Source organism: Hypanus sabinus, chromosome 15 (assembly GCF_030144855.1).
Source record: "Hypanus sabinus isolate sHypSab1 chromosome 15, sHypSab1.hap1, whole genome shotgun sequence".
NCBI lineage: Eukaryota > Metazoa > Chordata > Chondrichthyes > Myliobatiformes > Dasyatidae > Hypanus > Hypanus sabinus.
The window spans coordinates 46,326,633-46,398,721 of record NC_082720.1 but is presented as its reverse complement, the minus strand read 5'-3'; the positions used below and the strand labels follow the sequence as shown (position 1 = coordinate 46,398,721).

The window sequence follows — 72,089 nt, the reverse complement described above, 5'->3', positions numbered from 1 at the left end:
CCATTATGGACATTTTCACTATATGTTGCATCCACAAAGCAAACAGCATTTTGAAGGACCCCACGCACCCCTCATACAAACTCTTCTCCCTCCTGCCATCTGGAAAAAGGCACTGAAGCATTCGGGCTCTCACAACCAGACTATGTAACAGTTTCTTTCCCCAAGCTATCAGACTCCTCAATACCCAAAGCCTGGACTGATGCCAACTTACAGCCCTATTGTCTTGTTTATCATTTACCGCAATGCCTACACTGTTTTGTGCACTTTATGCAGTCCTGGGTAGGTCTGTAGTCTAGTGTAGCTTTTTTTTTTCTGTGTTTTTTTTAAAACATAGTTCAGTCTAGTTTATTTACTGTGTCATGTAACACCATGGTCCTGAAAAAACATTGTCTCATTTTTACTATGTACTATACCAGCAGTTATGGTTGAAATGACAATAAAAATGACTTGACTTGACCCTTGTTCTCCACGTGACTGGAGATGGTGAAAGGTGATGGTGAAGCTTCATGAATTATTGTAGCCCCACAATATAGTTGGCAAATGAGTTCCCACTTTGGAACCATCACTGATATATTATAATTTCAATATGCTGCTACATTAAAAGGAAACTCATGAAACCTATGAAATTCATACTCACTTTTCTGTACTTCCTACCATAATATTTACTTGCCTGGCCTAGTTATTTCAGGTCAATGTTGAATGCCATCTTGTTGAAGATAAAGATCTTAGTGATGGTAATCTCACTAAGTGTCAAATATAGGTTGTTAGATTCTCTCTGGTTGGAAATGGCTACTCCATGTTAATAATATTTGCCACTTACCAGACTATGGCTGAATGTTATCAAGGTCCTACTGAAAAGTGTTTTTTTTAAAAAAAATCACATGTGAAGTTGAATATAACTACATACATACTTCTGACCTTACTAATATGGAAAATGACATGGAAAGTTGCACTTTGGATATTGCCCTATGGAAATGCTGAATTAATATTGCTACAGCTCAAATGATTGACCCCCAATAACCTCACCATTATCTTTTGTGTAAACTTGAGCTAGAATAGAGAACGCACTGGCTTCCTATTTCCTTCCATTGTACACAGAAACCTTAATTGGATGCAATGCCAAAGCATAATTTGACTATAAAAATAGACAATTCTGCCTCACTGCTGAAACTCAGCTCGTGTGTCCATGTTTGGACCAAGGCAATAAATTTGTCTGGAGATGATAAGTACTAAGCTAAAGTACAAACCAACATAATCACTAGTAGGCAGATTTAATGATGAATATTAAGTTTAAAAACACTTTCTTAGGCAGCTTCCACCACTTTGCTGAAGATTAGAACTGATAGGACAGTACTTTATTTGCATGCTTTTTATGGGTAGAATATACCAGGACAAATCAACATACTATTGGGTGTTTGGCAGTATCTTAATTGTATAAGAGCACATTTAGCTTCAAGATTCACCTGCAGTACACCCCGGATGGTGTCTGTTACATACCTACAGGCCTCTTATGTGTGGGAGGCACTCTCATTTTGAGTGTGCCTGTCTTTTGTCTCAGTGGGCCCTGTTCATAGCTTCTACATTACAAGATCCCCAACGTTACCATTACTAACATGACTCAATAAAAACACTTAATCATACTACTCTGCTGAAGTTCTTACTCCACACAATATGCAACAGTGTTAAATTCTATAGCCTTTGCTACATTCAGTGTACCCATGGGGAATTATTTGAATTAGCTGAAGACTAGCTTCTACAATACTGAATACTTCAGGAGAGACCAATACAAATGAACTACTGGCAACCTTTAGCTGAGAAGTATTATAAACACTTAAAACATCGACCATACTTTGGCTTTTGACCATCAACTATGGCTTTTGCTATCATTGGGATTCATAGATTCAAAATTAGGTTGTTGTGAAAATTGTTTTGTGACAGCAGTACAACGCAAGACAAAAATAATCCCTGCAAGTTACAATAAAAATAAACAGTGAAAAGGAGGAATTGCGAGGCAATGTCCATTAGTTCATGGACTGTTCAGAAATCGGATGGCAGAGGAAAAGATGATGTTCCTAATACATTAGGTATAGTTCTTCAGACTTTTGCACCTCCGCCTTGATGGTAGTAATGAGAAGAGGGCCGTAAGCTTAACTCAGGGAAAGCACTAAGTGGTATACAGCAGAAGGTTTCCTTATCCAACTATGATCTACCATCGTGAGACTTGTAAAGATCTAGAATCCAATTTAAGGACATTCAAGACCATTCCCTCTTTACAGATTATCACTGTGCCATCTATCAGGATGATCTGTTCTATATAATCATATATCAATCACAGCATGGAAACAGGCCATCTCAGCCCTCCTAATCCGTGCCGAACTCTTAATCTCACCTAGTCCCACCTACCCTCACTCAGCCCATAACCCTCCACTCCTTTTCTGTCCATATACATATCCAATTTTACCTTAAATGACACAAATGAACTGGCCTCTACTACTTCTTACAGGAAGCTCATTCCACATAGCTATCACTCTCTGAGTAAAGAAATACCCCCTCGTGTTTCCCTTAAACTTCTGCCCCCTAACTCTCAAATTATGTCCTCTCGTTTGAATCTCCCCTACTCTCAATGGAAACAGCCTATTCACGTCAACTCTATCTATCCCTCTCAAAATTTTAAATACCTCGATCAAATCCCCCCTCAACCTTCTACGCTCCAATGAATAGAGACCTAACTTGTTCAACCTTTCTCTGTAACTTAAGTGCTGAAACCCAGGTAACATCCTAGTAAATCGTCTCTGCACTCTCTCTAATTTATTGATATCTTTCCTATAATTCGGTGACCAGAACTGTACACAATATTCCAAATTTGGCCTTACCAATGCCTTGCACAATTTTAACATTACATCCCAAACTTCTGTACTCAATGCTTTGATTTATAAAGGCCAGCGTTCCAAAAGCCTTCTTCACCACCCTATCTACATGAGACTCCACCTTCAGGGAACTATGCACTGTTATTCCTAGATCTCTCTGTTCCTCTGCATTCCTCAATGCCCTACCATTTACCCTGTATGTTCTATTTGGATTATTCCTGCCAAAATGTAGAACCTCACACTTCTCAGCATTAAACTCCATCTGCCAACGTTCAGCCCATTCTTCTAACCAGCATAAATCTTCCTGCAAGCTTTGAAAACCCACCTCATTATCCACAACACTTTCTACCTTAGTATCATCGGCGTACTTACTAATCCAATTTACCACCCCATCATCCAGATCATTTATGTATATTACAAACAACATTGGGCCCAAAACAGATCCCTGAGGCACCCTGCTAGTCACCGGCCTCCATCCCGATAAACAATTATCCACCACTACTCTCTGGCATCTCCCATCTAGCCACTGTTGAATCCATTTTATTACTCCAGCATTAATACCTAACGACTGAACCTTCTTAACTCACCTTCCATGTGGAACTTTGTCAAAGGCTTTGCTGAAGTCCATATAGACTACATCCACTGCCTTACCCTCGTCAACATTCCTCGTAACTTCTTCAAAAAATTCAATAAGGTTTGTCAAACATGACCTTCCACGCACAAATCCATGCTGGCTACTCCTAATCAGAACCTGTCTATCCAGATAATTATTAATACTATCTCTAAGAATACTTTCCATTAATTTACCCACCACTGATGTCAAACTGACAGGTCTATAATTGCTAGGCTTCCTTCTAGAACCCTTTTTAAACAATGGAATCACATGAGCAAAACGCCAATCCTCTGGCACAATCCCCGTTTCTAATGACATCTTAAAGATCTCCGTCAGAGCTCCTGCTAGTTCTACACAAACTTCCCTCAAGGTCCTGGGGAATATCCTGTCAGGACCCAGAGATTTAACCACTTTTAAATTTCTTAAAAGCGCCAGTACTTCCACCTCTTTAATTGTCATAGGTTCCATAACTTCCTTACTTGTTTCCCACACCTTACACAATTCAATATCCTTCTCCTTAGTGAATACCGAATAGAAGAAATCGTTCAAAATCTCTCCCATCTCCCTCGGCTCCACACATAGCTGACCACTCTGATTCTCTAAGGGGCCAATTTTATCCCTCACTATCCTCTTGCTTTTAATATAACTGTAGAAACCTTTCGGATTTACTTTCACCTTATTTGCCAAACCAACCTCGTATCTTCTTTTAGCTTTTCTAATCTCTTTCTTAAGATTCCTTTTACTTTCTTTATATTCCTCGAGCAATTCCTTTACTCCATGCTGCCTATATCTATTGTAGACATCCCTCTTTTTCTGAACCAAATTTCTAATATCCCTTGAAAACCATGGTGCTTTCAAACCTTTAACCTTTCCTTTCAACCTAACAGGAACATAAAGATTCTGTACCCTCATAATTTCACCCTTAAATGACCTCCATTTCTCTATTATATCCTTCCCATAAATCCACTCTCTCTAAATCCCTTCGCATCTCCTCAAAGTTAGCCTTTCTCCAATCAAAAATCTCAACTCTAGGTCCTGTCTTGTCCTTCTCCATAATTATATTGAAGCTAATGCTATTGTGATCACTGGACCCGAAATGCTCCCCAACACATACATCTGTCAGCTGACCTATCGCATTCCCTAACAGGAGATCCACCACTGCCCCATCTCTCGTCGGTACTTCTATGTATTTTTGCAAAAAACTATCCTGCACACATTTCACAAACTCTAAACCATCCAGCCCTTTTACAGAATGAGCTTCCCAGTCTTCGTGTGGAAAATTAAAAACTCCCACAATCAGCACCTTGTGTTTACTACAAATATCTGCTATCTCCTTACACATTTGCTCTTCCAACTCACGCTCCCCATTAGGTGGCCTATAATACACTCCTATCAGTGTTACTACACCTTTCCCATTCCTCAATTCCATCCAAATAGCCTCCCTAGAGGAGCTCTCTAATCTATCCTTCCAAAGCACTGCCATAAGATTTTCTCGGACAAGCAATGCAACACCTCCTCCTCTGGCCCCTCCTACTCTATCACACCTGAAGCAACTAAATCCAGGAATATTTAGTTGCCAATCACACCCTTCCTGCAACCATGTTTCACTAATAGCTACAACATCATAATTCCAGGTATCAATCCACGCTTTAAGCTCATCCACCTTTCTTACAATGCTCCTAGCATTAAAATAGATACATTTAAGATACTCTCCACCTCCTCCTCTCTTTTCATCCCTAACAATGCATTCAAATTTATTATCCTTTTCTTTCTTCTCCCCTACATCTTCAGGCTGAGCGCATCCCTTCTCCATCACCTGCCTTTCCTCCCTCACACACTGTCTATTACTTGCTCTACTGGTGAACTAACCTCCTCTCCCATAGTTTCCTCAAATTGATTCCCGCCCCCCCCCCCCCCATCTTACTAGTTTAAAGTCTGCCCTAGCAAACCTAGCCCTTCTGATTGATTTAGTGAGAGGTTCCTGAAACTTATTCTCCATTCAGTCAGCTCATAGCTGATTCTGTACCTCCTCTACTTTCCCATCTAAATTCCATACTGCCCAAAACTCAATGACAAACTAGTGACTGAAGGTTCACATGAAGATAAAAAATTCTGAAACTTTACATACACTGAGGAAAAAAGCTTGTTTCAGACCAAACTGGATAACCTTATGTAAAGATTATACCCCTGGTACAGGATGTTCCCTCTTGATGGAGCAGCCTTTCAGCACCTGCGTGGCATTTCATCAATCCCTCCTGGTATCTTGTACAATTCAATTAAACCATTATTCAATCTTCCAAACTCCAGTGACTATTTGCTAACTTCACCCATTCTCTTCTCAGAGCAACCCCTCACGTCACAAATCAACGTTGGACTGACTCCAAGCATCTTTTCTTGTGTATGGACATCAGAACTGCACATTCCAGGTAGACCCTTGCAAAAACCCTACACAATTACAGCAAAACTTTCCAACTTGTGTACTCCAAGTCTGTTGCAATAAATGTCTTTGCCAGCTGTATTCAGTCATTTTTACAATTCACTGATTATCAGCACATGAAGATCTCTGTGTGCACCATTTTCCCCTAATTTTGCAGTGTTAAAATACTATCACTTTTCTATTCTCCTAACCATATTATACTCGATCTACCATTTTCTTGCGCTCCTTGTTAATATCTAAACCCTAAGCAGACACACTGCATTTTTCTTAAATTAATAATAGCCTGGGAATGGATTAGGAGCCCATACTAATTACAATATCATTCCACCAGTAACAGCCTGCTAACCTGAAAAAGACCTGTTTACTCCTACTGTTTTCTGTACTTTAATCAATTCTCTATTCATATTTCCTCCAACAAAGACTTTTCAAAATCTGGATCTACTACTTCCTTTTAACTATACTGCTCATCACTTTTCTCAGAAAATTCAGATTTGCCAAACATGATTTTCCTTTCTTATAAGCGTGTCGACTCTCCCAAATCATACTATAGCTTAAGCAGCCTGTACCAGTACCTTAAAAATGGATTCCAATATTTTGTCAAATGATGTTTTACTTTTGTATTATTTAATTTCTAGATCACTGCTTTATGACAAAAATGAAAGTAAGATCATCGATAAAGCAGCTGCTTGACAGAACTTCTCTGAAGAGCCCCTGCAGTAATGTCCTGGGCCTGAGGTACACTGCCTCCAGCAACTAGTACGATTGTACTTGCAATAAGTATGATGCCAGCCTAGTTTTTATTTATTTATTCACTTATTCATCTACAGATACATTGTGGAACAGACCTTTCCAGCCAACAAGCCACACCACCCAACAATCCACCTATTTAACACCAGCCTAATCACAGGACAATTTACGATTACTAATTAACCTACCAACCGGTATGTATGTCTTTGGACTGCGGGAGGAAACAGGCATACCTGGAAAAAATTCACATGCTCAGGGGAAGAACGTACAAACTTCTTACACACAGTGCCAGACCTGAACTCCAAACTTCGATGCCTTGAGCCGTAATAGCATCACACTAACTGCCAAAGTTGTCAGCAACACAAGGAGTATGTTACATTGAAGCAGTACGCTTTGAAACTACAGCACTGGAGGGGACTTCAGATGAAAAAGATCAAGTTGTACACTAATTTCTTTGGTGATATTGCAATATGACAACTGTATTCTAGACTATATCCAAAATATTACCTACTAAATAATAATCTTTATTAAAACATTTTGATGCCATATACCTATGATGGGCAGTTTAAATATTGGAAAAACCTTTCAATTTACACAAAATAATATAGAAACATAGAAGCCTACAGCACAATACAGGCCCTTCAGCCCACACAGCTATGCCAAACATGTCCTTACCTTAGAACTACCTAGGCTTACCCATAGCCCTCTATTTTTCTAAGCTTCATGTATCCATCCTGGAGTCTCTTAAAAAGACCCTATTGTTTCTGCCTACACCACCACCGCCAGCAGCCCATTCCACGCACTCACCACTCTGAGTAAAAAAACTTACCCCTCACATCCTCTCTGTACCTACTTCCAAGCACGTTAAAACTATGCCCTCTCATGCTAGCCATTTCAGCCCTGGGAAAAAGCCTCTGACTAGCCAATCAATGCCTCTCATTATCTTGTACACTTCTATCAGGTCGCCTCTCATCCTCCGTCGCTCCAAAGAGAAAAGGCTGAGTTCACTCAACCTATTCTCATAAAGCATGCTCCCCAATCCAGACAACATCCTTGTAAATCTCTTCTGTACCTTTTCTACGGTTTCCACATCCTTCCTGCAGTGAGGTGACCAGAATTGAGCATGGTGCTCCAAGTAAGGTCTGACCAGGGTCCTATATAGCTGCAACATTACCTCTCAGCTCTCAAAATCAAACCCACAGTTGATAAGGCCGATGCACCGTATGCCTTCTTAACCACAGAGTCGACCTGCGTAGCAGCTTTGAGTGTCCAATGGACTTGGACCCAAAGATCCCTCTGATCTTCCACACTGCCAAGAGTCTTGCCATTAATACTATATTCTGCCATCATACTTGACCTACCAAAATGAACCACCTCACTCTTATCTGGGTTGAACTCCATTTGCCACTTCTCAGCCTAGTTTTGCATCCTATCAATGTCCCACTGTAACCTCTGACAGTCCTCCACACTATCCACAACATCCCCAACCTTTGTGTCATCAGCAAATTTACTAACCCATCCCCCCACTTCCTCACCCAGGTCATTTATAAAAATCATGAAGAGTAGGGGTCCCAGAACAGCTCCCTGAGGCACACCACTGGTCACTGGCCTCCATGCAGAATATGACCTGTCTAGAACCACTCTTTGCCTTCTGTGGGCAAGCCAGTTCTGGATCCACAAAGCAAAGTCCCCTTGGATTCCATGCCTCCTTACTTTCTCAATAAACCTTGCATGGGGTACCTTGTTAAATGCCTTGATGAAATCCATATACACTTCATCTACCTACACCAATGTGCTTAGTCACATCCTCAAAAAATTCAATCAGGCTCGTAAGACATGACCTGCCTTTGACAAAGCCATGCTGACTATTTCTAATCATATTATGCCTCTCCAAATGTTCATAAATCTTGCCTCTCAGGACCTTCTCCATCAACTTACCAAGCACTGAAGTAAGACTCACTGGTCTATAATTTCTGGGCTATCCCTACTCCTATTCCTGAATAAGGGAACAAAATCCACAACCCTCCAATCCTTCCCCGTCCTCATTGATGATTCAAAGATCATCGTCAGAGGCTCAGCAATCTCCTTCCTCACTTCCCACAGTAGCCTGGGGTACATCCTGTCCAGTCCCGGTGACTTATCCAACTTGATGCTTTCCAAAAGCTCCAGCACATCCTCTTCCTTAATATCTACATGCTCAAGCTTTTCGGACCGCTGCAAATCATCCCTACAATCGCCAAGATCCTTTTCCGTAGTGAATACTGAAGCAAAGTATTCATCAAGTACCTCTGCCATCTCCTCTGGTTCCATACACACTTTTCCACTGTCACATTTGATTGGTCCTATTCTCTCATGTCTTATCCTCATGAAATATTTGAAATAAAAATATTAATGATACATCTAATGTCAGTGGTAGGGAGATTTCTGGAAAAAATCTTGAAGAACAAGCTAATCTAAACTAAAAGGGATGGATTGATCAAGGACTTGTTGATGGGAGATACTGTCTGACTAATTTAGTTCAGATGGATTTTGAAGTAATAAATATATGGATGATAATAGTGGTTTACATGGACTTCATTAAGGCCTTTAATAAGTTCCAATGTGAATGGTTAGGGAAAAGGCCAGAGACCATGGCCACGAAGTCCAAGGCAAGTTGGATCCAAAATTAACATGAAAATAGGAGACAGAAAATGATGGTGGAGGGTTGCTTTTCTGACAGGAAGTCTTGTGACTTACAGGGATTGGTGCTGGGACCTTTGTTGTTCGTTATATACATTAATGCCCATGTAGGAAGAATAATTAGTAAATTTGCAGATGATTTGAAAATTGTTGATAGTGTGGGTGATAGCCTTTGCCTACAGAATGAAAATGATCAGCTGATAAGTTGGACAGAGCAAAGGCAGACAGAACTTGATCACAATAAACGTAAAGTGATGCATTTTGGAGAGGTCTAATAAGGGATAGGACCTATTCCAAGCATGGTTGGGTCTAAAGAACGCTGAGGAGCAAAGAAACTTAGAGGCAACCGAGTTCAAAGATCCCTAACAATACCTGTATTAACTGGCACATGGAATACAAAAATAGTCTTGGTAAGATGTTGCAAAATATCAGCCAAGCTGTGGCTGGAATATCGTATTTCAGTTCAGTTTGACAGACAATAGGAAGGATGTGATTGCCTTGGAGAGAGTGCATTAAGAGAATCACCTGGATGGCACCTGGGATGGAATTTTTCAGTTATGAGATAAGACTTGATGGGCTGGGTTTGTTGTCTTCAGAGCAAAGGAGTTGGGGGGAGGATGGTGAAGAACCTAATACAAACATACATTATTTAAGGCATTAAAAGAGTAGATGGGAAGAAACTTTGCCCCATGCTGAGATGTTCAAGGCCAGAAGGCAGTTAAGCAGTAAAAGCTTTAGAAACAATCCAGGGCAAAATGATTTGGGGGGGGGGGGGGGGGAAGTGAGGCACTCTGTATTATATTATCTGTAATATGTTAAAACATCATGCAACAGCATATTATTAATGGTGATGCTTATGTTTTATTTGAATCTATGCTGTAACATCAACCATTATCTTACATCATTCCCAACAGGTTTCTTTGTAGTGCAGGACATAACTGGGAACAATCTCAGCTATATTTCCTAGTTAACTATCAACTTAAAACATGGTCAAATTCTGCTCTTTCCATCCCTCTCTCTTCCCCATCACACAAATCGACTCCAAAAGTTAGGAGAGAAAAATAGCATTCAGGAAAGCAAGGCTGAAGAAATAGAATTCATGCATATCAGTTTCCTTGACAACAAGTCATTCCTTAGTTGAAACAGAGTGGATCATAGCAGCTTTATCACTAGGCTTATTTAACAAGCTATTCTAATATTACGGTATATGGATTTTACAACAAATACTACACAAGCCAATAGTTAGCTCAAATTATGACGTACTTGAATGCCATGTTCTAGGTTTGTTCAAGGAAAACCTACACTTTGGGAAGGGTAAATTTTAAATTGTAGTTCGAGTTAATTTTCTCACATTCAATGTGGTAGAAAATATTACTTGCTCACCAAAGAGCTTCACTTAAATCTTGAGAATATGCCAGTGTATGTTAAGGTAGATCCCTACAAAACCGATGATCAGATTTCTGTTGTTATTTACTTGCTTCTGGGAAACAGACTCATGGCTTAGAATGGAATATGTGGTTCCAAGCATAAGCAACACAATGAATAGCATGCTGACTGCAAATAAGAACAGAATGAATGTTCATTAGTTATCACTCAGATGGAAAAGGGTGGGAGCTGGTGTCTCACAATGATTGGTGTAGGACATTTGTCTCATTCAACAGTTAAATGAACAATTTAAAAAGGAAACTGGAAGTACAATCTCATAATTTGCAAATGACATGGACTGTAGTAAAATATGTGAGACATAAATTACTTCGAGTGGACACAGCTTTCAAATAACCAATAAGAAATTGTCTGGAGTTTATTTTGGCAAGGAGATAAGACATACTCCTTGGGGAAAAAACTGAAGGAGAAATGGGAACTTAGGGTGGTGGGTGCACATAGACAAGACATTAGAAATGCAAAAAGTAACAAGAGGGTCTTGGTATATAAGTCCAAAGGTCCCCAAAAGATAGTAGCACAGGTACAGTAGATAGGTTGGTGAAGGAGGCACGTCAAATGCTTGCTGTTAGCTGGGGCATAGGATACAAGTACTGATGTTCATTTCCAGAAGGTAAGCAGACAAGTTCCAGACTCCTGATTAAACTACTGAAAGGTTACTATAAAAAGCAATGAAATAATAAAAACACTGAAGGTACAAAACATATTGGATCAGAGAGCTTTAATCTATCAGGAAAGATAGAACAGTCCGAGTCTCAGTTCAAAATTGTAAGACTGGAGGTAACTTTATAAATATTATTTCGTTTTGAAAAGTGTCATGGGAAAGGTGAAAAAAGGGTTCCACTTGCATGAAGCTTCAAGACTAATAGTCAAACAGAATAGATTTTGTTTTACAAGGAATAAAAGCTGATCTTTCTGGCCTTAAGGGATAAATGACCACAGGCAACCTTGTACTCTAGTGTCCTTCAACTCTATCCTCCCTTCTGGGATACAAACCTGAAAGCAAGAATCACCCCACACAACTTACTATTTAGTACAGTCTCTTGCCAAATTCTTGGCAAAATTAGTGTTTTCCATGATAGAGTACATAACTAACCACTTCTAGACAGACTTCAGTGCTATATACAAATACAACAGTGCTTTCTCCTCTGCTTTATATATTAAAAGCAATAAGAACATATTAATCTTTATGACAAAGTCTTAAGTGCAACTTGATTTTCACATTCAAAAATACTATACAAGGAGACTTACTATATCTTCACCACAAAGCAAGATTAATGGATTGACTTAATTGTCAATTGTGAGCTGTATTAATTGGAACTCCATTATGGAATACCATCTCATTCTAGAATAAAACAAATTCTGAAAATCAGTGAATGCAGGATATTTGAATTTAAACTGTCTCTGATTCTGGTAAAAGCCTATTAAAGTTTCATTTGCTTTATACTCCTGGTTTATCTAATCGAGGTATACATCTTCTAAAGATGCATTCCTTTCCTATCAAAAAACATCAAATCAGGAATACAAAAATATGAAGCAATTCTAAATGCTTTCTCACACTCAGAAGCTCCTTGTAATGTCCTATTTTTATAAATCCATTCCAGATCTATTCTTCCTTTCCAGTCAATAGAGTAAGATTCACGCATTCCTAATATTCCATTTAAGAAAGGTTAATTAATTACTTTTATAAAGTAATCATGCTCACCTTATCTTTTATCTATGTAATTAAATTTAGGCCATAACCATTATAGGGCCATAAGAACTGGGAGCAGAATTAGGTTATTCAATCCATTGAGTCTGCTCCACTATTCCATCATGGCTGATATATTTTCCTTCTCAACCCATTTCCCCCATAACTTTTGACACCCTGATTAATTAAGATCCAATCAACCTCCACCTTAAATATATCCAATGATTTGGATTGCACAGCCCTCTGTAGCAATGAATTCCATAGATTAACCACCCTTCCTTGCCACCATCTGAACCTGCAAGTTAACCTTTAGGGCAGGGGTTTCCAACATTTTTTGTGCAATGGATCAATACCATTAAGCAAGGGGTCCATGGACCCCAAGTTGGGAACTCCTGCACAAGGACTCCCACGTCCCTTTGTATGTATGACTTTTGAATTCTCTCCCCATTTCAAAAATAGTCCACACCTTTATTCCTTCTACCAAAGTGCATGACAGTGCATTTCCCTAAGCTATATTTCACCTGCCACTGCTTTGACCATTCCCCAATCTGTCTAAATCCTTCTTCAGCCTCCCTGCTTCAACACTACCTGTCTCTTCGTCCATCTTCATATCAATTGCAAGCTTGGCCACAAAGCCATCAATTCCTTCATCCAAATCATTGACATACAATGTGAGAAGAAGCAATCCCAACACTGCCCCTTGTAGCACACCAGCAGTCACTGGCAGTCAACCAGAAAAGGCCTCCTTTATTCCCATTCTTTGCCTCCTACCAGTCAGCTAATGCTCTATCCATGCTGGTATCGTTCCTATTAATACCATGGGCTCTTATCTTGTTGAGCAGTCTCCTGTGCAGCACCTTGTCAAGGCCTTCTGAAAACCCAAAAAGAACTGACTCTCCTTTGTCTATCCTGCCTGTTATTACCTCAACAAATTCCAACACATTTGTTTGGCAAAATTTCCCCTTTAGAAAACCATGCAGACTTTGGCCTCCAAGTACTCTGAAAACTCATCCTTAAAGATGACTCCATCTTTCCAGCCACTGAAGTCAGGCTAACTGGCCTATAATTTCCTCTCTTCTGCTTCCCTCCCTAAAATCATGCTTAAAATCCTAATTTGTAATTAAAACATATCATAGAACTAGAAACAAAAGAATTTCTAATGCCCCATTAATTTTTCTCTCTCAGCCACAAACACCTTAGCGTTTCCACAGGCCTAGAAAAGCTTTAGCAGCAATTTATTTAGCTTTCGTGAGTGCTTGCTGTGCAAAGTTGCCATTTTTGCCCTCATATGAAAAAACACTTTATAAATGTCTCACTGGCTGTGAAGTCCTCTCCCCTATGAAGGGGATTAAACAGCATTAATACAAGCTTTTATTTCCTCTCACTTAATGCAGGTTTTACCCAAGTGCAAAATAATTCGAACTATTAAGAAAATAGCAATTTTGAATGCAACGGTATAATTATTTTAAACTTTATTTTCTTCAGTTGACTGACAACATTCTTGTATGATTATTAACCTGACTTCTAAATGTAATGTGGCCCTTTTAGCTTAGTCAAATGTTACAAACATGCAAATTAAGTATGCAAGCACTTTGATACGATATATTCAGTAGATTACTTAAAAGCCTAATATATAGACAATAATCCAAAGATTAAAATGCTATCTACAGTTTCTACACTCCCCAGGGACTTATGTTTTCGGATAACTCACGTTCACAAATCTTGTTCAAATGAAACAGAAACTGCTCAGGTTAAACAACACCTGCGGAGCAAATAAAGCTTTCAAGTTTATAAACTGGTAGAAGCTGCTGAGCATTTTTGCTTATTATTTCAGAATTCCAGTTTTTTTTTTGTTTTTTGATTAGCCATTTTGCTGTTCAGTTCTGTGCATCGTCCATTTGTCGACAGATCTCAAGATCCAACTCAAAGCTTGAACTAATAGCCAATCTGAATATTAAGATCATTATGGTTAAATGTGGAAAAGTTGACAGTGATCATGTAGAAAAAATATTTTTCTGGTTTCATAATGGAGGTTTTGCTCTGCAAGTGCCCTGAGCTGTATCTGAATAGAGGATTCCTAATGCTTATGAAAATTGAACTACACTCAGTGGACACATTATTAGATACAGCTGCTTGTTAAACCAAATATCTAATCAATCACTTGGCAGCAGCTCAATGCATTAAAGCATGGCAAAGTTCAGTTGTTGTTCAGACCAAACATCAGAAAGGGAAAGAAATGAGATCCAAGTACCTTTGACCATGGAAAGTTTGTTGGTGCCAGGCAGGGTGGCTTGAGTGTCTCAGAATTGGCTGATCTACAAAGATTTTCATGCACAGCAATCTCTAGAGTTTAAAGAGGAATGCGCAGAACAGAAAAAAATCATCCAGCATGAAAATGCTTTGTTAACGAGAGGTCAGAGGAGAATGCACAGACTGGTTTAATCTGACAGGAAGGTGATGGTAACTGAAATAACCGTGCATTATAAGAGCAGAAAAGCAAATCTGAATGCATCACATTTCAAACCATGAAATGGATGGGTTATAGAAGACCATGAATGTATACTCAGTGGCTACTTTATTAGGTACAGGAGGTACCAAATAAAGTGGGTTCTGGGTGTACATCTTTTTTGCATCTCTCGAGGCTAATTGCAGAAAGTTAAGACATTGTGCTGTATTAGATTGCTAGGTTTCAAAATGTCAGGATCAATATATGGAATAAAAAAACAAAACTGGACATATCAGTTCATATCCCCTAAACTTTTAATTGCAAAAATAATTTCTGATTTATATCAAAAAATCATTCACTGATCAGATCATGTCAGAGAATGAAAATGTATTGTTATCAGACCTGAAGATGCTATATTTGTATAGCAAGTTAGCTAATTACCTCAGATTGCCTGAAATCTTCAAATGATTTAATTATAAATATTTCATAAAGATATAACAGAAATACAATTAAGTAAATAGAATTATAATATAATGAAAAGTATGATCACTTTGGTAGAATATGGAATTCCCAATTTGTTACAACTAACACAAGGAAGGGGACTGATTGAAGGTCAAAGAGGAAGCAAATTATACGATAAAAGTAAAACCGTAATTTGTAATTATTTGCACACAGGTACTCTGCGGCCTCAAGCAAATTGCTGGAGTTATTTAATGCTACACTCCGTATTTTGGTGAAATTCTCAATGCATAATAATAACAACTCAGTAAATATAATCACTAGCTGTATGTTAAAGCATCACATCCTTAAAATGATCAAAACTAGTAAGGATGCACCAGAGACTTGGATTTATTCCTGACCTCAGGTGCTGCCAGTGTGGAACTTAAATGTTCTGTAACCATGAGGTTTCCTCTGGGTGCTCCATTTTACTTGTATATCCCAAAGATGTGATGATTTTTGCTTACTTTGACACTGTAAATTACTCCAAGATGAGAACTGGGGGGGGGGGGGGGGGCAGCAAAACATGGGATTAATGCGGGATTGATGTAATCATGTGTTTGATAGTCAGTGCCATTTCTGTGCCTCTATTATGTAACTGGGAGAAATAGTACAACTGAAAGAATAACAGAGTGAACACAAGTGAAGAACCCAAAAATAACACTAGCGACTATTCGAACCTATAGCATAATGTGATAGGAAAATATAACAAAAATTGATGGAAAAAGGTCATGTAATTTTTAAATCAGGTAAATATATTGAAATATCCATGTAATATAGAACTTTCCCCCTCCTCCTCAAACATAGCAGGCCTATACAACAGCATAATACTGTACTGATTATATTGGTCACATCAATAAAATAGAACTTTACCATTATCTTGGTGGATTGGGGAAAACAGTTAAGACAGGCCAGGAAAAAGATCCCCTAAATGCCTAGGTTGGAAAACTGCATAGTGTAGAAATCTAAAATGTGCTCTCATGATTCATTTGCATATTTACCCTGCAACAAAGCAGTACGTGCTACTAGAAAAAAAGTGATCAAAGAATAAAATTACAAAATTCTGTAATAATCCAAATGTTCAATTTCAGGCACAAGTCATTAAATCTTGCTTTGTACAAATTTGACTTTCCTGCCTCTTTGGCAGAGGGCACTGGGTTGCTCAATCTGCAGAAATACAAAATTAATTAACTTCACAGCCGGTTTACAACTGAGGCAGACTGATGGTTGTTTTGCACCATTGATAGAGAAAACAAATATTATAACTACGTTGCATTGTTGATCATACTACTTTTAAAAATGAACTGCCAATTTCAAGTTAACTATGATCAAATAACAATGTCTAGCTATTGTCCAATTTAAACTTGGCAAGTCATGATACGTTGCTATTACAAAGAATAAAAAAAACTATTCCAAATTGAGAAGTCTTTAATTTTAGAGTGAGTCTCATAAGAGTACAAAACTTCTGTCAATTATGATGCATGCTTATATTTCATATTTCACTGATTGAAACTTGTCCCACTTAACTGCATTAGAAGGTTAATACCATTGAGGATTGAAACTAACGTAAAACTTTAGGAAAATTATAGCAATAGTATGAGCACAAGATATGCTGCTGATGAAGCATTGACTGCTTACTAATTCCTTTCCATAGATGCTGCCTGACTTACTGTTCCTCCAGCATTTTGTACGTGTTACTCAGCATTAGCATTAATCTCATTTGTTATCATCAGTTTATTATTGCTGTATCAATGGTATCACATTCTGCACTTTTGCAATTTGATGATATATAAGGAGCCCTTTAAATCAGATGTAAACTTATGATATTCTAGTTATGAAAATCTCAAGTGCAGAGACAGAGTGGGCATGGCAATGGGGAGGTTTTAAATGACTCAAGACTCAGTAAGAATGCTCAGTCTAAACGTGTCTCCTTCAAAGTTTGACATTTAAATTGTTAGATTCTGTGGGATGTAAGCAATTGCAATCTGAGCTTTCATATCTGATTAAAGAGTGAAGTACTACACTGCATATGCCATTTTTCTGTATTGCAGTTAATTAAAATTGCCTTCTAAAATTTTTCTCAAATTAATAAGTAAAAGATTCATTAATCTTTCCTCTTCCACAAGTGCTCCAAAATGTGCATGTTTATTGTGACAGCTGTTTACATCTTCACATAGAAAAAGGAAAGAATTTGATGCACAAATTCTCTATCAAATAGTTAATTATTTTTTTCCATTTTCATCTAGGCAAGTTCCGCAGTTTTATTAAACACAATGAAAACAATGATAAACAAACCAATCTTCAAGTTATGGCCAAATGAATAAATTCAACTTCTTAAAACTGATTATATAATCAAAGTAAAATGAGGCACGAATCTGCAAGATTCAGCAATTTATCAGGTAGATTAAACTGATAATCACTTGCCCTGTAAACAAAAGTCCAAAGAAAACTGGCATCTGTTTTTTGGGCTGTGCAACTCTTCTGTCTTAAAAATAAGTGATATGGCACTTTTTCAGAATCAGAATTTATACTTCATAAATTATAAAGAGGACGACAAAAATTCTAAAAGGAAAGCAACACATTTTATACAAAGAAAATACTGTAAAATATTAACCTTAAAATGTTGTCAATGCTGTCTTATAAAACAAATTCTCCAATAAAGCCAATATGTATTGGGAAACTTAAGTATCCAAAGCAAGCAAGCAAACATCAATGTTATAGTATCCCTACATTACATTGAGGCAATCTAAACAGTTACTGGCAAGCCATCTTAATAGTATATTCCAACAAAATAGTCTACCACCAAAGATTCTCAAAAGGAATTTATTAGGATTGTGAAAATACAACAAAAAATATTTCTAAAACTTCTAAAATTAACTTCATTTCTGACAATTAAAAATTAAATCAGCACCATGCTTAATTGATATTAAATGGCAGTAAATCAGTCAAATATTTTAGGTAAAACTTTTGAAACAGACCGCAAAGATAATGGTATCACATTTTGACATTTAGCAAGTTTTACAAACTGAGACTTCAAACTTAAAGCAAAGAAACTTACTACCATACTATTTTTTGGTTTTCTTTTAATTGGCTCCTACTGAAATAATGTTAAACAGAAAATTAATTCCAAATTTGAATTCTTGCCAAAAAAACATTTTGCTTATGCACAAGAATTTTTCTTGAATAATAAAAGTGCTTTTCTTCAAAGAAGTCGGTAAAGATGGAAATTCAGTTCAAACTTTAGAATTTTAACGAGTGTACATCAATAAGGCTTGCAAAAGGAAAATGGGTAAAAGAGAAAGTATAAAATTAATATTTAAGAATCTCAGTTATTGCACATCACTCATCTACTGAATTTGCATCACGACACCTTTTGAATCTGTGGCATCTTGCAAAATGACAGCTATTAATGCAGCAGGATTCTACTCAACTTTTATGCACAATTGAGGCCAACTCTAGCGGCTTGGCTGCAAGTCAAATGCACTGCAAACTACAAGGTTGTTTTCAAACAGATAGTCCTATTCTAAAAGTCTGTACAGACTTCAGTCTCAGAAAAGCCATTTTGTGGAACATTTATGAGCCATATTGGTCATCGCTGTTTATATGAAAATAGCCATATTTTATGTTTATTTCCACTATGAATATAGTGGTATTCAGACAAGGCAGAGTGGCTTTCAGTGAACACTATTCAAGCCAGTACCAACCGTCTTGGCCTGATTAAAGCCAATGTGTCTTTGAACTGCTGCACTGCAAAGCTGCTGGCACTTGAAGCAAACTGGCAAGCCCACAAATTCAAAATCACATACAATATGAGTGGAGGCGGGGCAGATTTCAGCTCACAACTTAAAACAAGGGCTGCCATAATAATTATTACAGTTTGTGAATTATCTAAAATAAGGACTTCAGCTATTTAGAATTGGATTTATGAGCTTATACAGTTATTAACTGCTTTTACAATCTTGATTAAAGTAAATTTACATTTGATTGCATTTCTAATCTTGTCTGCTGCAATTGTTTTCAAATTAAGGCTCAACCTGCTTGAATCTATCAATCTGGTATGAATTACTTTGCCTTGTTTGGCAGTAGGATTGGATAAATCAAAACGACAGAAGAATGAAGTGATGGGGATGAAAATCCATTAATAAAGTTGGATGCCTCATCAATATGCATATTCAATGAATTATGCATTTATATACAGAGGCAATATAAATAAATTTTAAAGTAAACCTCTGCAAAATCTGATATTCAATTTTTAATATTTATATATAACAGAACAGTGACAGGGTTAGCAATATTTATTGCCCAATTCCACACTAGTTACAACAGTGCTGCTAAAATGTTGTGCTACATGAATAACATGCCTCAAATTACAGTAGCACCTAATTGTTTTTGCAAGTAGTAAAAGGCAACTGGCTGGGCAAGTACTGGCAATGTCTGTTAAATTCAGTATTATAAAAAAATACAAAAATGATGCATCAAATGTTACAATAAAAATTACTTGATGACACATTGCCATGTGTTGAATCATATAACTATCAAGTGGTGGATGAGAAATATCTAGGTTCACAACTATCAAATATCTACAATAAATGGCTAAACTTCAGTTAAACCATGAAATTTGAATGTGTGTAATGGTTATATTTAATACCCTATGTATATACAGTATCATACTGTACAAATATTCAGGAAGGTTTTAAAACTTATCCAAGGTGTGGCTCCAATTTAAATGACTGGAGCCTGGATTTATTGGTTACAAGTTTAGAACAAAGCAGCCCTTGCTTTACTCACGACAGAATAGCAGAATCCTAAAAACGTTACCACAATGGTTGTAGAATTCTAGAAACAAACCACACGAAAGCCAAAGTCTAAACTATATAACAAAGAATTTTATCTCTACATAATCCCAAATGACAAGGTCACAACTGACTGAAGAACTACAGAAAAAAAAAAGCTGGGGGAAAGCCCAGAAAGAATGAAACATGACTTTTACAGTGATTAATGATCTAGAATGTAATACTTCAAACTTGCCAGCAACAGATAATTCACATGAATGCAACAGTCACTAGCAATAAGTAAGACATGTAAAACATTTTGATAGGTTGTACTACAAAAAGGAAAACATACCAAATTATATATATATTTATATTTATATATGTTAATACTGTGATGCTATAAAGTGCAGAATAATCTGTGCCTTTAGAATGTTCTAAAATACAACATTAACCAAACGGGAAATGTAATCTGGAAGAGTTGGCCCCCATAAATTGACATGTCACTCACTCAGATTTCCACTTAAGTTAAGTTGACCCCTTCCCCCTACAAAGCAAATAAATGCAATTTCCTCTCTTTACAGGCAACAGTAATTTAGGCAATAGCTTGCTACATGAATGCACTCACATTAAAAGTTCCCTATCAATTGTTAATTATGTACCATCTGATAGAATGCATATAATTTGACAACTAATCTAAATACATTAAATACCAGAAACTCACATTCACAGTTAAGAGCAAAATTATCATAACCTAACTTAAAATGTGCTACTTGCTTTGTTAATCATAGGTTAACATTTGTCTGTAAAAATCAAACAACTTTGCAGTTTTCATTTAAATGCCTTTTTTAATAATTTGCTTCATGTTCACAGAAGTTCCACTGACCAGTTTTATGTTTAAGGTCCAGATGCAATGCATATTGTATAAAAGAGAGCACTTCTTAATAGTTTTACCTTGCATGAATAAACCTATGTACCTTTTAACTCTACAGACTTCTGCATTACATTTAACAAAGCTCAGACACACAGCATGCCTAGCCCTCATATATACACATCTCTAATCACAGGTATATAGGGTGCCAAATATACTATAACCTCCGTATAATGTTTGAAATTTGGTAACAAAATGAGAAAACTAAAAATATTATTTACGTGTTCTTCTAAAATATCTCTCATTTTGTGCTAAGTCAAATGTTAGCTCACATGAAAAGGACTTATTTCATTATAATTCAGCATATTATCTGACGATTGCAAACACTTTTAATAGCTTGAACGTGTACAAAAGTCTTGGTTAATCAGGGAAATAAACACTCAGTTTTTTTTTATCAAGTAGGAAACACAGTTCATAATGTTATTACTTAGCAGCTGCTTACGGTTTACACGGTTGATAAGTGGACGAACATCCAGCGATGGGTGACAAGTCGAACTGTCAGTTGTGGAGGTTTGGTGGGTGGTGCTCCCTCGGAGTTAAACAGTTACAGTTTTACAGGAAGAGTTTTTAATTACAGTTATATCAGTCTTCCTCCCCATCATCTCCGGGAGCTTCCTCTTGCTGTTCAGACCTTTTCTCCCGCTGTTTCTCCTGTATTTTCTTCATTTCCTCTGCGTATTTACTGAAAGTATTTCCAAACTTGGCCCACACTTTGTATGGTATCGTGATAGAATTGCGGTACGATGGTTTCACCTCACTTACTCTCATAAAAACGCCATACTTGTTTGACCCAACGTCAAAGAAAAATCGCTTGTTGTCCACAGTGAGCGATGTCCCTTCGGGCAGCTCAGTTGGTTCCTCTTCGATGCCATAATCGTCGATTAGTTTAGCGAGTGCATCACGGAATTCAATCAGCCCCTGAGCGGGGAGGGCGATAGTTTGACCCTGGGAACCAAGGCCATGTCCCCGGTTTACGGTCTGACGAATCCGTAGGAACCGGCCCCGTTGATTCTCTTTTAAATCCATGTAATACTTGCGGTTTTCCCGCACCAAGAATTCACTTTTCAGAGCTCGCCTCGGCTCATCTGTCTGCATGTCCGGGTTGCTGGGGCCGAGCTGTGCGTAATGTTCGATGAAATCTCCCAGGTAGTCGCGGAACTCCACAGCAACAGACATGGAGAGAGTTAGACGACTTTTATTGCCTCCCGCTCCCACCTCTGCTATCTTCAGGAATCGGCCTTTCACATTCTGCTTCACGTCCAGGTAGAAGCGCTTATTCTGAATGTCCACCCTCTTGGAAGCCAATTCCTGCGTCTCCTGCTGCAGCTGTTGCAAGCTCGAGCTGGCCGCCCCTTGCTCGCTTCCACTGTCTCTATCCGCCATGATGGTAGCCTTCTTCCAAACTCCCAGCAGCCGGCGATCTCGCGAGACTGCAGCAAGGCAAGAGGCATTTCGTTAGAGGCTTCCTCATTGGACAAGGTTTCCAGAACACCGCGCAGCCCGCCAATCACCAGTTCCCTTACAACCTGCCGACCTCGCGGTCTGTCTCGAACTGCTCAAGTATCGCAGAAAGCAGCTGATGTCTGCCCTCGACAAAGTGAGACATTGAACATCGATAATATGGGGAAAGTGATGGGAACAGATTTCGCTCCCGTTCGATTACAGTCAGGACTTTTAGTCATCAGATTTTTCTGCCATAGGTAATTCTTCACTGCTATTAAAAGTCTCCCGCAATAATATCATAATATGTTAATTTTGTATAGGTATTTATTACCTGACAATTAAGTCAATTTTGAGAGAACATTTAAACTCAGCAAATATCGAAATATAAACAATATACTATAGGTAATGGAACAATGTTTTTACGATGCATATAAATAACAACAATTGATAACCAAAATGGCTGCATTCCCTAATGAATCCGTAAACCTATTACATTCATATAATACAGCAAATAAATAAATTACTTAAAGTAATGGAATTCGTTGCATTTCAGTAGCTCTTTTAATCGCTGTTGTATTTTGCTTATGAAACATTTTGTTTATTTCGAATTAATCTATGGTAAAAACCATTACTTTTATTGCAAACTGGAAAACTACCAAAAAGTCGGAATTTGACGCTTTTCATGTTTTGTTACAATCAATCCGTTTGTTTAAAATGGTTTAACATTTTAATCTGAAATTTACTTTAACGTTTAATCTGAAATATTTCTAACCTGTGATCAAAAAGTTACTTTAGTCTGATACTTGACTGTTTACGTAAACGAAAGACTGACATTTTTCTGACCTCAGGGTTAAAAATGAGTAATTTTATTTTCAAGTAAAATAAAACAGAAAGATCTGTGCAATAGCGAGCCAGGGGAGAGAGAGAGAGAGAGAGAAACAGTTAACGTTTCAGGTCTATGAATTTTTGATCAAAATTGTAGTTTTATGTATATTGACAAGCCATGTTCAGAACAGTTTGCGTATCTGCCTTTTTCAATCAAGTTTTGATAGAAAATGTTCATCATGGATAAATGAAAACGAACGGTGTGTTACCAAAACAAATAGATACGTTACATTGCGACTTTATTGTCCGTTTAGCGATGTTTACACGCTGTTCGTTAAAATTATATATAATGATAAAAAGTTTTGTGATTTCGATACGTTTTAATATTTTTCATGATTTCGTACATTTCCTATTATATTTGATCAACTGTAAACGTCACTGATCAAATAACAAATCCAACGCCCACCATAAATCTGCAGACAAGTCCGACAAAATCGAAAAATCTTAAAATGTAAATGATTGTTCCAAACTCGATCACCATTTGCGTTTTACCATCTGTTTGTACAGTTTAAAACGCAAATGAAAGTCGATACATTTTAGAGCTTCACGTAGAGATCAGTAGCTAAGAATATTAAATTCGAAAGAAGTGATTCGAAAGAATGTATTTACAAATTCATTAAAAGTTGCAAACTCGCACAGCATTTTGCAATGAATTATTTTTTCGACGATGAAAATGAAATTATATGACATTATTTTCTTGGAGAACATTGATTACGTGGTTATTATGTTCACAGCCTTTCCCTTGAGTGGTTTCTGAATTAAAATAGGTGCAAGCTAGATTCAATAGATGCCCTTTATTTCATCCGTTATATTGTAGCTTGTACAGCTTCTAGATGGACTCATTACATTTGTGTAAATGGAAACCAAATGCGACAAAGAAAAAGGATGTGGTGTTGGGAAGCAGAGCGATCGCGGTGTTGTGGGGAGCTTCTGAAATCGGAAACATTTCCGATTTCTAGGAAACAATCAGCACTCAATAAGGATTGCGGAAAAGGTTAATATCAATTTAAAGGATTACGATTTCACATTTACTCATAAATTTCATATCGGATTGAAATTGTAAATACATTTTAAAAATGTGCAGAACTCCGCCGGTCATTTGTTAACCACAATACAAATTCGCGTGGAATTGAATTATTCGAAGTTAAAGATATTTGCAATGCAAGAAAGTTCAATTTTAGCTTCTCTTTATAACGAAGTTATGTCGAGCACCTCCGCTCCATTCGCCAAAAGCGGAATTTCCCGGCGGCCAATCATTTTAATTCCTATCTCCATTCCCGTTCCGACTTGTCGGTCAACGTGAGGCCAAGCTGAGGGTGGAGGATCAACGCCTCATCTTCCTTCTGGGTAGTCTCCAACCTGATTGTATGAATATCGATACCTCCTTCCTGTAATTTTCTCCTCCCCTTCCCTCTTTTTCTATCCCCATTCTGGCCTCTAACTTCTCTTCAGCTGCCCCATCACCTCCCCCTGTGCCCCCCCCGTTCCCTTTCTCCCACAGTCCACTCTCCTCTCCTGTTAGATTCGTTCTCTCCAGACCTTTACCTTTTCCACCCATCTGGTTTCACCTTTCACCTTCTAGTTTGTACTCCTTCCCCTCTCCCACCTTTTTTATTCTGGTATTTTCCCCTTTCTTTCCAGTTTTGATGAAGACTCTCGGCCTTCGACTACTTATTCATTTCTACAGATGCTGCCTGACTTGCTGAGCTCCCCCAGCATTTGGGGTGTGTTGAAACGAATTAATTTATTTCGCTTTATATATATCTTCACTTTGAGACACGATTGATCATAACTCCGTTTACTTTTTCATTGAATGCCAATATTTACTTCGAACAACAAAATTTTATCCTTTAAAAACTCGCTATTGGTAAATACTAAAAAAAGATTTAATTTGCCACCTTTATTCTGAAAATATCCATTTCCCTTCTGCTAACAAATAGAAGTCAGAATCTTGCAAAAAACAACACGGTATCAGAATGCCACAGTCTGTCACATCGATTAGTGTTTATGTAACATTATGACATATACATCAAATAAAACATCCCAAAATTTTCCGAAACCCCAAAGCTCTAATCACTCCTCTAATAAGTAACGCTTTAGTATGAAAATGTTGTCGAAAATTCACTTGAAATTGGGGCTCAATAAGCTCTTGAAAAAGTTGTGTTCCACAACAATGTTCCCATTGCAAAACCGCCAAATTGATTTCTTTTATAAATTTGACTCTGATGAGAAATCTGAGTTTCAACAAAAGCGAACATTTTAGTTCATTTTTAAACCACTAATTGAGTTAAGACACTGTGGCCGCTTTTACAGACACAAAATTCTTTCTTTCGCGAAGCACTCAGATATTCAACGAAGGCTGAAAAGAGTAAGGAAAATTGTTTTAAGATGAATCGCCCCTCATTTCATTTAGGCGTTTATCTTATGGCGAGCCCCTCATTGATTGTATGTACAATCACATTAAAGTGATTTAAAATGATACAGTACTTGGATTGTTTATAACATTCTACCGTGTCACCTGAATTATGGTACTCTTTTAGTTGAGCAATTAAATACAAAATTCGACAGAACTCATAATTTAATGAATAGTGCATCTAAAAGTGTGTACTTTCTTTCAAGGCAGATTATTTACAAACGTTTGCGAGAATTAGCCTTTTTGATAATTTCCAAGATAACAAAACAAAATGCTTTGTTTTCAAGCCTCTAGATAAATAAGACTGGTTACTTTTCTAGATGTAACTTTTTTTTTACATTGGACATTTGATAAGTGATTGCTTTTGGCTCGTCCACATACCAAGACTCCCGGTCCTCCTTTGGGAAAGGTATCCTCTTTCATTAAGAGACCCATTGAACACGTCCTTCAGCTTGGGAATTTCTTTTCTAGTTGGTATAGTACTTAGCAAGATAGATTTCTCAATGTCGCTTGAGAAATGTGCAAACGGAACAACTGTGCACCTTTGCCACAACGTACATTAAAAAATTAACATCATGATTTGTGGAATGGTTGTAGCAAGTAGTGCTGGAATTGTAACCAAAACCCGTCACAGTTAGAGAACATCTACGAAAATAACTTTGTAGTCCTCTACAATTCGTACCTTTTAAACAAAAGATGCAATTGAAATTGCTTTTGTCGTCTGTCTTTGAGTCTTAAAACAACGATAACAGAGTGTTTAGTACGCTTTTCTATTGCAGCTGCAACAACATTTCGCTTAACCTTTTCTAGATTATTTTTCTTTTAACTAGCAAATCAGTGTAAAATATTTATGTATTTCAGAACACTTTTACAAGTTTCAGGGAAAAATTCTGACGTAAATATTAATTATTTGCGTCTTTGTCGGACTCCTAACACGAGCGCTGAATTAATATATCGTAAGTAAGTTTATCAATAATATACACTGTTGACAAAATAAGGAACTTTAATATATAACAATTAAATTGCTCTCTAATTCTTAGAGATAAGAAGACGAGCAATTTCGCAACTCAAGGCCAAAATTGATAGCATCAGAAAAGCATAACCAAGGCTTAGAATATAAATAACTAACCTTTCTGGAGTATGTTTTCTGAATATTTTATAGCGTATACTTTATTAAAAGCTGAAATCAAATAGTTGAAAATAGCCTTTAAATTAAAACAATTGCACTAAAATAGATTAAAACCAGTTTTTCTAAATTTCAGTGCGATATTTTATAAATGGACAGTCTGCTGATCTGAGCACAATTTATTAACACCAAAATAATTGCAGGCTTTTTATTAAAGCAAAGCTCCTTCCAGCAATAGGATGGGACTTTCGCAACCCAAAACTGAGCTAGCAATATTATTGACACCATTAACGTCTTTTAAAATGTTGAAAATCTACCATGCTCACTTGACATGGAAAAAAAACATTAAAATAATAAACAGGAGTGCTACGATCTTACCTTGAAGCTTTTCTGGTTGCGGACTTTGCAAAATATTCTGTAGGTGTGATTACCTGCCAGAACTGTGATGGCCGAACAGTGAAGTGCAGTTTTATTAAAAAGGCCTGATCAGAGTGCTGCCACCTTGGCACAATCGATGGTGAGGGAAAGAGAAAGCGGCTCGTCTCACGACATCACGTTCTCCTGCGTCCAACAGGATCTCCAGTACGTCAGGGCAACGTACTGTATGGCCCCGGAACTTCCAGCAGCAATCGATGTTTCAGAAGAGCTGATGGATATCCTCTTAGAAGGTTACTTATAAGGAGAGCTTTTGTTTTATTCACTTGCCACAACGTTGGGTTCTATGTTTTGTTTTTGTCGAGAACGTTGTCGGCGAGTCCGGATTGTAATGGAAAATAACTGCAGTATTCTCGCAACAAGTCTCGATCATCTCTGCGTTGAAGGGAATGTTGTTAAATTTGCAGTTCAGTGTTCTTCACCCCAAAGTGTTTTACTGGAAAATTGTATGATGCTTTCGCTGATTTTGAGTTGTAAATGTGAAAAGGCTTGCGGAAATTCTGCAGGCCGATGTCTAAAATCTGTAAAATATGCACTTTCCGACAATAACGGGTTATAAGAGATTTTTTTGCGGTTCAAGCGGGTTGAGGTGGCGAAGCAGTTGACGTCTGATGTTAATACGCTTCATAGTTTCTATAGATAATTTATCCACTTTAACATATCCATGTCATCACCGCATTGTATAAAATGACCCTCCCACCATTTCATAAATGTTCAGTTTCACAAATAACATTTGCCATCACGATTATAGAAATATGCGGTTACAAGCAATGCTGTGGACCGCTTGGGAGGGAGTCTTACAAAATCAAAGTTGTCAAGGCTACTTAAGTAAGATGTTTTTATCACAAGGAAACAAATCTTGAAAAACGACTAACAATTACACTTTTAAAATCAGCTGAACGACCTGAATTCAAATAGCATAATGGTTAGTAAATTAACTTCGTGGGAGTGTTCGCGTCGACCACTTCGCGTGGATCTTGGGAAAACGGAAGGAACACTTCACAGGAGGAAGAAGGAAAAGGCTAAAGTGGAAAGATATATGATAAACAGTGAGTAAATTAATCTTGGCAAACAAATAAATTGAGCTGTCCACGGGAAAGGTTATTAGAATTAATAATTGAATCATAGAAATATTAATGGTTAGGGAATAAGCAAATATAGGCATGCAAGGCTTTATTCATTGGATAGAATTACTAAATATGGCCTCCAGAAAAAAAAGATGAGCATTAGAATAATAATTATTTTTTCCATTGGTATTCGAATAGCAACCATAATAACAAAACAGCCTGAGGTAGACATTATTGTCCAAGTAGGAAACTATAAAGTTATTAGAGAAACCTGCTAAGTTGCAATAAATATAATTAAGTACAGGTTAGTAGGGTGTAGAGTGTTTAAGATCAGCAGAAAACTTGCAGGATAAAGCATGCAGAATACGTGGGAAGTGAAACACAAAAAAAATTAACTGGTGAAGATTTAAATGCATGAAACAATGAATAGAAAACTTGGTCTGTCTGAGGTATTTTGGATAAGTTGAAGTTTATGGAGGAGAGTATTGTGTCCAACCAAAATAAAAACGATGGTCAAATTTGGAGGTGATAAAGGCAAAGATGTCTTTGGTGTGCCATTTACCATTGTTGCAAGGTATTAATATCTATTTTGGATTAAAACTTCACGATTATAGCTACTTTGGGTTATTGAATGTGAATGCAAAATAAAATAGCCTTTAGTAAAATTCAGGCCTGTGAGTGAGAAATTTATGGATACAAGCCCTTACTGCAGATACTTAAGTGCAAAGTATAGGCTGACAGAGCAGCACAGAAGTACTGTTTCAAAAGAGAGGTTAAACAATAAATTGTCATGTCAAATGGATTTGTTTGCCAATATTGGTCCTTCAATCAAAGTTCAAAGTAAATTTATTATCAAAGTACGGATATGTCACCACCTATTACTCCAATTCATTTTCTTGCAGACATTCACAGTAGATACAAAGAAACACAATAGAATCAATGAAAACCACACACAAAGACAGACAAACAACCAACGTGAGTAAGCCAAGTGTGCAATTAAAAAAACAATAAAAAATAAATATATAATATTGGAAATATGAGTTGTAGAGTCCCTGCAAATGAGACCATAGGTTGTGATGTAGTTCAGTTTTGAAATGAGTGAAGTTGTCCACCTGGATCAGGAGCCTGATGGTTGAAGGGTAATAACTGCTCCTGTACCTGGGGGTATGAGAACAAAGCTCCTGTTATTTCCTTCCTGATGGCAGCAGTGAAAAGAGAGCATGGCCTGGATGATGGCGTGCTCGATGATGGATGCTGCTTTCTAGTGACAGTGCTCGCGGTAGACGTACTCAGTGGTGGGGAACACTTTTGCTGTGGTGGACTGGGCTGTATCAATACTTGTTGCAGGTTGTGATGCAATCTGTCAGAATACTCTTCATTGTGCTGAATCTGCACAAATGTCTAAGAAAGTAGAGGCATTGCCTTGCTTCCTTTGTAATGGCATGTATGTGCTGGTCCGAGGGCAGATCCTCGGAAATGATAACGCCAAGGAATATAAAGTTACTGACACTCTCCACCTCCAGAACCCTGATGAAGATGGCTTCATGCGCCTCTGGTTTCCTCCTCCTGTAGCCAATAATCAGGTCTTTGGTTTTGCTGACGTTGAGTGAAAGGTTATTGTGGCACCATTCAGCCAGTTTCAATCTCCCTCCTATATGCTGATTTGTCTCCGCCTTTGATTCAGCCAACAACAATAGTGTTGTCAGCAAGTGAATCTGGCATTGGAGCTGTAATTGGACCGTAAGACATGGGAGCAGAATTAAGCCATTCAGCCCATCAAGTCTGCTCCGCCATTCCATTATGGCTGATCCCAGATCCTATTCAACCCCATATGCCTGCCTTCTCGCCATATCCTTTGATGCCCTGACTGATCAGGAAAAGATCAACTTCTGCCTTAAATGTACATACAGACTTGGCTTCCACCGCTGTCTGTAGCCGAGTATTCCACAGATTTACTACTCTCTGGCTAAAAAAATTCCTCCTTACCTCTGTTCTAAAGGGTCAGCTTTCCCAGTGTAGGGATGGAAAGGTATGTGTTCGTGATGGTAGTGCAGCAGTGGTCAATCAACATCTGTAGTACAAATTGTTAATATTACATTGCTATTCTCTGGATCTTGCTTGGTTCAACTTGATTGCCACATTGCCTACTTTCCAACATTGTCTATTAATTAAATGCTTCATTAGTTAATTAATTGTGGCTGTCTTGAGGTTGTGAAAATAAATTTTAATGTTCTTTACATGGAACCTACAGTATATTTAGCAACATTTCCACATTGATCAAGCCTTGTTGGCATTGCTTGTGTTTAATTTTAAACCATTTTACTTTCTATCTCTCTTTTTCTTTTAAAACATCTTATTTAATCTCTTTCTTTCTGTACTTAATCCAACACTGAATTCACCCATCCTTATTTGCACATTTCAGTCTTATTACCTACAAGCTGCAATTTCTTGGCCTATTCACCTCAGAAGCTGGATGCTTTTCTCCTTCACTGCAATATTATCAGCTGGCATTTGCAGCAAGTTGCGATGTAATAATGCAAACATTTGAACAGCTCAAAGCAAGCATTCCTAACTGTGATACTGTTGGATCATTTGCACATCAAATTATGGGCCAGTAAAATGACAATAGTGAATTAGACATTAAGATAAAAAGAGCATATTGAAGGTTACTTTAAGAGTCATGGATTTGTGGTGTTTACTCTTTGGTAACAGGTAGTAAATACTGCTTAACCAGTAAAGTAGGCATTTATCATGATTGTAGCAAAATAATAAGACAAATAGGATCAATTACAGAAAAGACAACAGAGGCAATCTTGAGGTTAGAAATAGACCAGCAACACAAAATAACAAGTCAAAAAATATGATTGGCTGGTGATATCCTGATGAAGAAAAAAAACCTCAGCCCAGCATCTGGGACATTGTGAATAGCTGGGTCAAGGGCATCGTAGAGTCATAGTCAGATTCAGGAAACAAACTTTTAGGCCCAGCTTGTCAGTGCCAGCTATTTAACTCAATTTGGTCCATATCCCTTTATGCATTTCCTATCTATTACCTGTTTTTATGCCTTTTAAACATTATAATTGTACCTGTCACTATCTCTTCCTTTGTCTGCTCATTCTACCTACACACCACCCACTGTATAGTAAAGTTGTCCCTCAGGTTCCAGTCCTGATGAAGGGTACCAGCCAAAACATTGACTGTTTATTCCATTTCTTAGATACTGCCTGACCTACTGAGTTCCTCCAGCATTTTGTGTATTGCTCCCTTTAAAACTTGGCTCTCTCATCCTAAAACACTTCGACAATGACTTGGATGTCTTGGACCATGTGATTATTCACAGACTTTGAAGACAGACAGCTCAGAGGAAGTGCCTGTCATTTATTTAGATAACATTATAATCAGTTCACAAAGGTTTAGGATTTCATTTGTATCATCAGAATTGTCCACAAAGAAGGTAAGACTTGACACAGGTAATGCAATTTTGACCATGTCTTGCAAAGGCTATTTAGTGGAGACTGAGTAAGATCTGAGGAAGATTTCACTCTCTTAAAGACTTCTAATTACAGAATTGCTAAATGGACTGAAACAAGCCCAAACTGAGTTGGGTACATTGAGGATGTGAAAATCTGATGATGTGTACTAGACATGGACAGCTCAGCTCAGCTCAAGGTCAGCTCAATCCAGCATGGCTAGGATGAAATGCAATGGAGCAAAATATGTCATTTCCACTGTGTAGGAGAGTGGTACAGTTCTGACAATCTTTCCAAATGCTCACTTTTGATTGCCTCTGTAGTCCCTCACCTAGACTGTTTGTCCAGATGTAAAACATTGAACTTCCTTGTTTGAGGAGGCTTCAACTTGTCTCAGCTGTTTGTCCTGCGTACACCTTTGGAGATTGGGTGGAGGCTATTGAGAATACTTCTGGCCACTTTGTAGCTGCATCCACCACTACAAGAAAGTTCTGCCCATGAATAGTCCAACAAAGTTCACGCGAATCCTCTGTTAGGCCATTCTCAGGGACGGAGAGGCACTGTGCTTGGCATCTTCTGGATGTGTTGGCATCCTGAACAGTGCATGGCAAGCTGCTCGATCTGCTGATCTATTCCAGGCCACCAGATTGAAATGGTCAGTTTGTCGGGGCTGGAGGAGTGGGACGTGCCAGTGTTCAGCTCAGTACTCCATCAGGTTTACTCGTCTGTGCCAAACTGAGCTGTGGCTCGCAACTAACAGGCTCCGGGAATGGCTGCCGTGATGACTGGCTTCATAGCTGTTAACTCACTTTCATGAACTTCAGTTCCGAATGTTATTTGCTTACTTTTATTGTTTTGCACGATTTGTTTTTTTACTGCCCATTTGGTGTTTAATGGCCCTTTTAATGGATTCTATTGGGTTTCATTGTTTTGTGGCTTCCTGTGAGGATACAAGTCTCAGATACATACTTTGATAAGAAATATATTTAAAACTTAGAACTTTGAGCTTGGAGATGATCAGCATGTGGCTTCTCCAATACTTTAGCTCTCGGCTTGGATGGTACAACTCTCAATCCTCACTTAAGGCAACCACTGTCAAGGGCAAGCTTTTCTGGGTGCTGGTAAAAATGGTGGAACTGGGATTTCTGCTGCACATTCCAGCCATGTTGGGTGGCTATGTAGACCTGAGACAGTGAGGGGTCTTTCCTGGTTTCCCTTTGGATCATCTCTGCCATAATAGGAAGACTTCCGATTTGTGTTAGAGAGAATACATCAAGAGGGGTGTCACTTCTTTGTAAAATTTCCTGGTTCTCCCCTTTTCCATGCTGCCATGAATTTGCCCACTCACCTAACCTATCCAAATCACCCTGCATCCTCTTAGCATCCTCCTCACAGCTAACACCACCGCCCAGCTTCGTGTCATCCGCAAACTTGGAGATGCTGCTTTTAATTCCCTCGTCTAAATCATTAATATATATTGTAAACAACTAGGGTCCCAGCACTGAGCCTTGCGGTACCCCACTAGTCACTGCCTGCCATTCTGAAAAGGTCTCGTTTACTCCCACTCTTTGTTTCCCGTCTGCCAACCAATTCTCTATCCACATCAATACCATACCCCCAATACCTTGTGCTTTAAGTTTGCACACTAATCTCCTGTGTGGGACCTTGTCAAAAGCCTTTTGAAAATCTAAATATACCACATCCACTGGCTCTCCCCTATCCACTCTACTAGTTACATCTTCAAAACATTCTGTAAGATTCGTCAAACATGATTTTCCTTTCACAAATCCATGCTGACTTTGTCCGATGATTTCACCTCTTTCCAAATGTGCTGATATCACATCTTTGATAACCGACTCTAGCAGTTTCCCCACCACCGATGTCAGACTAACTGGTCTATAATTCCCCGGTTTCTCTCTCCCTCCTTTTTTAAAGAGTGGGGTTATATTAGCCAGCCTCCAATCCTCAGGAACTAATCCAGAATCTAAGGAGTTCTGAAAAAGTATCACTAACACATCCACTATTTCTTGGGCTACTTCCTTAAGCACTCTGGGATGCAGACCATCTGGCCCTGGGGATTTATCTGCTTTTAATCCCTTCAATTTACCTAATATCACCTCCCTACTAACATGTATTTCCCTCAGTTCCTCCATCTCACTAGACCCTTGGTCCCTTACTATTTCCGGAAGATTATTTATGTCCTCCTTAGTGAAGGCAGTAGTTATTCAATTGGTCTGCCATGTTTTTGTTCCCTATGATCAATTCACCAGTTTCTGACTGTAAAGGACCTACATTTGTCTTGACCAATCTTTTTCTTTCTATATCTATAAAAGCTTTTACCGTCAATTTTTATGTTCCCTGCCAGCTTTCTCTCATAATCTTTTTTCCCTTTCCTAATTAAGCCCTTTGTCCTCCTCTGCTGGTCTCCGAATTTCTTCCAGTCCTCTGGTGCGCTGCTTTTTTTTGCTAATTTATATGTTTCTTCTTTGGACTTGATACTATCCCTAATTTCCCTTGTCAGCCACGGGTGCACTACCTTCCCTGGTTTATTCTTTTGCCAAACTGGGATGAACAATTGTTGTAGTTCATCCCTGCGATCTTTAAGTGCTTGCCATTGCATATCCACCATCAACCCTTTAAGTATCATTTGCCAGTCTATCTTAGCTAATTCATGTCTCATACCTGCAAAGTTACCCTTCTTTAAGTTCAGAACCTTTGTTTCTGAATTAACCATGTCACTCTCCATCTTAATGAAGAATTCCACCATATTATGGTCACTCTTACCCAAGGGGCCTTGCACGACAAGATTGCTAACTAACCCTTCCTCATTGCTCAATACCCAATCTAGAGTGGCCTGCTCTCTAGTTGGTTCCTTGACATATTGGTTCAGAAAACCATCCTGCATACATTCCAAGAAATCCTCTTCCTCAGCACCCTTACCAATTTGGTTCACCTAATCTATATGTAGATTGAAGTCACCCATTATAATTACTGTTCCTTTATTGCACGCATTTCTAATTTCCTGTTTAATGCCATCCCCAACCTCACTACTACTGTTAGGTGGCCTGTACACAACTCCCACCAGCGATCTCTGCCCCTTAGTGTTATGCAGCTCTACCCATATCGATTCCACATCCTCCAGGCTAATGTCCTTCCTTTCTATTGCGTTAATCTCCTCTCTAACCAGCAATGCTATCCCACCTCCTTTTCTTTCCTGTCTATCCCTCCTGAATATTGAATATCCCTGGATGTTGAGCTCCCATCCTTGGTCACCTTGGAGCCATGTCTCTGTGATCCCAACTATATCATATTCATTAATAACTATCTGCACATTCAGTTCATCCACCTTGTTACGAATGTTCCTCACATTTACACACAAAGCCTTCAGGCTTGTTTTTACAACACTCTTAGCCCTTATACAATTATGTTGAAAGGTGGCTCTTTTTGCTTTTTGCCCTGGATTTGCCTGCCTGCTATTTCTACTTTTCACTTTACTACTTTTTGCTTCTACCCTCATTTTACACCCCTCTGTCTCTCTGCACTTGTTCCCATCCCCCTGCCACATTAGTTTAAAGCCTCCTGAACAGCAGTAGCAAACGCTTCCCCTAGGACATTGGTTCCAGTCCAGCCCAGGTGCAGACCGTCCTGTTTAAACCGGTCTCACCTCCCCCAGAACTGGTTCCAATGCTCCAGAAATTTGAATCTTTGAACCCCTTTGAAATCTTTGAAATTTGAACCCCCTTGCACCATTTTTCAAGCCACATATTCATCTGAAATATCCTCCTATTTCTACTCTGACTAGCTCATGGCACTGGTAGTATTCCAGAGATTATTACCTTTGTGGTCCTACTTTTTAGTTTATCTCCTAACTGCCTAAATTCACCTTGTAGGACCTCATCCCGTTTTTTACCTATATCATTGGTACCTATGTGCACCACAACCACAGGCTTTTCACCCTCCCATTCCAGAATGTCCTGCAGCCACTCAGAGACATCCTTGACCCTTGCACCAGGGAGGCAACATACCATCCTGGAGTCTCGTTTGTGGCTGCAGAAACGCCTATCTATCCCCCTTACAATTGAATCCTCTATCACTATAGCTCTCCCACTCCTTTTCCTTCCCTCCTGTGCCGCAGAGCCACCCATGGTGCAATGAACTCAGCTGTTGCTGCCTTCCCCTGATGAGACATCTCCCCCAACAGTATCCAAAACAGTATATCTGTTTAGGAGGGGGATGACCTCAGGGGACTTCTGCACTACCTGCCCACTGCTACGCTGTCTAGTGGCCACCCCTTCCCTTTCTGCCTGTGTAGCCCTTACCTGCGGTGTAGCCAACTCACTAAACGTGCTATTCACGACTTTCTCAGCATCACGGATGCTCCAGTATGAATCCAATCGCAGCTCCAGACGCTCAATGCGGTCTGCCAGAAGCTGCAGTTGGACACACTTCCTGCACACATAGTCGTCAGGGACACTGGAAGTATCCCTGATTTCCCACATGCTGCAGGATGAACAAACCACGGGGCCAATCTCAGCTGCCATGACCTACCCAATACTTGCCTCAACTTTTGAAACTTTCCCCTTTGAAAGGAACTTACCCGGCCTTACCTCACTTGGAGTGAAGCTCGTCCTCCGCCTCTTCTCGTTGAAGCCTCTCGAGTCAAAGCCTCAAATCTCCACTGCTTCACTGGCACACTCACTCACTGGCCACTGTCTATGTTTGGCAGGAACCTGTTATAGTGGTTGACAAATCTTAAAAAGGACTGCAACTCTGACACGTTCTTTGGCCTTGGAGCATCCACCACTGCTTGAATTTTCTCAGCACACTTGTGTCATCCTTGTGTGTCAATAGTGTGGCCACAGTATGTAATGCTTGATATAAAGAATTCACACTTGTTGCATCACGCTCTGAGCCCATGATTTTCTAATGTTTTTAACACTATTGAGATTTAGGAAATATTCCTTGTCATCCCCACCAGTGGCAGTGATGTCATCCAGTGCTTGAGCAGCCTTGCAGCAGCTGGTCCGTAGCTTTCTTGCAGAGTTCAGGTAGAGGTGCTACTCCAAAAATAAGTTTATTACAGGGATAAAGCCCTTTGAGTGTTTATGGTGAGAAATACTTTGTACTCTTCACCATTTTCACCAAAGTCCACTTTGCTGAAGTGTTTTCCTCCAGAAAGATTTACAAGATTTCCTGGGTAGAGGGTATTGATCTACTTTCTGTCCTGGGTTGATGGTGACCTTAAAATCACCATAAGTCCTGACAGACTCATTCTTCTTGGCTATTGGGACCACTGGCATTGCCACCCAACCTTGGAAAAAATTCCTTCAGCCTCCATGAGATTAGCTCACAAACCACTTTTTCACAGATGGTATAAGGAACTGGACGGACTTTGTAAAACTTGGGTGTGGCATTTTCATTTAACACTATTTTACCCTTGATATGTTTGAATTTTCCAGTGCCATCCCTGAACACTGCTGTGGCACATCCAGTGTCTCAGCCAATCATGCCCCACAATTCTGGCCCTTCTGTTCTTACCATGTACTCAGTAGTGGATCAAATACATTGTTTAATTTGTATTATTGACAAAAGTTATCAGATTCTTTCTTAAGTCTTGTGGGGACAATTAGTTGTGAACAGGTCATGCAATATAGTCAAAGTTATTAATGTGATTATTTGAGGCAACAATTACAGAACAGGATTTGAAACTTGATGCACCAGAGGCCTAACAGAAAAAGCAATCAAGTGGATTGCATAGTACAGGGGTGTTAAGTCCAACTTGTAGTGAAGGGTTCAGTGAACAAGGAGTCCAAAAATTGAGAAAGTTCATAATTGGTTGAATTTGTGACTATATTAATATAACCAGTTAACCTACTGCTTAACAACTTAATGTATCAGTTAATATAAGCTTTCTTTTTCAAAGGGGAAATAGGGTACCTTTAAGAAATGATTTATGTTACGTGGTACGAGCCTTTTACATTGTTGTCTCCACATTCTGAAGTTCACTTTAGTTACAGCCGTCATTAAAGGATGTTCTGTTCTAGCTCCACATCAATCGGACTGCCTTTGTGTGCAATAACAAAAAGGTAACCCACAGAAACTATTGTACAGACACCAACTGAGCCAAATCTGACATATGAGACAGTACAGCAGAAGCCACATTCTATAGTAACTATGGCAGTGAGTGCTGCACCATCTTCCTGGACTTTAGCAGCTTGAACAATTTACTTCTGCTAATATCAGATGTTGCTCTGTTTTTGACTTTCAGTTTGAATTCAGAAAAATGCTTAACCAGGCGAATCATCAGAAGGTTCAGAGTGTAAGGGAAGGGTTTTAAAAGCTCATCATTAGTTTTCACAAAGAATTCCTTTTAATGCAGAAGATGGAAAGTAATTCACTTCTATTAGTATTTTGTTTTGAAGTCACATAGAACGTTGCAATGAAAAACCTATGCTTTAACTAGACTATTCCTCCTCCCACCCTGTCTCCTGCAAAAATGCTATCCCTTTCTCTCAATTCCTCTGCCTCTGCCGCATCTGCTCTCAGGATGAGGCCTTTCATTCTAGGGCAAAGGAGATGTCTTCCTGTTTTAAAGAAAGGGGCTTCCCTTCATCCACTATCAACTCTTCCCTCCATTGTGTCTCCTGTATTTCATGCACCTCTGCCCTCACCCCATCCTCCCGCCAGCCCACCAGGGATAGAGTCCCCCTGGTCCTCACCTATCACCCTACCAGCCTACAGATCCAACGTATAATCCTCCGTAACTTCTGCCACCTCCTATGGGATCCCACCACCAGTTACATCTTCCCCTCCCCCCCCAACTCTCGGCTTTCCGCAGGGATCGTTCCCTACGCGACTCCCTTGTCCATTCATCCCCCCATCCCTCCCCACCGACCTCCCTCCAGGCACTTATCCCTGCAAACGGAAGAAGTGCTACACCTGCCCCCACACTTCTTCCCTCACCACCATCCCAGGCCCCAGACAGTCCTTTCAGGTGAGGCACCACTTCACCTGCAAGTCAACTGGGGTGATATACTGTATCTGGGCTCCCGATGTGGCCACTTATACATTGGAGAGACCCGCCGCAGACTGGGAGACCGTTTTGCCGAACACCGGTGCTCAGTCCTCCAGCAGTGGCGGGATCTCTCTGTGGCCACACACTTCAATTCCACAGACCACTCCCACTCCGACATGTCTGTCCATGGCCTCCTCTACCGTCAAGATGAGGCCACGCGCAGGTCGATGGAGCAATACCTTATCTCCCGCCTAGGTTGCCTCCTTCCTGCCGGCATGAACATCCAACTCACAGACCTCCATTGATACCCCTGCTGCCCCCCCTTACCCCACCCCTATTTATAATTTTGCTCTGGTTCTCTTTTTCCTCCCTCACTATAATCTCCCCCCAGCCCTACCTTTCTTTCTCTTTTATTTCCCATAATTCTCCACCTTCCCCCCCAGTTCATTTCCCTCCAGCCTATCACTTCTCAGCTCTCTACTTCAAACCTCCCCCCACTTCTTATCCCCCCCAACCATCCCATGTTACTTCACTCCTGATGAAGGGTTTCGGCCTGAAACGTCGTCACTACCTCCTCCCATAGATGCTGTCTGGCCTGCTGAGTTCTTCCAGGATTTTGTGTTTTTATTTATTTCTAGCATCTGCAGATTCACTCGTGTTGCAATTAAGTACCTAGTTTTTAAAAACTAATTTCTGATGGCCAGTTTGATAAGTGTTATGTACTCAGCATTGATATCTTCAGTTACTTGGTTTCAACAGTTAATGAATTATTTTTACATATTTCAAGATGGTGGTGTAAATGTAGGCTGGCAATTTTCTTTTTTGTCTTAGACTCCTTAATGTTGATGCTGTGATACAAAATTATAAGAGTATATTTTTACATGTTACAGTTGTTGCTGCTGCATGTATTTATGACCACAATAGTGTTATCCAGGAACATTCCCATCCTCAGTGACAGCAGTACCCAGAATATGAGTGTTAAAAAAAAGGCTGAAGCATTTGAAACCATGCTCAGACAGACATGCTGAGTGGCTTCTCCACCTCGGCCTCCTCCCGAGATCCCTACCATCACAGAAACCTGCCGTCAATCAGTTCGGGTCATCTTATGTACTACTAAGAAACGAATGAAAATATGGTGTACATTAAAGGCTGCATGTGCAGACTACACCCTAGCTGTAATACTGAAGATCTGTGGTCTAGATCAAGCAGCACCTCAAACCTATCTCTTCCACTATAGTTACAGCACATCATTCTCCTTAACATCTGCCGGCTTCAAAGGGATCCTACCATCAACCATAGCCTTACCTTTCCCCACTCTCAACTTTCCACAGGGTTCACTCTCTGTGATTCCCTTGTTGATTCATTCCTCTCCCCTGATCTCCCTCCTGGCACTTACTCCTGCAAGTGAGACAAGTGCTCCTTCACCTCCTCCCTCACCACCATTCAGGGCCCCAAACTGTCCCTCCACTTCTCAGATGTGGTTGGGGTCAGGTGTTATGCAGTGGGCCTGAATTTATTCACATTTAACAAGTGCTAGTGGAGGAAAAGAGGTGTGAGCTTTGTCCCTTAAGTACACAAGTCCTTGTGTAAAATAACATAATAATGCACAAGGGGCACTATGTCATTTTAGCAAGTTTTAATAGGATATTGGATTTTTGAGATATTAAATTTTGGGCTATGAACTTTGGACTTTGGCCCTCGAGAAATAAGATGTTTTTGTGGTCAATTTTGACTGCTTTGCATTTTTTTCCTTGATTTCTCCCAAGCTATTGTCATAATTATTTAATCATAATTATTGTCATAATTAATTAAAATGTTCTTAAAAGAAATCCTCCTTGTGGAAATTTAGTGGAAGATTTGAAAACACAAGGTGTATGAGTAAGATCAACTTGTATTAGAAGGCTGAATGTCTGCTTTTCAGTACCATACATTAACTTGAAATGATCTATCCCTCAAGTTAAATTGTGATAACAGACCCAATGACACAAATGTACATGCAAACTTGATTACCTTAAATGATAAATGGTTCTCAGCAATTTCATGGCAAAATCATATCATGGAACTTAATGAAAAATGTCATAAAAGGTTAATCAATCAGAAAATTTAACTGACCGTAGCTATTTAGATTTCTCTGGCCAAAATTGCAGGCATTGTTGAGCCTACTTGAACATATTCAGGTGGTGAGGAGAACAGAGGCGCAGCAGGTTAATCTGTGTTGGATTGGGAGATGGCTGTTCCATCGGCACTGCTGTCTAGTGTTCACTACCTGGAAGACAAGCTAGATTGCTTTCACCAAATAGTGGCAGATAAGGAACTGCTGCATGCTTGTTATTGCAGAAACGTGGCTGCTGGACAACATCCCATTCATTATTAATCTTCAGGCCATGTCACTCAGGGACTTGTGCTAATATTACTTTGTGGCAGTATGTGCTATCATAACTATATGTGCTCTGTGCGACTGTACGTACTGTGTTTTACACCTTGGCCCTGGAGGAATGCTGCTTTGTTTAGCTGTATACAAGCTGCCCAAGAATTCCTTGGGCAAACTTGAAGACCAAATTTTAATCATGTTTAATCATAACACATGTCTGTCCACTTTTCTGCAGATCTTTGAGAGCATGGTCCCAAAGCAGATAACATAAGACTGTGAAAATAATTTGATATTTCTGAAGATGATCACATTTATATCTTCATATCTCAGTCATCTTTATTTATGTCTGTCTTCTTCAGTGGATTCTAGAAGCCCACAATCTTTTGAGTGAGGCACAACAGACTTTCACCAAATAATGTTGTACAGTAGGTACTTGATAAGACAAGGGAATTCTAATGAAAGCTACATGGTGATAGTTGATTCATTTTTTTGTATACCTATGTAAATCTTTGTGTCAGCTAGTGAAGATCATTGTTAGCCTTTTTCTGCAGGTACTCCTGTTTCCAAAGGTGAAATGTTAGAAGGACAATGAACATGAGAAACATATTGTTTAGAGAAATACTCACCAACATGCTGCTCCTGAAGAATTGTGATTAAAGTAGGGTTTATGACCTTTCCTGTTTTGTGTGTGGTAAATAAACTATACATAATTTAAAGGAAGTCTGATAGGTTACTTTACAAAGGAAATATAAATTACTTATATGTTCAAATAACCCATCTACCAATCTTGCCACTTTGCATTTCATTATTAATTACTGACATGCTAATGGATAGATGGATTCCTGTTAATTGGGTTACCGATTGATTGGGACAGCTGCTTATCTGGGATAACTGTGAGAGAAGTGAAACTGATCGAGAAAATAGCCAGAATTTCCTTCATTTATTTTGGGACACAATGCCACTTAATTGGGAGTAAGGACTGTTGCCAAACAGTTTCTAACTGGCATCAGTTGTGTGCACTTGTGTGGTTGTTAACATTACACTGTACTTAGAGAGAAAAGTTTTCAAGTAGTATCAGTTGTGTGTGTTTGTGTAGAAATTACAGAGATTTTTGCAACTGATAGTTAGTGAAAAATAGACATAAAATTCGGAACTGTTTTGCTCACCATAGTTTCAAGCGCAAAGGGTTGGAGATGCCTGAAATGGTTGCGAGTAGAAATGAAATGATTTCACTACTTGAACTATTTAGGAATTGCAAAGAACTTGAAGGCATTGACAATTATTTTGAATGTTACAGTGAAAACGGAGATTTGGAGAATGAAGTTGTCAAAAAGATTGCATGAAAGCAGTCCATTATCTGCACTCGGTATCTGCACTGATTTTATTTATTTACATCCAATCTAAAGAATATGGCAATATACAATTCCTCCATTGATAACTATTAAGAGCTAATATTCTGTTTTATAATACTTTAGATGTTTTGGTAGTGTTCTAATTTGTTCTGTGTTTCATTTAATTACATAATTTTTTACTCAGTTAAATGGTAGTTCGTCTTTTTTATACCTTAATAACTCTCCATGTAGTGTTGGCTAATTGGGTCAGCTGTTTAATTGGGCCAACATGTATTGTTCCCTATTAAGACCCAATTAACCTGAATACAACTAAAGAAATTTCTCCTCATCTCTGTTCTAAAATGGATGTCCCTATACTCTGATGCAGTGCCCTCTGGTCCTGGACTCACCCACTATAGGAAACATCTTCTCCACATCCACTCTATCCAGGTCTCTCAATATATTTAATAGGTTTCAATGAGATTCTCCCTCTCCCCCATTATTCTTCTAAACTCCAAATGAGTGCAGGCTCAGAGCCATCAAATGCTCCCGATACATTAACCCTTACATTCCTGGAATCATTCTAATGAACCTCTTCTGAACCCTCTCCAATGTCAATACTTCCTTTATAAGGGGCCCAAAAATTACTCATAATACTCCAAGTGTGATCTGATCAATTCCTTATAAAGCCTCAGCTCTTTATATATCTGAAAAACTTTTGATATCCTGTTTTGTATCATTGGCTAGCTTACCTTCATATTTCATCCTTGCTTTTGTATTCTAGCCCTCTCAAAATGAATGCTAACAGTACATTTGCCTTCCTTCCCACCAACTGAAACTGCAAGTTAACCTTTAGGGAATCCTGCACTGGGACTTGCAAGTCCCTTTACAGCTCTGATTTTTGAATGTTCTCCCTGTTCAGAAAGCAGTCTATGCCTTTATTCCTTTTATCAAAGTGTATGACCATATACTTCCCTACACTATATTTCATCTCCCAATTTGTCTAAATCCTCCTGCAGACTCCCTGCTTCTTCAACACTACCTGCATCTCTACCTTGTCTACAAACTTGGCCTCAAAGCCATGAATTCCCTCATCCAAATCATTGACATGCAATGTGAAAAGAAGCAGTTGTAATGCTGACCCCTGTGGAACAGCACTAGTTACTGGCAGCCAACCAGAAAAAGGCCCTTTATTTGCCTCCTGCCAGTCAGGAAATCTTCTATTTATGCTAGTATCTTTTCTGTATTACCATGCGGTCTTATCTTGTTAGGAAGCCTCATGTGGTTCACCTTGTCAAAAGCCTTCGAAATATCCATTGACTCTCCTTTGTCTATCCTGCCTGTTATTTCCTCCAAGAATTCCAACAGGTTTGTCAGGCAAGATTTCCCTTTAAGGAAATCATGTGCCTCCAAGTACCCTGAAACCTCATCCTTAATAATGGACTCCAACATTTTCACAACCATTGAAGTGAGGCTAACTGACATATAATTTCCTTTCTTCTGCCACCCTCCTTTCCTAAAGACTGGAGTGATATTTGCAATTTTCCAGTCTTGCAGACCATTTCAGAATTTAGTGATTCTTGAAAGAGCATTACCATAATCTCTTGCCTCCACAATCTCTTCAACTTACTCTTTTATAACCTTGGGATGTCGTCCATCTGGTACAGGTGACTGAACTAACTAAATAGCTGATGGTTTCCCAAGCACCTTCTCCTTAGTGATAGCAACTACACTTCTGCCACTTCACACTCTTGAATTTCTGGCATTCTTTTAGTGTCTCCTGCAGTGAAGACTGATGCAAAATACTTATTAAGTTTGTCTACCATTTTTTGGTCCTGTATTGCTACCTCTCCAGCATCATTTTCCAGCGGTCCGATATCCACTATTGCCTCTCCTACACTCTTAATATATCTGAAAAGGATTTGTTATCCTTTTAAATTATTGGTTTGCTTACCTACGTATTTCATCTTTCCTAAGGGATTTTTTTTAAAGTTGCCTTCTGTTGGTTTTTAAAGTTTCCCAATCCTTTAACTTCCCATAAACATTTGCTCTATTATTTGCCCTCTCATTTGCTTTTATTCAATCTTCAACTTCAATTGTTTGCCATCCTCCCTTTAAAATACTTATTAATCTTTAGGATGGATCTATCCTGCACTTTCTGAATTACTCCCAGAAACTCCAGCCTTTGCTGTTGTGTTGTCATCTCTGCTAGTTCCCCTTCCAATCAACTTTGGCCAGTTCCTCTCTCATGCCTCTGTGATACCCTATACTCCACTGTAATAATATGTTTGATTTGATCTTCTACCTCTCTAACTGCAGGAGGAATTCCATCATATTATGATTACTGCCTCCTAATAGTTTTCATTACCCTAATCTCCCTAATCAAATCACAGTGCTTAATTCAACACACACAAAATGCTGAAGGAACGCAGCAGGCCAGGCAGCATCTATGAAAAAAAGTACAGTCAATGTTTCGGGCTGAAACCCTTCGGTAGGACTGGAGAAAAATGCTGAGGAGTAGATTTGAATGGAAGGGGAGGGGACAGAGAAACGCCAGGTGATAGGTGAAACTTGGAGGGGGAGGTATGAAGCAAAGAGTTAGGAAGTTAATTGGTGAAAGAGACAGAGGCCATGGCCATGGAAGAAAGAAGAAAGGGGCGGGGTTTGGTGGGGGGAGAAGCACCAGAGGGAGGCAATGGGTGGTCAAGGAAATAACATGAGAGAGGGACAAGGGGATGGGAAATGGTGAAGGTGGGGTGGGGGGCTGGGCAGGCATTACTGGAAGTTTGAGAAATTGATGTTCTGGTGGACAGAGTATAGATGCTCGGCGAACCAGTCTCCCAATCTACGTCGGGTCTCACCGATATATGTACTAGAGGCCACTCTGGAACCACCCAACATAGTACATGACCCCAACAGACTCACAGGTAAAGTGTCGCATAACTCAGAATTGCCTTTCCCTTAGTGGGCTCAACCACAAGCTATTCTTTTTTAAAGCCACCTTGTAGTCATTCTACAAATTCTGTCTTGGAACCCAGCACCAACCTGATTTTTTCCAATCTATCTGCACATTGAAATCACCAATGACTATTGTAACATTGCCTTTATTACATAATTTTTTTATTTCCCATTGAAATTTATACCCCACGTCCTGGCTACTCTTTGGGACCTGTATACAACTCCCATTAGGATCTTTTTACCCTTGCATTTTCACAAATCTACCCACAGGGATTCTACATCTTCTGACCCTATGTTACCTTATTCTAAGGATTTGATTTAATTTTTCTTAAATCAACAAAGCCATCCCACCTCCCCGTCTACCTGCCTGTCCTTTTGATACAATGTGTATCCTTTGATGTTAAGCTCCCAACTATGATTTTCTTTCAGCCACGACTCAGTGATGCCCACAATGTTGTACAAGCCAATCTTTATTGGCTTGTAACTGTGCTACAAGATCATCTATCTTACTCTGTATACTACATGCATTCAAAGATAACACTTTCAGTCATGTATTCACCCCCCTTTTCAATTTTATCCATCACGTTACACATCAATTCATCCTACTGACTCCAGTTTTTCCCTATTTCTGCCAGTCCTTCTTCACAATCCATCTACTTGTTTACCAACTGTGCCATCCTCAGACCTCTCACTCCAGTTCCTATCCCCCTGCCAACTTTGTTTCAATGCTCTCCAACTGCTCCAGCAAACTTGGCCTCAAGGATATTGGTCTCCTTTGGGTTTAGGTGTAATCTGTCCTCTTTGCACAGATCATATCTTTTCCAGAAGATTTCCCAATTGTCCAGAAATCTGAAATGCTGCCCCTTGCACCAATTCCTCAGCCACACATTCATCTGCTAAATCATCCTATTCTTGCCCTCATTGGCACGTGGCACAAGAAGCAATCCAGGGATTACTGCCCTGGAGGTCCAGCTTTTCAGCTTTCTACCCAACTCCCTATATTCTCTTCACAGGATGCCCTTTTCCTACCTATGTCATTGGTGCCAATTTGTAGCATGACTTCTGGCTTCTCACCCTCTGCCTGTAAATTGTTGTGGATCTAGTCAGAGTCATCCCTGACCGTGGCACTTGTGAAGCAGTATACCACATGCCCACAGAGTCTCCTGTCTGTTCCTCTGACTATGGAATTCCTATCAGTACTGCACTCCTCCCACCTTCCCTTCTGTGCCAGAGCCAGGCTGAATGCCAGAGACCTAGTCACTAAGGCTTCCCCTGGTAGGTTTCTCCCCCTCCCACCCCAACAGTATTCAAATTGGTATACCTAGAACAGCCACAGGGGTACTCTGCATTGGCTACCTCCATTTCCCATCCCCTTGATCCTCTCCTGGTCATCACCCAGTTACCTGCCTCCTGCAACTTAGGGGTGACTATCTCCTATCTGCCACCTCCTCATTCTCCCATTTGAGCCTGAAGGTCATCAAGTTGCAGCTCCATTTCCTTAACAGGGTCTCTGAGGAGCTGCATATTGATGCAGTTATGCAGATGTAGATATCAGGGGGACTGAAGGTCTCCCCAAGTTCTCAGATATCACAAAAAGAATATACCACCGAATCTGGACCCATTCTCAGCACATTAACTATATGCGAATAGGCAAAGAAAGAGAGAAATATAATTTAGTACAAACCTACTTAGAACCGCCACCTGTGCTTGTCCAAGCATGTTGAGCCAAAGCCTCCCACTCTAATACTGGCCCTATTGTAACCTCCTGCATGAATAGTCTAATGCTTTCCTTCTACACAGCTCGTAAACCACCATTTTTCTTGCATCCATGTGCCTATCCAAGAGTCTCTTGTATATTGCTATTGTATCACCCCTTGCAGCAGTGGGTTCCAGGTACTTACCACTCTCTGTGTGACAAAACTTACCTCTGACATCTCCCCCAGCTTTCCTCTATCCATCTCTCTTGTTTTGGTCATTGTTGTCCTTGAAAAGGTATTGGCTGTCCAGTCTATCTATGCCTCTCATAATCTTATAGAACTCCATCAAGCCGCTTCTCATTCTTCTTCACTCTGAAAGCAAAACCTTAGCTTACTCAGCCTTGAACTGGTGAGCTCATCTGTGGTAATGATTGTACTTAGCTTGTGTGATGTCTTGAATTTGCTGGTCCCAGCTACATTCATGCTCTAGTATTGGCTGAATTTGGATTAATTGTGTTAAATCTCATGTCCCTCGATCTTATGTAAAGTGAATATCAGTCTGATTGCTTTAGTATTTTTTACTCCTGTGACCTTTTACATTTTACTGTTACAGTTGCAGTAAAATTTTGCAAATCCAAATTCTAATATATTTGATAAAGATACTCAGATTACCATTCTACAGACATGACTAAAGAAATCACCAAAGGAAGGAGAAATAAAGATTTGGAGTTTCATACCTAAAGTTACTTTAACTCAACAAGTTCTACAGAACCAATTACAGATGCTAAATAATAGCTGAATCATTCTGAGGTCAGCTGTCTAACTCCTTTCTGCATATTCTGCTAATAACCTACAAATTTACGAAGTATTGACTGCGAAACACATAAGCACACTTCTTTACCTTCTAACTTCAGTTCTTCATTGGCAAAGAGATTGCACATCAGGAAGTGAATGCTGCAGGCTTTGGCCTTGATAGGTGGTCTGATATTCCTTCAGTTTCATTTATGTCAGCCTTCTGATAAGTCCTTACTTTTCTCAGCATTTCTTTGGACTTCTAGGTCAATTTGAAAAGACATTGAAGGCAATTCTACATTGCAAGCCTACAAGCAAATACAATGAGAGGGGCTGCTGTTGATGGTGTCACATTTCAGGGAGAATTTGAACCTGGGATAGTGTTGGATAAGAAATTATAAGGACAGGATTTAGGTTAATAGGCATGACTTAGTAAAGAGGAACAGATTTGGAAAGATGAAATTTGGTTTAGCTTGGTGGCAGGAACAGCAAGAAAAAAGGAAAGAAAAGTTTGTTGGAATTGAAAAAATAATGGTTATGGAGTTATTAAATTGATATAAAATTCTGTGAACCCATTTCCTGTAGTCTGATGGAATTGCAATAGTTTTGAAAATAGCTCTATTGATCAAAGTATATGATTTCTCATGAAAAGCAAATTATTTAGCAAAGCTATTGCAATCAAGACTTAAATATACATGATTTTTGTGTGCTAGGAATATATAATTTTACTATTTTATACTGTTCTATTTAGCTTTTAGAAGCAGCAACTTATAATTAATAAGAGTTTTATTTTACAATTTGTCTTATTCATTTGAAGAAGAGCTCATAACATTGTAGGATATTTCTATTTCCAGATTAGCTGTAGACTTAAAATATAATCTCCAATGGTTTTATAGTTCTTTCTAAATACAGTATAAAATGGTGTAACTTGTCTTTCCTGAGATAATTTAGAGTCTGCAAATTGGCAGAAGTCCTGTTGAGAAATAATTTCTGACCTCCTTATAACACTGCCAAGAAGCATTATTTCTTCTCATTGACAGGGTGACTTTCTAAGAAAGATAATCAGGCTCATGCACATCACTGAAAAGCAGCTGTGCGTTTTAGAAATTTCTGAAGCCTCTGTCTGCCTTTAGAAGTACAAAGCAGCAACAGTTGGTGTGACAACATAGATGGTGACCCAGTGTCACTCAGGAGTTGCTATCACTAAATTTATATCAAGTGAGGAGTTAGAATTGACTGTGGATGTCCTTACCTTTATCAAATTCAAACTATAGCTTTGTCAGTTCCTTCATTTCTACTAGTAATTGCATCTCTAACAATTTTCTTATTTCTTTTAACATCTGCCTTTTGCAGCTGTCTGCCATGCTTCAATTATTACCTGGCAAAGCAGCTATAGTGCTTTCTGGAATACATCTCAAGCCCCCAACTTTCTACTCTCATGCCATGTAATCAGTACAATTACTATGGCCAATTTATTGACTGGTTTTCTTGCCATTGTTTCATAAATACCCACTGTCTAAACTTGCAATGCAAGCTTGAGCATGTTAGGTTGCTGGGGAAAAAAAAGCACGTTCCAGACTTACTTTGCAAGGCTTGCAACTTTGTTTTAAAATTCCACCCCGGCTTTAAGTAAAGCTAATAATAGCTGATTAACTTGCACTGCCCTTGTGGACTTTATGTGCAGTTGACCAAGTGAGTGGGTGAACAGCTGGCATTCACATATTAAAATGGCGTTGGCATTAGATTTATTTGACATGCTCGCAGTTTCTTATATTTCCTTATCTTATAAGTGAAGGCCATTGGTCCCATTGAACCCCATTGATCATATAATCCTCCCCATTTCTCCTTCTCCCCACACCGATTCTCTTATCATGCAGGGGTAATTTACAGTAAACACTTTAACCTACTAAGAAATTTGGGAGCAAACATGAGGAAATCTTCAGATGCTGGAAATTCAAACAACACACACAAAATGCTGGTGGAACACAGCAGGCCAGGCAGCATCTATAAGGAGAAGCACTGTCGACGTTTTGGGCCAAGACCCTTCGTCAGGACTAACTGAAAGGATTGATGCTGCCTGGCCTGCTGTGTTCCACCAGCATTTTGTGTGTGTTGTAAGGAATTTGGGAGGTTGCTCAGGGAAATCTATGTGATCTGTCAGACATGCAAATTCTACACAAAATGACCACCAGAGGTCAGTATTGCTGGAGCTGTGAATCAGAGCCAGCATGTACTGTGCTTCTCACTTGCTGGTAATGCAAGTTCTATTTAGATGCTTTACACTCCAATTTAGATGTGCTCAATACCCAGTCTGATTGTTAAAATCAGATTTGTATTTTGATGCACACCAAATTTGTCCTGTAAGAGTACATTCTACAATCATCATTACTCCAATCTTCCCATTGCTTCACCACTGTTCTATTTTACAACACTTCCCTAGAAGCAACTTGGTTAGCATCCCTCTTATCTCACACCTCTGGATTTGTCAAGATCAAAAATTTAACCAAACCTATTTTCAGCCCAATTTATATGCCCGGAATGAAAACAGAAAATGCTGGCAATACTTAGCCAGCATAGCTTTTCTTGGATGAAGAGGGAAGGGTGCAGGAAAAGAATTAACATCCTAAATCATTGATCTATTATCAGAGTATATTATCATTCAAAACCTGATCAGTCTGAAACATTAACTCTGCCTTTCTCTTTCCATGGATCCTGCTTGATCTGCAAAGTTTTTACTAGTATTTCCCAACCTTATTTCCAATTTACAATGTTCAGAGCATATTTTTGTTTGTATTAGCTGTTTATTCAATTTTCCAAGATGTAACTCAGTGGATAAGAAATGTTCTGATCTGGGGATCAGTTTTAAGGCATTATTAAGATGCAACCATAAACATTACCTCTGACTTTTTCTGTGTCAAAACTGCTAAAGTCACCCAATATTATTTTTGCATTGCTTTATGAAGATTTTACAAATGTTGATGTGTTTTTAATCCTCAGGACATCACTGTAGGAGTTCCTCAGGGAAGTGTCCTAGGACCAACCATCTTCAGCAGTTTCATCAATGACCCTCCTTCCGTAAAAAGGTCAGCGGGAGGTGGGGGGGGGGAATGTTCGCACCATTTGTGTCTCGTCAGATAGTGAGGCAGTTCATACCTGATGAACCATCAATAACTCTCTGAGACGTGAGCCAAGATATCAGCTTTTATTGACTGGAAGAAGGAACAAGCAGTAATTGACCACCATGCTACATCCTGGAGACTGAGAGGCAGCACTCAGGCCCCAATCGCCTTTATACCGGGGTCAGTGGAAGGAGCCACAGGAGCTGTCAGCACGGGGAGCGTGTCCAGACAGGTATATGTAGTTCACCACAATACCCAAGTGCAGCAGGACCTCGACAATACCCAGGCTTGGGCTGACAAGTGACAAGTAACATTCAAGCCACGCAAGTTCCAGGCAATGGCCATCTCCAACAAGAGAGGCTCTAACCATCGTCCCTTAACATTCAGTTATATCACCATCACTGAATCCCCTACTATCAACATCGTGGGGGTTACCATTGACAGGAAACTGAGCAGGTCTAGCCATATAAACACTGTGGCTACCAGAGCAGGTTAAAGGCTAGGAATCCTGCAGCATGTAACTCACCTCCTGACTCCCCAAAGCCTGTCCATCATCTACAAGACTCGGGTCAGGAGGGTAATGGAATACTCGCCACTCGCCTGGATGAGTGCAGCTCCATCAACACTTGAGAAGTTTGACACCCCAGCATAAGGCAGCCACTTGACTGGTACCCCTTCCACAAGCATCCAATCCCTCCACCATGAATGAACAATTGTGTATTATCTACAAAGTGCAGTGCAACAACACACTAAAGTTCCTAAGGTAGATCTTCCAGACCCATGGCCACCACCGTCATGAAGAACGAGAACAGCAGATACCTGGGAACACCACCACTTGGAAATCCCCTCCAAGTCACTCACCATCCTGACTTGGAAACATATCGCCGTTCCTTCATTGTCGCTGTGTCAAAATTCCCTCCCTAACTGCACTGTGGGTGCACTTACACCTCAGGGACAGCAGTGGTTCAAGAAGGCATCTCATCACCACCTTCTGAAGGGCAACTAGGGATGGTCAATAAATGGTGGCCTAGCTGGCAATGCCCACATCCCATAAATTAATTTAAAAAATCAGCTCATGGTGGTCCACACAGAAAACTACCTTCTCCTTTCATGTTAGTTAAGTAGGGCACTTTAATTAAATAATCCAGAATGGAAAAAAAATGCATATTAGTAACAGTGACCAGGTAACTTTTGGATTGCTGTTAAAAGCCCATTTGGTTCATTAGTATCTAATGGAACAAAATCAACTGTTCACAACTGGCCTGTGGTGATTCCTCAGCCAGAACAATGTGGTTGGCTCTTATTTGCTCTGAAATCACTCATCAAGCTACTGAATTGAAGAGGAAGTAGGGAAAGGCAACAAATGTCAGGATTGCCAGCAATATTGACATATTGTGAGTGATTGAAAATAATGCATCTTGAAAGGACCTGCCTTAAAGCAACCTTTCATAAAATTCACAATTCATATGCCAACACATAATGTAGTAATATTGTATGTGCATTGCACTCCATTCTGAAACTGGGCATCCCTGACATCAATTAAACAGAATTTTAGTAGTAGAGTTTCACTTGTGCACATCGCATCTTTCATTAGGTGCACATACATTTCTACCCAGTCTGTTTTATTTGGATTTATTTGGAGATGCAGCGCAGAATAGGCCCTTTTGCCCTTCAGGCTGTGCCACCCAGCAACCCCGACAACTCCTGATTTAACCTATTCACAGGACAATTTACAATGACCAAAGAACCTACTAGCTAGTATTTGGACGGCGGGAGGAAAGTGGAGCACATGTAGAAAGCCCATGGGGAGGATGTATGGGCTTCTTACAGATGTCATTGAATTGAACTCCAAACTCCGATGCCCCGAGCTGTAATAGCATCGTGCTAACTGCTACACTACCCTGGTGTTACTGGTAGATTGGCAAATGTTGATAAAGGCAAATAAACTTGTTTTAAAGTGCTTGGGATCCTCCTTATCCATCTGACAAGCTACATTATGGTTAACAATACATGTGACTACAGCTCTCCTCAAAGCCATGTATTAGGAGCTTATTGACAAGGGCTTGGGCTAGTGACCACCTGAATAATGAAGTGGGAGTATGAACTGAGGGTAAACTTCAAAAATAAAATAGTTTTTGTCTATGAAAAACTAAATATGAACAAAAATTGTATTCTCTTCAGTTTAAAACTGTTTTATTACACCATCAATACTTAGAAGATTATTTCAGTTTATGAGAACCCTAGCCAAATCAAATGACCTTGTATTTGAATTAGATGATAGAGTACAGCTACCACCCATTTATTCCAACTAATCCACAAGCCTCCTCTGTTTTCCCGTTCCCCTCATCCTTTCACCATTATAATTTCATATTCCAATTATTCCTAGGTGTTTTTGCTGAAGTTCTGTATGTAGTGCGCTATGTTAATGGAGTCTCTGAAATTAGAAAAATCTTTTGAGGAAAAATATTTCAATAAAGAGCATTTGGTTCTTTCAATCACTCAGACACAGAAGGGAGTAATGTACTGATATTTCTGATTTTGGATAAGACCATCACAATCAAGCATTTAGATGTCACAGTTCTTCATCATGCATTGACATCGTCCAATTCCAGTATATTATTCTGAAAGTCTTTGTAATAATTGGAGTTTTATGTTTGCACTTGTAACTGTTATGGTTGGGTGAAATGTTCTTTACTGAAAAGCAAAGTATTTGTATATAAAACTGGAAAAGACACTGTACAAAGTAAAATGCTGGTGTTTGGTTGTTAGGAGATGTCAGTTATGATACCACATGAGCTTCAGTTACATGATTAAGCTTCAATAAGTATTTAATTACCGATATATACAGTATATTATGATATAATAAGATTATAAAAGCTGCTACATTAATACATTATTTCTTCCATTTACATATTAGCAATCTTATCATCTTCCATTCCAGCATCATAATTTCCATGCACTACATTTGATTGGGACTGTTCATTTTCTTACCTCCTTTATCTTGTGACTTCAACCAGTAATTGCATAATCCAGGCAGATAAAGCATTTCCAATTTCTCTCAGAAGCATAGATGGCTCTCCAAAATTCACACGTAAAACTCACTCAATGTTCCAAACTCAAATATGCCTCCTGGCACTGGTCCCTGTGTAATACTATTAAATACAGACCTCTTGCACAAATAAGACCCTTGAACCAGCACCCTCTGTCTTCTACGCACAAGCCAGTTCTGAATCCAAACAGCCATCTTAACCTTCTGGGTTAGCCTCCCATCAGGGATTTTATCAAATGCCTTACTGAAATCATGTAGACAACATCTGTGGCCCTACCATCATCAATCTCTCTCATCACCTTGTCAAAAAACACAATCAAGTTGGTAAGGCGCGACCTGCCCCACTCAAGGACATACTAACTCTTCCTAATTAGACCATGGGTTTCCAAATGCTCATATATCCTAACTCTAACAATTTTCTCCAGCAATTTCCCTACAATTGAAATGAGACTCGCAGGTCTACAGGTCCCAGGATTTTCCCTTGTTCCCTTCTTGAATAGAGGTACAACATTAGCCACTCACCAGTCCTCTGGGCCCTTGCCTGCCCTTCCAATCAACTTTGGACAGCTCTTCTTTCATGCCTCTGTTGTTACTTTTACTCAACTGTAATAAAAATACCCTCGTTTGCTGAGCCACAAGCTGTTCTAAAACCTATATTGGTTGATATTCTACAAATTTCTTTCCTTGGGATTCAGAACCAAACTGGTTTTTCCTGGACTACATATTTATTAGGTCCCTGATGATCACCGTGATATTGCCTTTCTCCTGTTGTAATTTATACTGACATCTTGGGTACTATTTGGAGGCCTGTATATCTCTTTAATTCAGGGTCTTTTTACCCATGTAGTTTACTGACTCTATCAACAAGGATTCTGCATCATCTGATCCTATGACACCTTGTGATAAGGATTTAATTTCATTTAATACTAATAGAGCCATCTCACCCCATCAGCCCAATGCCTTTTCTTCCCCAAGGATGTGTAACCTTGGATGTTTAGTTCACAGCTATTGCCTTCTTTCAGACATGACTGCACTATTGTCACAAGAATTCAACTCCACTTCTCCCACACTAATCTTTGAGTCACAGAGTTAACTCTTAATCTGTGTCAATATGTGCATGGCTTGGGCAACAATCCAAAGTTATTACCTTTTTTTGTTCTTTTTTAAATGTAGTCCATAACTGCTCATAATCCCTCCGCATAACCTCTTTCCTTGTTCTGCTTGTATCGTTGGTACCTACATGGACGATGACAACTGGATTCAAATTCCTCTGCAGGTCAGATGAGTCATCCCAAACCTGGGCACCAGGCAGGCAATACAGCCATCTAGTCCCTCAATCTTTGCAACAGAGAACTGTGTCTATACAATTCTGTTCCCTATTACGACCACATTTTTATTTATTTATATATATGCAAAATCTCTCCCTCTCTCACTCTCCTCCCCTCCCTCTCCCCCTTCCCCCTCCTTTTGGATGGCTCCCTAAATCACATTGCCACGATTAGGCTGCTCATCCTTCTTGCATTCCCCTCCCTTCCATCCTCCTGTATCCACAAGGAACAAGAATCTCTGAACATAAAGTATACTGCAGATGCTGTAGTCAAATCAAGATGTACAAACAAGCTGGATGAACTCAGCAGGTCGGGCAGCATCCGTTGAAATGAGCAGTCAACATTTCGGGCCGAGACCCTTCCTCAGGACTGAAGAAGGAGGGGGCAGGGGCCCTATAAAGAAGGTGAGGGGAGGGTGGAAGGTGCCAGGTGAAAAACCAATCAGAGGAAAGATCAAGGGTTGAGGGAGGGGAATCAGGGAAGGGATAGGCTGGAGAGGTGAAGAAGGAATGAAAAGGGAAAGCACTATTGGGTAGTAGAAGAAGGCAGAATCATGAGAGAGGTGATAGGCAGCAAGAGGAGGAGGCAGAGTGAAAGTGGGATGGTGGAAGGGAGAGGGAGGGAATTACTGGAAGTTGGAGAGTTCGATGTTCATACCAAGGGGCTGGGGGCTACCCAGACGGTACCTCATATACCTGCTTAATTCAACGGATGCTGCCCAACCTGCTGAGTTCATCCAGCTTGTTTGTACATCTTGACAAGAATCTCTGACCTGTTGGGCAAGCTCAAGGGCTACGGCTTCTCCAGCACCACCTCTTGGATCCCTGCACCTACCTCATATGCAGTCACACCCTCTTGTTCTCACAGACTGAATCTAAAGGGTGTGACTGCCTCCTGAAACAGTGTCCAGGTAAATCTCCTCCTCCGTGATACATCAGTGTTTGAAGCTCAGCTTCCAGGTCATCAACTTTGAGCCCAAGTTCCTCAAACCAACATTTGTTGCAGATGTGGTCACCATGAATCACAATGAGTCCATCAGCTACCATATCATACAAATACAACACACCTTCTTCTGACTTTTAATGACTGTTGGCAATCCAATTTAGGGTGCATTACTGCCACCAACTGGACTGGAGTGTGGTGTAGAGAATGGGAAGATAAAATTCTTACTAGCTTGCTGTGTCTGCGCCCAGGTATACTGTATATATCAAGTAAAAACGCACACACTGGCATGTTCACGTTGCAATGAGAGAGGGAACAATGTGCATGTGTAGACAACAAATCAATATGTAATGCTAAGGGGGGAATATTTTTGGTCTAAAAGAAATAGATCCATATATTACACTTCCTCCCCCTTTAGATTAATGCAACATAAAACTGAATGTAATATATATATATATATATATATATACATACACACACACACTTTCCCTTTCATAAATCCATATTCCAAATAAACATGCCTTCACAATAACAGTCCATAACTAACTTCACAGTTCCAAAAGCTCAGTATTTTGGGTGTGATGCACCATCAATAACTCACTCTGAGATGTAAAGGCGAGATATCGGCTTTTATTGACTGGAAGAAGGAACAATAGTGAGTGACCACCATACTACATCCTGAAGACTGAGAGGCCGGGCTCAGACCTCAATCGCCTTTATACCGGGGTCTGTGGGAAGAGCCACAGGAGCAGTCAGCAGGGGGCATGTCCAAACAGGTATATGTAGTTCACCACAGGGTGTTTCTTTCAGGATAGCGCCTCTGGACCTGTGGTGTGGCATCAGGTTTATCTTATCTAAGACAGCGTTCACAGTTTCCAGTGTTATTTGCTGTCAGTGACATGATCATCACTGAGAGGTGAGTCCAGTGACTGCAATGTGTCTGTCTTGTTGGATCCGGTTGACTCAGGTGTGTTTTTCAGTTGAGCATCCAGTATCTGGTCCACATGATGTCTCCATGTCTGATTTCCAACATCCACTGTGTACATCAGCGGTCCAGTTCTTGTTGCTATCCTACTGGGTGTCCAGTTGTTTTCTTGGCCTACCAGCCCAATCTCAAAGCTGCTTGCTGTTTCACTTGACCACTGGCTGAACTGTTTATTCTGTACTTCCCTCTGCAGATCTAGTTTCAGGAAGTCAAGGAGAGACCTGAGATTCCTGCTCATGAACAGCATTGCAGGTGTTTGATTTGTCGTCGCATGAACATAGTTCTGAAACACAAAAAATAAGTTGTCCACCTAGTGCTGTAGAGAAACGTCCTCCTTGTCCTTGCTTTAATGGACTTCTTGAAGGTTTGGATAAACCATTCAGCTAACCTATTTGTTGCTGGGTGGTGAGGAACTGACTTGAAATATCTGATGCCATTTTTCTTTGGGGAGGGAACAATGCGCATGCACAGACAACAGATGAATACACTGTGTTAAGAGGGGTATGTCATTGCTCTAAAAGAAATGGATCCATACATTACTAGTTCATTATCAAATTAAAACAGTTATCTGAAAAAGCTACACTGTAAATAATGAAAGACAATACTGTGAATTAAAGTCATTTCCATAACTTAATAAAGTTTATAAATGAAAATTGTCAACCCCAAAAATAGTAGTGTAGCCTGCATTTGATTTCTTTGAACCTTACATGCTTCACATTGTAAAAGAATGTGTTCAACTGTTTCATAATAATGACAAAACCTACACACCCCAGAGTGATGGTTTCCAACAAGATACAAGGAACAATCAACCATTGTATGCCCAGTTTGAAGTTGAGTCAATATAATTCCTTCAGTTCTTGTTTTATCTCCTTCTCCCATCAACCCACCAGTTTTCTGTAAAGGTGTCTCCCCGTATGCCCATTATCCCTCAAATCTTGCCGTAATCCCCTAATTCCTAATCCCACCGATCCCTTAGCTTCTGATTTGCTAATCTGAAGGCCTATATCAGGGGTCGGCAACATTTACCACTGAAAGAGCCAATATGGACCCATTTCCCACAGAAAAGAAAACACTGGGAGCCACAAAACCCGTTTGACATTTAAAATGAAATAACACTGCATACAACGGTTTTTTTTTTGCCTTTATGCTATGTATAAACAAACTATAATGTGTTGTATTTATGAAATTGATGAACTCCTGCAGAGAAAACGAAATTACATTTCTGCATGCAACAAAAACATTTTGAACTCCGAAAAAAAGACGTTGGGTTGAAGGGTACTCCAAGGTAGCCTACCTTGGATCGAAGAATTAAAAGAAAGCGCGCACTGGCGGGTGTCAGGCATTGGCAGTGGTGATGTATATTAATAGCGATAAAAAACACGTTGTAGCGGTGTGCTACACGCAGCGCTAAAATAAAGACACTGCAGTCAAAGGTAACTTTATTGGAACTAAACAGCCTTGATTTAAAGCCTCCCTCAACCCGTCCCCGTGGGCGTGGATGCTCCAAAAGACACGTACTCACAAACCCCCGTAGGCTATCTCCCTTAGCTGGAATGGTGGCTAATTGTGAGCCGGTTCGGATGTGCTAGGAAATGGGGTCTCCACAACGTTTTTAGATTGTACAAGATCACCATAATCTTCAAATTTTGAATTACATTTCAAAAACTAACAAACTACGGGGAGCCGCAGCACAGAGATCAAAGAGTCGCATGCGGCTCCGGAGCCGCGGGTTGCCGACCCTTGGCCTATATCAACAGATGAACTTTTAACTGCTTTTTTAGCTAAACAATCAGCTGGCTCATTTCCCTCAACACCTCTATGTGCAGTGCAGGGACCCACAAGAAAGACAAGTAAAACAATACTTTGAATATGAAATAAAGTCCAAACAGCTCCCAGGAGTAAATTTGACCTACCACCAGAATAACTTGTTTTTAGACTAATCAAAACCAAAAAATAATCTGAACAAATTACAACTTTGCAAAGACAAATTTCCTCCACCCACTGTAAGCCCCAAATGATGGCAACCAATTCTGCTGATGAATGGTTAGTAAGATTTTCCTTTATTGTCACATGTAATTCTGCCACAAAAACAGCCACACCAACATTCCCAGGTATCTTTTGATCCATCAGTTAAAGTGGTAACGTATCATAATTATTTTCCTTAACATATTGATGAACCAACAGGCTTTCAGGCATAACAGAATCCTTAAGCTTCATTAAATCATGTAACCTAAAGTCATTGGAAAAAGCCAAGGTGGAGTTACCAAGAATGCCACATTGGGACAGATGACGTAATTCAGCAAATCCATATTCCTAGCGTTTTAAGAACCCAGCCACCCAAAACTAAAGACACTCTCCTTGTGATATTCCCAACGGTCCTCCAACATACTTTCTTTTTTCAATATTTTTAATAATTTTCACATAGAAGAATACAGAGTATAAATATTATGAAAGATAGAACAGTAATGAATACATTATATTTGATCACATTTGCAATCACAGTATCCTATATTCATAATCATACACGTACATTAATTAAATTGTAATTTGAACTTAACAGAATGATTATTTCTTTGATTCCCTCAAATTAATCCCGTTTGTTAACATTAACTTCATCCTCTGCAACTGTAAGGATAATTGTCCAATTTCAACCAGTAAAGCCTGTGCTTGTATCACATCCAGACATTTTAAATTTGAAGATAAAGCTGATCAATAAGCCACACAGCTATTATCAAGCACAGATCTAATTAAACAAATACAAATGGTCAATAAAGATTTTCATGTAGCACCACTAGAATACCAACATAGACACCCAAGGATATTTAATGCTCCTTTACATTTATTAATAATTTTACTGATATGGTGCTTCCATGTTTCTTACCACGGATACCTCAAGAGTTTGACCATATCATTTCATATCAAGTGCAGGTCTATTGATTCTCTTTGTAAAACAGATAACTTGTGTCTTAGCAACTGAAAGCTTAAATCCCCATCTATTTGCCCACTGTTCAAACTTATTAATCACTAATTTAATCCTATGTATAGTTAAATTGAAATTTCTACCTCTAATCTATAAAGCTCCATCATCTGCTAAAAGTAATTTACCCACACCAGTACCTATCTCAGAGAAAATATCATTAATCATAATATTAAACAATAAAGGGTTACAAATTTTGCCTTGTGGGGTCCCATTCTCTATCTCACAGATGCCCAAATATACCTTACCCACCCTTACCTGGATAGACCGTTCCAAATAAAAAATACTCAGAAAAAATTATACAACCTTCTTCTCACTTCTAACTTAATCAAAAGACCGTCCTCCATAATATATGCTTTTCCAATATAAAAAACCTGCTATTACAACTTCTTAATTACCTGTGCTTTAACTAATATCATTACCCCTGTTTTCCAAAATATAATTCAACTGCTCTATTACCATATGTTCCAAAAGTTTATGCAAATCAGACATTGATATTGATCTACAAGTAGAAGAATCTGACGAGGGTTTCCCAGGTTTTAAAATAGGCCATTTTTCATGAGGAGGGAAGATGGGCTAACCTCCAAATATGATCTAAAGATTCTAATATTATCTCAAGAGTCATATGGTTAACTATACAATAACATACATTATCCTTTCCTGGAGGCATCTGACCTGTACTTTTAATAGCCTTCTTAAATTCCCACAAAGAAAACTCTACATCACTAATACTATCATTGCTGCAGCTGGCTTCCAACACATCGGGGTACTCACTTAAAATCTTATCCCTACACCTTTAAACCTCTTCACTTAAATTATCTTGATTATGAGTTACAGCATATAACCTAGCCAGTAGCTCAACCTTCTGTATTTCAGTAACAATCATACAACCTTCTTTAATCAATACTGGAATGTTGTTATCCATACTAATCCCTTCCACTTTCTTAATCATTCCCCAAACATCTTCAAGTTTAATATTCCTTTCAGTACTATCATAATATGACTTACAGTAAACTTCTATTGTAATCTTCACCACTTTCCTCACCATGACCTGTGCCCTTTTAAACTTAATAAGGTCACTTGGAGAGTGATACTTCTTAACTTTCCTAAATACCTTATTCTCTCTGTAACTGCCTCTGCACACTCCTCAGTCACCATGGTACAACATTTCCCCTATTAATGCCCCATTTAATAGGAAACACTTCCAACATAATTTGATGAAAAATGTGACATAAACTTTCATTACAGACTTTCACATTGTCCTCAACATTGAGCCTTGTCAAATGTCTATCACATAAAACCTTAAACTTCTTCCAACTTGCTTTACCAAAAGTCTACCTCCTAAAAGTGGGCTCCTGTCCCCTGTATAAATCCAAACCCGCTAATAATCATAGGAAAATGATCACTCCCCAGTGATTCATCTCTCATGACATCCCACTCATTCACGTCAGCCAAAATGTTTGAAACTAAAGTTAAATCTTTAGCAGTTTCAGAAATATTATGAACACTAAATCTTATGCCCCTCCCATCATTAAGGCACACAAAATGGGAAATATCTAAAAACTTTTCTACATATCGAACCATTACCATCATTTCGCAAACAACCCCACAGTGAACTGTGTATGTGAAAATCACACCATACAGCCCATAGTGAGCTAGAACTACATAAACTTTATAACAAATACATATATATAAAACGTTGGGAGGAGTTAATCAATCAGAAATAAACTTATTACGTCTTGATCTCTAGAAATCAGGCTTCTCACATTCAACTGCAATTTCTTAACCCCATTCTGTACCTTCATAAGTAGACTGAAATGCAGATGCCCTCACCTATCAGAACCTCACTTACAGCTTCCTACATAACACCAGTTATATCAAGGTAGCTTTCAGCAGTTTTCATAATAATTTTACTTCTCTCAGTATAACCAGATGACTGAGCAGTACAATTCACCACATCCATTATACACGTTACAAACTTCATTTTATTAGCTTGTAAAGTATCCTTAGTAAGAGAACCTTGGTGTCGACATATATCCACTTACTTCACAGCCTGCTCTCTGACTGGTAATACTTTATCAACATTCTGTTTAACTTTTTGCAAGGCCTCGGCATAAGACAGACCTAACCATACTTTCACCTGTTGAACTTCAGCTGCCTTCTTAAGCACTTCACTTCATTTTTAAGCTGCACTATGTTCTCCTCTGCAATTACAACAGTTAAATTTTACACCTTCTTCACAATATTCATACTTATGTTCCCCACTATACTTACTACATCTTAGTTTCCCTCAACATACTACCACAACATGCCCACATCTCTGACATTTAAAACATCTAAGCAGAGGTGGAATATAAGCTCATACATTATAATTAACATATCTTAAACTAACTCTATCAGGGAGCCTCACCTCATCAAAATAAATCAAGGCAGATAAACTTTCCACCCTTTTTCCACTTCTAACTACTTGCAATCTCTTTACCTCCTTAATCTTGCCTCCCAATAAATGAGATTTAACCTCTTCTATAGAAATCTCCACCAGAACACCTGTTATAACACCCCTAATACCTTTATTTTCATTAGGCAGCATTGATACTTTTTGCCAAGTAATGTCTTCAAACGTGAAAACTTCTCACAGTTTCTTATCCTTACAACTGATTATAACACATTACCTCCTGTTAAAGTACAAGCACAATCTATATCCCCTATAGAAAATTTCAATTCTCTAGTAAATTTAAAGGGATTGATGGAAGAAGGCTGTTCTGGGTCAAATGTAACCTTAACTTCTTCCTTTTTATAAAAAAAATCCCATCCTTCCTCTCCATCACTTTTCCTTTTTCCAGATCTACATTCAACTTCATTCCAACCTCTTCCTGGCAACCGGCAGTCTCCTGTACCCTCCATTTCCAGTTCCTTTTCCAGATCCTCCCCCTAGCTGAACCTATACTATTTCCCAACATCACCAACTGCCACTCCTCTCATACCCCCCTACAACACACTTGATCCTGCATCCTTTAGTTGTAATCTGGTGTTTTTTGACAATTACTATGTTATCAGTAACCTCATTTAAGTCTCAGCTGCAAGCTCACTAAGTAATTAGTCTGAGTCATTGAAGGAGGAAGCTTAAGGGTCTCCAGCCAATGCATCACACTGACATTGGGTTACTCAGTTGAAGGTTTCCTTCCTTTCATTGACAGCTGCTGTCCAATTAGCCAATAAGCCGATGAGAAATGCTGTTTTAATATTTTTCCTGCTTTCACTCTCAGCCCTGCAAAGTGAAACTCATCAGCCATGAGACTCTTCGTTTTAAAACCTTTCTGTTCTCGCCCTTGCTCCTTGAATCCTGGATTTCAACCACTTAATTTCAGAATTCTTAAATGTGAACTAAATCAGATATTACAGCCCTTCTCTAATTTTTTGTGATGGTTTTCCTACGTATATCCTCATTTTCAAATAGTTGCTTTCTATGTATCTCATCCTCATGCATTATAAATATTCAAGTATACACACTTTAAAAACTGTTTAATAATTAATCTATTTTCTCCACGAGTTCAAAGATATTTCCATATCTTGGTTACTGTAAAGAACATATTAGCATTGTGCTCTGCCACAAAAAATTAACAACATTTCAATCTTGCTTAGCACTCTCGATCCATCCACTCCCAGTATTCTCACTTGTTAGAGCAAGAATTCCATCAATCTAAAGACTGAGACTTTTGTCCCTTTCATAAATTTCTTTAACTACTGAATTTTTATGGCATATGCTTTATGTGAGGTAGAATCAGTTTTATTCCCTAGCTGTTACTGAAGATGATCTTCTGACCATCTTTCTTCACTAAGGTTACTTATTTTCCATTTCAGTTATATTGACCCACGCTTCTAAGTTACTTAAATTTGACTTGCATTAAATTCATGCTGACTTCCCCTAATCAATCCATTAACAGGATGGAGGTAAGGTGGAGGTTCAGATGGCTTTTAAGTATGTTGCTGATTATTGTTTCTTAAATATTTCTTGCTTCCAAAATATTTGGCTGTTGCCATTGAGTTTATCCCTGCAACTTTTTTCTTCTGAACAAAATGTCAATGTGGGGCTGATATTAAGAGAAAATTCTTCACTGAGAAGGTTAGTAATGGTCAAACTGCAAAGGCTGTGCCTGCTTAATTACTGAATATGTGCAAAGTTCAGTCTGATAGATTTACTGGAAATAAGGCAAGAACAGATATGGATATTAGGCTAGCACAGGCATGGGCAAACTACCGCCCGGGGGCCATATGCGGCCCATTAAGCTTTTTAATCCGGCCCGCAGAACTTGATGAAATTATATTAATAAACCTTGTTAACGTTTTTTCCCCGCAATTTTGGCGTTTTCCCAATAGATGACACACTCTATATACATTGACCTTTGTTGAGGTGCAGTGTATTACTCCACATTTGCGCTTTACTCTTTGTTCGGCTCGACCTATTTGTGTGAACAGGCGATCAGCGTCATGAACATCAACAAAGCCAGCCACAGATCCAAGTTAACTGACCAACACCTCAGATCCATCCTGAGAATCGCCACAACAAAACTAAATCCAGACTTTGATGCGCTGGCTAAAAAGGGAGACCAACAACACTGTTCCCACTGAAATTAAAAATAAGTTTCTTCGTTGTGTTATGTAAAAAATGCATTTGAAAATATTTTTTTCAATAAGCCTTACATGTTACATGTCATTTCTGTTAAGTGATGGACATGAGTAGTGCGCAGGTGCACGTACGTTCTCAAAATAAAAAATGCACTCCAGATCAAATAACGAGCTCCGCATACTGGCGCGCTCTCACTGTTCTGTCATTGTGCGGGTCGTTGTTGAGCTTTGGCACAGGGGACAATTGAATAAGAAGGAGCAGGACAAGTAGACCTGCAACTCCTACCGTTTTTGAAATAAAGACAGTCAGGAGGAGAATGATGATGATAATATCTTGAAGGATAACAGAATTTACAGTGCTTTAAAATAATAACTGTTACTATTAAAAAAAGCTGTATTTTATTCATTTAATTTTCAGTGTTTTAAAAGTCATTTCAATAAATAGCTTAACACCATGGGACTTCAAAGACAGATATTTTGTTGTAATGCATTTGTTCATTTTCAATTGAAATTAAAGCACATGTTTTCTACATATCCCATGATATTTTATTTTCTCTTATGAGGTGTATTACCAAAACACTCCATCCATCTGCTCCTGGTCTGGGACCCCTGTCAAATTTTAGAACCCTTTGTGGCCCACAAGTCAAAAAAGTTTGCCCACCCCTGGGCTAGCAAGTGGTGTTGAAGTAATGTCAGATAGACCTCGTTGAGAGAACAAACCAGGTTTCAGGTGATCCTCTTTTTCTTAGTTTTATCTTGTTGTTGTTTTAATACACTGTACTTCAGCCACACAATTCTCCAAATACTGTGCTCTTTTTTATTCCTTTCATTAACCTGATTTTAATAAAAACACCATATGCTGAATTACTTTCAGCTGTCACTCTGGAATCATATTCCTAAACAATATTGTTCTTTTGCCTCTGTTTCTTTCTTTAAGATGCATGAGGCAGGTTTTGTTTGACAAGGCATTTGCCATGCATTTTGATATATTTTACTATTGTTAAAGATATATATTAACACTAGATTTTATTTTTCTTCAATGCAGTATATTTATTCTTGACCTGGTTGTTTACAAATCTTTTGTTTCACAGATGAAGTAAGCCAGAATTATTATTAATTTCTCAATTTTGGAAAAGAGTGAAATTAAACTTTAAAGTTACAGCTCATTGAGAAAACAATAGGCTGATAAAATATGGTATGCCTTGCTTAATAAATGAAGCAATCAGTATGTGTATGTAACAGTTGCTTGTACACTGTCGTTTATAGGATTGCTTTTACATTTACAGTGCCTATAAAAAGTATTCAGTTTTTATGTTTTATTGTTTTAAAACATTGAATTACAGTGGGATTAATTTGGCTTTTTTGACACTGGTCAACAGGAAAAGACTTTTCATGTCAGAGTGAAAACAGATCTCAACAAAGTGATCTAAATTAATTACAAATATAAAACACAAAATAATTGATTGCATAAGTATTCACCCTCCCCCCCCCTTTAATATGACCCACCAAATCATCACTGGTGCAGCCAATTGGTTTTAGAAGTCACATAATTAGTTAAGTTGAGATCTGTTTTTTGGAGACCTGTGTGCAGTCAAGGTGTTTCAATTGAGTGTAGTCAAAATACACCTGTATCTGGAAGGTCCAACTGCTGGTGAGTCAGTATCCTGGCAATAACTACACCATGAAGACAAAAGAACACTCTAAGCAACTCCATGAAAGGGTTATTGAAAAGCACAAGTCAGGAGACGGATACAAGAAAATTTCCAAGTACCTGCATATCCCTTGGAGTACAGCTAAATCAATCATCAAGAAATGAAAAGAATATGGCACAGCTGTAAATCTGCATCCAGTTGACATACTGTTTTCCACAGGTGCTTCCTGGCTTGCTGAGTTCCCACAGCATTTAGTGTGTGTCTCGGATTTCCAGCATCTGCAGATTTTCTTGTTTGTGATTGGAGTATATTAAGGTAATTAATTTTACAATGTGATTGTAAATGACAAAGGGCATATCCAGTCTATATAAATAGAATAAGAAATGCTGCACCAAAATTATTACTTTCATGTTAAAAACCATTCCAAATTTAGTTGAAAATATGCTTTTGGAGTGAGAGACTTTCTATGAAAGGAGCTGTTGTACACTTTTGTCCAAATATTAGACCTATTGACATGGATTTTTGTGTATAAAAAGTGTTTTGTGACTGTTTTATGTGTTTGTGTTCTATTCCTGTTGAAGTCACACTCATTGGGAAATTGGAATGAGCATTTGCAGTTGCAAATCACCTGAACATAAGTTTAATTTCTGTCATATTTCACATAAAAGATGACCCATTTGCATATGCAGATTGTTTTAATGACTTGATGACTGAAATTGGATCAAAAGATTGTAACTTACGTGCTTTATAAATATCTTTATTTAAAAAAAGGAATACATCATGCTGATGGAGTGACTTATGCCTGTCTTGAAATGACCCAGTACATTATTGTCATATGTAAATAAATATCCCCTGTGCTTTTAAAATTACAAAATAAAATTGGAGTCACTGTCCTTAGTAATAAATCTGTCAATTGCTAACTGTTGCTCATAGATTCTCAACATCTGGATTCAATTTTGCTGCTCATCAAAGGAGTTTGTGATCATAGGATAGTATTAGGCCCTCGCCTTGCTATGGGCTGGTGAGGAGATATTTGCTCCTAAAAGCAAAAATGCACTATCATTGCTTTTCTATCCCTATGGTACCAACCCACTTCAGTAAGAAGTAAGAGATGCTGTTTTTAAAGATGAACAAACTGCAATCATAATTTCACAAAGCAAGGTGCCTCAACTTCTTGCCTTCTGCTATGGCATTAATGAAATACTGGCACCCAAATGCACAGTTGAAAGTTCAAAATACATTTATTGGCGAAGTATGTATATATTATACAACCTTGAAATTTGTCTCTTTACAGTCAGCCACAAAACAAAGAAACCCAAAAGAACTCATTTTAAAAAAGACCGTCAAACACCCAATGTGCAGAAAATTAAAAAAAAAACAAATCATGCAAATTAAAACAAGCAGATCGCATTCAGAACTGAAGATTTCGAAAGAGAATCTGTTCACAGACATGAAGCATAGCCTCAGTTTCCGTGCGAAGCTGAACTGGCCCACCCTCTGCTTCAGGCCCCGACACCCTGACCTTTTCAATCTGGCCCGGCACTTAAATCGTTGTCCAAACATCGGGTTCTGTCACTTTGATGTGCTCTGGGGCCAGGACCTCGCTGCCTGAATTCGGTCTGGCACGTAAATCATCATCAATCTGAAGCCAGTTTCCAGCCGCTTGCTTTTCACCAATAGTGAAGTCAACCTACTAACCCGACTAAAAGATTTCATGACCATTTTTATGCTATTCCAAAATAGATATTTTGTTGATACAAATTAATGGTACAATAATGAAAGCAATTCTATTTCTGTGAATGTTTCTGTATTGCTGGTTATTGAGAGAACAGTTGATGTGACTTACTGCCAATATGCATAAAATATTAGAGTTGTACAGCACAGAGATGGACTCCTTTGGCCCACCTCTTTTAGGCCAACCAGAATGCCTGTCTGTGCTAATCCATTTGCCTGAATTAGGCCCATGTGCCTTTCCTGTTTAAGTACCAGTGCAAATTCCTTTTAAAATTTGTAATTGTTCTTGCCTCTACCACTTCCTCAGGTTGTTTCATCCAGCTGTTTGTCCTAGAATATCATCAATATTTGTGTGAAAAATGTACTTCTCAATCCATATACTGGAGAGGTATGGAGATTGTGCAGCAGAAAGAATGAATTTAGCTAGGCATTTAATTTCTAGTTTAAGTAGTTCAGCACAATATTGTGGGCCATAGGGCTAGTTCCAGTGCTGTACCATGTTCTGTCTCCTTTAAATTTCTCACCTTAAACATGTGCCCTTCAGTTCTTCACTCCCATGTCTTGGGACAAAGACTCTCACTATTAATCCTATCTAAGCCTTCCATAATTAAAGCTTCATAAAATTACCACAAGCTTTCTGTGTTCCAGTAGGAATAAACCAAGCCTATCTATCTTTTCATCCCTACATTCCAGGCAATTTCTGGCGATTCCTTTTTGCACTCTTCCTATTGCTACAATATCTTTCCTGCAGAGTGACAACCAGAACTGTACACAATGCTCCCAAATGTTTCAACCAATATTTTTGTAAAGCTGCAACATGACATCCCAACTCATAAACTTGATGCCTCAGAGTATGAATGAATATATGCCAAATGTGTTTTTCTATTACCCCATCCACCTGTCAACATTTTTAGTGAGCGGCGGACTTGCACCCCAAGATCCTTTTGTATATCAGTGCTTCTAAGTTCCCTGATGTTCAGTCTATACACTCTTAAAAAAAAAATTGACTTCCTAAGGTGCGCTAACTCACAGTTGTTTGGATTAAATTGCACTTGCCTCCACTCTGCCAAGCTTTCCATCTGACCTATGTCCCACTGTAACTTTAGACAACTTCTTTGCTATCTACAACTGCATACATTTTCATGCATCTGCAAGCTTACTAATCAGTCTACCTATATTCTCATCCAAGTTTCCCAAAAGTTAGCATATATAGGAAGAACAATATATAGGTAGAAAGATATAAAAGTAATAGGGTTGTAGTTGTGGGGAATTGTAATTATCCCTACATTCATTGGGATTCCTTAGTCATGGGGTGTAAATAAAATGTGTTTTTTAAGCAGTACATAGAGAGTCCTACTGTAGGTGGCACTTTACTAGACCTTAAGGAATAAGAATGGGCAAGTGACACAAGTGTTTTTGCAGACACTTCAGGAACAGTGACCATAGCTTGGCAAGCTTCAAGGTAATCTTGAAAAAGATAAGATTGGTCCCAGAGGTAGAGTCCTATACTGGGTATAGGTAATTTTTAATAGCGTAAGACTGGACCTGGCAGAAGAAGACAGGGAGCAGCTGCTCAGGAGGAAAACAGCATCTGATAAGTGGGAGGCAGTTTAGAGCAAGGTGAAGAGTTCAAGATAGCGAGTAGATTCATGTAAGGTAAGAAGCAAAGAAGATAAGTTAAAGAAGGATATTGAAGGTTTGATCACAGAAAAGAAGGAAGCACAATGGATTATGATTCATTGGGACACACTGGGACCAGTATTTAATACCATCATTACCACAATGCTGATTGAAAAGTTACAGAAGCTGGGCCCCTGTACCTCCCTCTGCAACTGTATCCTTGACTTCCTAATGGGAAGATCACAATCTGTGCGGTTTGGTGATAACATCTCCTTCTTGCTGACAATCGACACTGGTGCACCTCAGGGGTGTGTGCTTAGCCCACTGTTCTACTCTCTATACACATGACTGTGTGGCTAGGCATAGCACAAATACCATCCATAAATTTGATGATGATACACCCATTGTTGGTAGAATCTCAGATAGTGATGAGAGGGTGTACAGGAGTGAGATATGCCAACTAGTGGAGTAGTGCAGTAAGACGAAAGAGCTGATTGTGGACTTCAGGAAGGGTAAGATGAAGGAACACATACCAATCCTCATAGAGGGATCAGAAGTGGAGAGAGTGAGTAGTTTCAAGTTCCCGAGGTCAAGGTCTCTGAGTACCTAACCTGGTCCCAACATATCAATACAGTTATAAAGAAGGCAAGACAGCGACTATACTTCATTAGGAGTTTGAAGAGATTTGGTATGTCAACAAGTACACTCAAAAACTTCTATAGATGTACCATGGAGAGCATTCTGACAGGTTGCATCACTGTCTGGTATGGGGGCGGATATAACCACATATATCCCATATAACCCTCACCTCCAAATACCTGTCTAATAGTCTTAAATTTCACTAGTGTATCTGCCTCCACCACTGACTCAGGCAGAGCATTCCATGCACCAACCACACTCTGAGTAAAAAACCTTCCTGTAATATCCCCCTTGAACTTCCCACCCCTTACCTTAAAGCCATGTCCTCTTGTACTGAGCAGTGGTGCCCTGGGGAAGAGGCGCTGGCTGTCCACTCTATCTATTCCTCTTAATATCTTGTATACCTCTATCATGTTTCCTCTCATCCTCCTTCTCTCCAAAGAGTAAAGCCCTAGCTCCCTTAATCTCTGATCATAATGCATACTCTCTAAACCAGGCAGCATCCTGGTAAATCTCCTCTGTACCCTTTCCAATGCTTTCACATCCTTCCTATAGTGAGGCAACCAGAACTGGACACAGTACTCCAAGTGTGGCCTAACCAGAGTTTTATAGAGCTGCATCATTACCTCGTGACTCTTAAACTCTATCCCTCGACTTATGAAAGCTAACAACCCATAAGCTTTCTTAACTACCCTGAGGCAACAAAGGGATCTGTGGACATGTACCCCCAGATCCCTCTGCTCCTCCACACTTCCAAGTATCTTGCCATTTACATTGTACTCTGCCTTGGAGTTTGTCCTTCCAAAGCTCACACTTCTCTGTGTTGAACTCCATCTGACACTTCTCAGCCAACTTCAGCATTCTATCAATGTCCCTCTGCAATCTTCGATAATCCTCTACACTATCCACAACATCACCAACCTTTGTGGTGTCTGCACCCACCCTTCTACCCCCACATCCAGGTCATTAATAAAAATCATGAAAAGTAGGGGTCCCAGAACCGATCCTTGAGGGACACCATTAGTCACAACTCTCCAATCTGAATGTACTCCCTCCACCATGACCCTCTGCTTTCTGCAAGCCAATTCTGAATGTAGATAATGGACGGCCTCCAAGCAAAGCCATTGATGATTGCATCCTCCAAATCTTCTTTTTTGTTACAACATTCAAGATGATTATTAATATCTTCAAATTATTTATAGTTCTTAACTTGTTAAAGTAGTGAAATTGTTTCATTTTCACTCCTGGCCGTTTCTGGCATCACCAAGCCTGTGATGAACAAAACATAAACTGTGATT

General features: G+C 39.1%; 1 protein-coding gene and 1 long non-coding RNA gene across 3 annotated transcripts; one reads left to right on the top strand and one right to left on the bottom strand.

The window, feature by feature from the left end:
- Nucleotides 1–18,224: 18,224 nt before the first annotated feature.
- LOC132405465 (transcriptional activator protein Pur-alpha-like) lies at nucleotides 18,225–27,494 on the bottom strand. The gene is made up of 2 exons (XM_059990295.1): nucleotides 27,363–27,494; nucleotides 18,225–22,547 (listed from the first exon to the last, which is right to left on the bottom strand). Exon 2 carries the CDS (start codon nucleotides 22,498–22,500, stop codon nucleotides 21,700–21,702), a length of 801 nt encoding a protein of 266 aa, XP_059846278.1. The 5' UTR covers nucleotides 22,501–22,547; nucleotides 27,363–27,494; the 3' UTR covers nucleotides 18,225–21,699.
- An 80-nt stretch (nucleotides 27,495–27,574) lies between these two features.
- Nucleotides 27,575–58,307, top strand: LOC132405468 (uncharacterized). 2 transcript variants are annotated; one of them, XR_009515883.1, is made up of 4 exons: nucleotides 27,575–27,652; nucleotides 28,315–28,468; nucleotides 29,389–29,461; nucleotides 51,118–58,307. It is a non-coding gene; the product is annotated as an uncharacterized LOC132405468 (long non-coding RNA). The 2 variants fall into 2 exon arrangements; XR_009515882.1 differs by having other exon boundaries at nucleotides 27,590–28,468.
- The last annotated feature ends 13,782 nt before the right edge of the window (nucleotides 58,308–72,089 follow it).

Excerpts from the sequence above, each read along its gene's own strand:
- LOC132405465 (XM_059990295.1), bottom strand. The coding sequence starts at position 22,500 with ATGGCGGATAGAGACAGTGGAAGCGAGCAAGGGGCGGCCAGCTCGAGC.